Source organism: Suricata suricatta, chromosome 11 (assembly GCF_006229205.1).
Source record: "Suricata suricatta isolate VVHF042 chromosome 11, meerkat_22Aug2017_6uvM2_HiC, whole genome shotgun sequence".
NCBI classification, from domain to species: Eukaryota; Metazoa; Chordata; class Mammalia; order Carnivora; family Herpestidae; genus Suricata; species Suricata suricatta.
The window spans coordinates 17,231,136-17,292,807 of NC_043710.1; the positions used below are offsets into that span (position 1 = coordinate 17,231,136).

At 49.9% G+C, this 61,672-nt stretch overlaps 1 long non-coding RNA gene across 2 annotated transcripts; it reads right to left on the reverse strand.

The window, feature by feature from the left end:
* Positions 1 to 39,114: 39,114 nt before the first annotated feature.
* LOC115271618 lies at positions 39,115 to 59,697 on the reverse strand. 2 transcript variants are annotated; one of them, XR_003900031.1, is made up of 3 exons: positions 59,663 to 59,697; positions 53,978 to 54,111; positions 39,115 to 39,281 (listed from the first exon to the last, which is right to left on the reverse strand). It is a non-coding gene; the product is annotated as an uncharacterized LOC115271618 (long non-coding RNA). The 2 variants fall into 2 exon arrangements; XR_003900030.1 differs by lacking the exon at positions 59,663 to 59,697 and adding an exon at positions 54,277 to 54,317.
* Positions 59,698 to 61,672: the final 1,975 nt, after the last annotated feature.

Consider the following 61,672-nt stretch of genomic DNA (forward strand, 5'->3'; position numbering starts at 1 on the left):
CTTAGTACATAATAGCTTGTTTCTCCTTCCAGTCTGTGTCTCTGGGTCTTCCCCACACTCACCTTCAGATAAAGTATCTGTCACATCTCTTCTTGCCCCTTCTCTACAAAGTTAGTCATATAACATGACAAAAGAGGCCTGATATAGGCAGTATAGCTTGACAATTCCTTGATTTTCCAACCTAAAAATGAGTGGGTTGGATATGGTGGTGTCTGAATTCCTTCTCTTCTCTGACTTTCAGGAATGTTATACTCTGTGGGGCTGTGGGACCTTGACCTTGGAAATTCAGTTTGAGGCCAGTTGGGACCCAACTCATCCTGATGATGAGGCTGGCCTGGGTTCTTGGGGGACAGCTCCGGGTCACACAGATCTCTCCCAGACTTGCCATGAGGATGGGATGGACAGGGCTGGCACTGGTGACAGAGCTAGGGGATGTTGCTATAATTAAAACACCAAGTCATACATTGATTCTATGCTGATACTTTTCTACAGAGCCTGGCTGACAGCCATGACTTATAAGAATGTTTTATTAAAATAATTTTTTATTAAAAAAAGAAAAATCCATTAAAAAAAAGAAAAACTGACTGGGTGGCTCAGTCAGTTAAGCATCTGACTTTGGCTCAGGTCATGAGCTCATGGTTTGTGAGTTTGGGCCCCACATAGGGCTTTACCCTGACAGTGAGGAGACTGCTTGGGATTCTTTCTCTCTCTTCCTCTCTCTCTCTCTGCTTCCCCCCCACTTGCTCTCTCTCTTTCAAAATAAATAAGTAATTTTTTAAAAAATTAAAAAGAAAATAAGAAAAATTGATGCCAAACAGCAGAGCCACGTCGTCCAGGACTCTTTGAGAAAGAACTGGCCCAGAATGAGCCCTGAGCAGGGAAATCCACCTGTTGAGCCTAAGAGACCCGGAGCTGGCGTAGGCCTGAACTCTGAAAGGTTCCTAGCTCCAAGTCTAGTCCTCCAAGGTCAACGTTCCACAGAGGGGGGTGGAATAAAAATGCTTGGAGGTTGGAACTCTGGTCCGGCCCAGAAGGGGACCCAGAAGGGCCCAGCCCAGAGTCTTGCTGCCTTCTGGGAGGCCAGGGCTGGGGCCGTCTTACTCGTGACTGATGCACTGTAGAATGGAAAGGGCAATGGGCTCCATGGTGTCCCTTCCTTAGACTCAGTTTTCTTGTTTGAAAGGTAGGGGTAACAGCGCCTAAGCTCAGGGTTTGTAATGGGGGTTAGAGGAGATGGTATATGGAAAGGTGCCTGGCTCAGTGAACATATGGATATAAATCCTGAGAGTATTTTATGGAAGGACAGAGAGCCTGGGTTCAAGAGGCCTCAGTTTTGTACCTGGCTCTATCCCGTGGGCCTCAGTGTACTCACCCACATAATGAGGGCACCATTGCCTTCCATGTCACTCTCACAGAGCATTATACTGATGATCGAGGAGGCTCTCTTTTGAACAGTGTAATATTGTACTCTGCCAGACAGGAGTAACAATAAGAACTAGGGTTTTCAGAATGCTTGTTAGGAAGCAAACAATAGTCTTTTGATTTTATAGATGAGGAAAAACAAACACAAAGAGGTTGAGACTGGGTAGTCCAGGCAGCTTGGTTCCAGTCTCTCTGCTCCTGGTTATTGTACCACATTGCCTTTCTAGAAGGGCCAGGAGCATTTATAACATTAACCCAAAGTATCCCAAGTCTTCTGAACCAGCTCTATGAGAACATCCTACTCACTAAGGAAGCTCTGGGGCCCATGAGCAGCTGACAGCGTGGTCCTCTCTCCCCAGTCCTACCTCAGGGGCAAAGATGTGCAACTTTTGGGGAGCTCTCTGGGTAGAAGAGCCACACTCTGGGCTCTAGGCAGGTGGATTTATCCCTTCTGATGTATTGACCTTGTTGCCTAACTGCCTGCAAAACAGACTTGCTCTCTGGGGCCCTGAGGAAATCAGGCTGAAAATAAAAAACCGTGGCTCTCCCACCATCCCCATGAAGCCCGGGATAAGGTGGCATGTCCCTTCTCCTGGGAGATCTCAAGACCTCAGTCTTGGGGCCACAAAGCCCTAGAGGCTTCTGGATCAGCTTCCCAATGCCTTGTGAGAAGGCTTTGAGGGGCAGCCTGGGTGTCTGTGGGTGATAGCCCAGACAGAATTCAGGATGAGTCCAGGTAAGGTCTCAGCAGGCTGTAGGCTGGGCTGAGTGCCGAGAAGCTGATGGCATCTTGAGTCCCGACTGCAGCCACAGCACAGGCCTAAGGGAGAGACATGTGGGTTCTGGCCTCCATAGACAGGACCTACTCTAAGCTCCTCAGTTTTGAGAGATGGAGACTGAGGTCCAGAGATGGGAAGGGAGTCAGCCAAAGTTACACAGGAAATTGTTTGCCAAGTTGGGACTAAACTAGACCCTTGTAAATCCTGCATGTCTGCACCCCCTGCCCTCAGTCAACAATGAAAAGTAAGTAAGACAGAGGCCTGGAGCCAGAAAAGGGGTCCTTACCACTGAGCCCTAGCTGCCCTCCCACTGCTTCTGTTATTTAGCATTGCACTGTTTGACCAGCTAGGGCTCCAGGTTGGGGAGGTCAACCACAGACAGAGGGGCCTTAATCAGGACTCGGCTTTATATGGATATGAGCCATTTCCCTTTAAAAACAACATTTAACTAAATGGCACCTGGCCCCTCGCCCATGGTCTTTCTTGTGCCAAATGACCCAGCCAGAGATGTTCCAGATGGAGGTTTCCTAAGACAAGAGACACCACAATTCAAAAAGGCAGGGGGAGAGGGGGTTGCTGAGGAACTGACTTTAAGTGGGCACTTACTATGGGGCAGACATGTACTGAAGGCTGCACATAAGCCTTCATTTAAATCTCACATAAGTCATGTGAGGCAGGCATTATTTAATTCCCATATAACAGAGGAGACAACTGAGGCTCAGAGAGAGGAACTTGTTTGCTTTACATCAGAGTCAGGCTTCACAATCAAAGCCCTACTTAGGGTGTGGGCATGATACTCATCTCAGTGAGTCCATGGGGATAAATGTACAGATGGCAACACTGAGGCTCAGAGAGGCCTGTATACCAGTTCAAGGTAACCCTGTGTTTGGGCCAGAGCCAGAACTTGAACCCAGGTCTCTGGTAACTAGGAGTGTTGTTTCCGATGCTCTGGGGGAGCTGTCCCTGGTGCTGACCCTGGATCCACACTGTCTAGCTTAACTTGGTCTCCTATCTCGCTTGGATTCCTGCACTAAAGAACCCTTAAAAACTTCTTTTGGTAAAGAAGGACAAAGCCCTCAGAGGACAAGTGACTTGTCCAGTGTCACATAGCAGTTCCCTGTGAAGAAGGAGTTACCTTATTATATACTATTTGTTTTAATGTTTATTTACTTTTGAAAGAGAGAGCGAGAGAGAGCGAGAGAGAGCGAGAGAGAGAGCATGAGCAGGGGAGGGGCAGAGATAGAGGGAGACACAGAATCCGAAGCAGGTTCCAGGCCATGAGCAGTCAGTACAGAGCCCGATCTGGGGCTCGAACCCATGAACTATGAGGTCATGATCTGAGCTGAAGTTGGACACTTAATCGACTGAGCCACCCACGCGCCCCTGGAGTTACCTTATTATTAATCTGATTTCTTGAGGACTTTCCATTTCTAGATTGACATTTGAATTTTTCTTGTCTCCTGGGTTCACTTAAAATGCTGTTTGAGACCAGACTGGAAGCTTGTTTTGGTCACTAACTCTGCTAAAGTAATAGAAAGAAGTATCTTACAAGTTTGTGGTATATGCTAATTTGCAAGATGCTTTCACTTTGAATTTTTAAAATAACCCTTCTGAGCAAGACAAGAAGGAAAATAGACATAACATAGGAAAAGGTTCAGAGAAGTTAAGTGACTTTGTTAAGGTCACCCAGCTAGTGAGTGGTAGACTCAGGACTTGAATCTGGCTCTTTTTTTCTCTTGATCCTGATGTCCCTTGAATCTGGGGGACAAAACAGGGAAGGAATCTTATGGTTTCAGACCTCTTCTTGACTAGACGTGCCTTTAGTTTGAACCTGTGCCTCTACCCTATGCTTCAGCTAGCTTCTTAGTACCTCGTGGGGGTCCTGGCTCCCCTGGCCTTGGACAGTTGCCCTCTTTACAGTCAAGCCATGATGGAAAGGGAGATAAACCATTCACAGCCCATTCCCACCTTCTACTCTTCCTGGGTGGTGTCAGCCTCAGGGACTCAGGAATTATATGTGAACTAGATAGGGCCCACAATCTGGACAAATAACTCTTCAAAGACTGGAGAATGAGCATGAAGGAACCCTGCTGGGGGCTGGGAGATGAAGACTGTGGAGGCAAATAGGAAATGACTGAAATGTTGAGTACCCACCCACACTTTATTCAGCCTGGTGCTCAATGTCATCAGACAGCATCATGACCACAACACTCTCTTCACAGTGTACGTGGACCTCTTTTCAGCTGAGATAGCTACAAGGTGGTTGTAGCATAGAGATTCAATTTCAATTATGGGTCTCACCCAGGCTACACAGAGGTCTCCACTTCTAATATTTGGCTCTTCTCTGTTAATAAGTATCACTTCCCAAAGTGGGCTTGGTGACTGTAGCCACTGTGTTTGTAAGTATGTGTGTGCATGTGATTAGGAAACTATCAGTCTACCTGTATTTCTTTTATCTCTTTCTTTTCTTACCCTCACCCATCGCATCCCTTCATCCATGGAGAGGTGGGTGAGGACCAAGTGACCTAGGACTCCCAGAGGATGATGGTGGGGGCTGGAGGGGCACTGGGAGTGAGGAGCTGCTTCTTCCCTCATTACCCCTCACCCCACCCTTTATCTGTAATAAGCTCCCTTTTCTCATATTGCCATGGAGGAGGAGGAGAGGGTGGAAAATTATTCTTGTTCTGCTCCTAGAAAACTTTAAAATGCTATCACCATGGAAACTGCTCTTGAGCAGTCATGGAGCATGCTTGTGGGAGAGGGCGAGGCAAGTGGAGGGAGGTGGGAAGAGGATGAGGATGATGTTGGAGTGAGGTACAAAGGAGTCTCCATACTACCTCAGCCCTGTTAGTTATTTTGGTTTAGTTGATGCATTATGGAACCAGGCTATCTGGGCAGAGAAATCTCCCTTGGAGCTGAGCAGGCACAGAGACATCTCTGGACTGGAGGAGTCCGGGTCACTGGGGATCTATTCCCTGGTGTGTGTGTTTGTGTGTGTGTGTGTGTGTGTGTGTGTGTGTGTGTGTGAGAGAGAGAGAGAGAGAGAGAGAGAGACAGAGACAGAGACAGAGACAGAGAGAGTAGGGAGAAAGGTACAGAGATAAAACACAGATTCTGCCCTCAAAGGAATTTGATAATTAGAGGGAAAGAAAGAAATGTCTTCTCCAAAACTTATTACACGTCATGCATTTTATTATACATTTCTTTTTTTAACCCTTGAATTGACCATGCCAAAACAACCATTGTAACTCCCATTTTACAGAGAAAGAAACTAAGGCTCACAAAGCCCAGTGGCTTTTCCAAGGACACACTGCCAGTCAGTGGCAGAGCTGGATTTGAGAACTGGTCTTCTGGCTCCAAAGGATGATGATTGGTTATTGTTTATTCTGTGTCTACTATGTGTCAGGCACTGTGCTAGACGCTTTATATATTTATAATTCTTACAGCCATGTGAACAGGGTGCTTTAACCTCCAACTCATAGAGAAAGAAACTGAAGTTCAGTGAAGTTCAAAAAATTTCCCAAGGTCACACAGCTAAGAGATGACACAACCACGATTAAAAGACAAACGTAAAAACCAGGATGTGAACGCGGATGTGCCTAATGCCGAAAAAAAGCCATGGCCTTTTCACCATACTTTGTAGCCAGATAATCAAGATGAAGGGGGTGGTTGCACACTGGTAGTGGACTGGGACTAGCCTGCCTCACCTCGAGTCGATCATGAAGACAGGTGTCACAACATGGGCACCTTGCACACATTGTCTCTAAGGCCCAGTCGACCCCGGAAAGTTTGGTCCAAACATGGGAGATGAGGAGAAGGCTCCACCATGTGCCCAGTGAATAACTGATCCTAGGGGCATGTCAATGGCAGAAGGTCCTGTCTAAGAAGAGGCAGAGAGTAGGCTTAGTGGAAGGAACTGGTTGAAGAGGAGGGCAACAGTGAAGGGCAAAGCCCTTTGCAACTTATTTGGGAAGCTCTTCCTTTCCTAGAGGGAAAGGGGAAGGAAGTATATCAGTCAAAATGGGTTAAATTATGCTGTGGTTAGGAACATCCCCAGAGATCAGTGGCATAATACGCTGAGCTTTATTTTACATTCATGCTACATGGTATGTCAGCCTTTGTAGAGTAGCAAACCACTGCGAAAGCTAGGGTTGGCTGGGTGGCTCTTGTACAGTGTGGCAGTTGAGATGGAGCTAGATATAACCCACTCACATGTTTGGGCTTCAACTGGGACAGCTGGGGCCTTTCTCTGTGAGGTCTCTCTTCCTTCAGAAGGCTAGCCCTGACTCATTTACACGATGGCTGAGTTCCAAGCCACAAAAGGGGGGAAGCTTCTATAGGCAAGCACTTTGCAAGTCTCTGCATCACATTTTTTAATATTCCATTGGCCAAAGCAAATCACACAGCTGAGCAGGCAAAAGGTATAGAAATGGACTCCATCCCTGGAAGAGGGGGAGTAGCGAAATCATTTTGCAAAGGGGAGCACACACGCGGATGGGAGGAATATTGCAGCCATGTTTACAACCTGTCACATGCTCCTCCGTCACAGGTCAGCTGGAGGAGTCTGCCCATGTCTTCCTCATTCCAGGCCCAGGCTGTGTGGCTCTACGTTATTGCCTCCATGACTGTTGAGGCTGGAGAAAGAGAGCCTGCTGAGGGGCTCATGTGCTTTTAAAGCCTTTCTCAAGGGCAAAACACCACTTCTGGTCCCATTTCATTGGCCAAAGCAAATTATATGCCACATCCAATTTCAAGGAGGGGAGAAATAGGATCCTGCCATGTGCTTGGAAGGAGAATTGCAGACATTTGGAGAACTAATGACTTTAATAACTACTACAAGCATCATTTACTGAGTGCCTACTGTATGCCAGGCAATTTAAGAATGTCTCAGAGTGTTGTCCTGGCTTCTTTCTTTCTTTCTTTTTGCTTGCTTGTTTGTTTTTAGTTTTGAGAGAGAGAGAGAGGCAGGGACAGAGAGCAAGTGGGGGGGGAGGGAAAGAGAGAGAGAGAGAGAGAGAGAGAGAGAGAGAGAGAGAGAATACAAAGCAGGCTCCAGGCTCTGGGCTGTCAAAACAGAGCCTAACGCAGGGCTCGAACCCACAAACCATGGGATCATAACCTGAGGTGAAGTCAGACGCTTAACTGATTCAGCCGCCCAGGCGCCCCCTGGCATCCATTCTTTTTGAAGCAGGAATTATCCTCGTTTTGCAGCTAATGAAGCAGTGATTAAAGAAGCAGCACCAGGACCCAGGTAGTCCGACCCCAGAGGTGACGTGCCTTCCAGAATGTCATACTCTTCTCCAGCTCCTCAGAGGGAGGACAAAGGTGATATTCCACAGGTGACTCTGGCTTCCTACAAGAAAGGTCACTGAGGTGACCTTCATATCATTTGTTCACTTAGACATTTATTCATTTGATACATAATTATTAAGTGCCACCATGGACAAGAGGACCAGTGAACAACAGAAAGCGGGTCTCTGCCATCAGGGAGCTTATAATGCAAACCCCCCACTTCTGATCCCAAAGGTCAAATATTTCATAAACACTCAGCTTTAGAAAATGGGGGAGTTTCCAAGATTGAAAAGGTCCATAGGGTCCCTATCAGAGAACCCCCAGGGATCAGAGAGGTGCTCCTTCTTGGAAAGCCCAGGAAGCCGGCAGCCTCCATAGCACATCCTGTAGGAGTCATGTATGTGCTCAGTGAGGAGCAAAGTTACTGAGGGACACGTTCCACGAATGTGGGCAGAGCCTTTCCTGGCCGCTTCTTGCATCCAGAGAGGTTGGGCTGAGAAGCGGGAGAGTTCCTGCTTACCCATGCAGGTAAGCTTCCTGGCGAACAAGAGCTGGAGGCAGAGGTCATGGTCTTGTTGAGCCCACCACGGGCCTGAAACTTCCCAGTCTGTGTATGCCGGGCGGCAGGGAACTCTGGGATCACCTCCTGCAGCCTTCTCTCCGCCCCCACCGTGCTTCAGGGCGGAAAGCTTGGCTCCTCTATGCTCATCACATGGTCATTTAGCTCCCTCTGGAACCCCTCCAGGGATGCGGAGCTCACTACCTCCAGAAGCAGCCTGTTCTAAAGTCCTTCTGATTCTTTGGCTACTTTGCCCAAAAGCCCACACAACCCACATGCCGTCAGCTTTGCAGAGCCGGCACTTGCCAGGATGCCGTGTGGCCTGGTGCAATGGCATTCTCATTGTGGGTGGGCTGCTGGGGGGGTGCGGGATGTTATGTGAGCCCGCATGGCCCCAGGCAGATGGGCCTGGCTCTGCCAGGCTGTCAGTCAGAGATGCCGAAGCCTCGACGTGCTCTGGCTCCCCACAAGTACAACTATTTATAAAAGATGAAGCTTCCCGGGGAACAGGGAGAGGCGGAGACATCTGCTCCCTCTGTCCGGGGGGCCAGCCATGCACCTCCCAGAGTCGTCATTCTGACTGGAGGGGCCCCACAGGTCCCAGCCCACCAGCCCCTAGTGAGCCCCACCAGCACCACCTCTCTGCTTCAAAGGGACCATCTCAGGGACAGAGCTGGGCGTGGAGGATGACATTCTGCTCAGAGTGGTAGCTCCCTTGTCCACCCCCTTTCCAAGTTCAGCTTCTGGAGAGGAGAGGGCAGCCCCTTTTGGAGGGGTGAGGCTGTCGCAGCCCCCAACATGCCGTGGTGTCTGTTTCTCTTACAGAGCTGGCTTCTGACCACCAGGGCTTACTTTCCCCGTGAGACTGGAAGCCGATTGAAGGCAGGAACCACAACCGGTTCTTTTACACCCTGGTAGTATGGCCCTCAGGGTCCTGGAGAAGCAGATACTCCGGCAGGCCATGTAGTATGGGGAGTGTGGAGCTGGCTTTAGGGCAGTTTGGAGCCGGCCCAGATTGTGGGTTCAAATCCTGACTCTGCACCTCTGTTTTCTCAACTTGTCAGATGGATTTGAAGGATCACCTATCTTTCATGGTTGTAATAATGTTGCACTTCGCCTATCATTATATTTTTCACTATTTAATGAATGGCTGAGTTCTGGATTGTGTAGCGAAATGGACGGAGCACTGAATTATGAGTCAGGAGACCTGAGTTCTGACACTGACAGCACAGGGGAGTGTGATGTTGGGTACTAGGTTCCTCCTCCCTAAGCCTCCATTTCATCATTGGCATGATAGTGACAATGACATCTGTCCCTCTTCTCTCAAGGCTTGATGTGAGGTGGAGAATAGGGGAAAACCAAACCATAAAGCCCCTCAAGTGTTTGATCGGGTGACAGCCTTGTCAGGGTGTGCTCCAGGGAAGCGACACCCTTGTAAAGGGTGAGAGGGTGGAGGGAGTCGAGATACATAGACTTCAAACAAACCAACGGGGCCTGGGCGTGGGCCCTCATTCAGCCCCCTCACTCACAGCTGGCTGTCCTTGGGGCACACTGGGTCACCTCTTGTGTGTTTTCTTATTTGTAAAATGGGAATAACGGTATTTCCTTCATGAAACGCTATGAGGAGAACACGTTTCCTGACTTTCTGGGGACTGAAGGAAAAGTTGGAGGGTCCTCATGGTGGGTGGGTGGGGATTGCCTGGGCTACATTTCCCAGGGAAGAGTGGAAGGACACAGTGACAGCTGCTGGCTGTGGAGTCCGTGCTGCGCGCCCTTCCAGTGGTGACCCTCTGTTATCTCTAATACAATAATTCCCCCATGAGGACATTATCTTCTTCATTTGATAGATGGGGAAACTGAGGCACAGAGAGTCATCTAATGTCACAGGTTTGGCAAATGGCAAACCACATCTTTTTGGCACTGGGGCTTGTCTTCTGGGCTCACATCATGCTTTGCCCACAGGAAAGTCCCAGGGTCCCTCTAAAATGGCGCCTTGTGGAGGACTTGAGGGTGGCTGGGCCATATTCCAGAGGGCCAGAGGGCTGGGGCGAGGGGGCAGCTCCTCAGGCTCAGGCTGTTAAAGTCCATAAAAACCCTTTTAGGTTTTGGGAAAACCTAAACGATTCTGTCCCAGAGGCAGTTTGGCTTGAGGCTTGGTTGGCGGGCCCTGGTGGTCCAGTGGGTTAAATCGCATTCCTGAAAAGAAAAAATGTCCAAGTTCTAGCCCCCAGTACTTCCGAGTATGATTTTATTTGGAAGTAGAGTCTTTGCAGATGTAATTAAGTTCAGGATCTTGAGATGCGATCATCTTGGATTTCGGATAGGCCCTAAATCCAATTACTGGTGCTTAATAAGATAAAGGAGAGAGAAATTTGGGACACACAGACCCAAAGGAAATGGAAGGCAGAGGCAGAGATTGGAGTTAGGTATTCATGAGTCAAGGAGCAGCAGGAGCTCCTGGAGGCTGGAGGAGGCAGGGAAGGATCTCTTAGGTCCGTCAGAGGGAATGTGGTCCTTTTGGCGCCTGCATTTTGCACTGCTGGCCTCCGGAACCATGAGGGAGCACACCTCCGTGGGTTAAGCCTCTTGGTGGTAATTTGTTACTGCAGGCCTAGGAAAGTAATACAGGAGGCAAGAAGTTGGCTGCAACTTGGTGGGTGGCCCAGGGTCTGGGGAAGGGAGCTGGTGATCTCTGGAGTGAAAGGAAGGTGGGAGAGATGCAGGGCCAGGGTGATCATACCACGCTTCCCGCTCCAAGACGCTAGGGTGGTGGGGCCAGCCCTGCGCTGAGCGAAGAGAGGAGCAGGTGCCCATCCGGCTGGGCCCCTGTGAAATATGACTGCAGGTGCACCGTCGGCCGGGCTGGTTGTTCAGGGATCCTATGGGGAAGGTGAACTAGCAACATCTTCTATTTTATTTCCACATGCACCAGCTCTCTCTGGGACCTCGGTGAGCATTTTGTTCCATCAGGGACCCAGTTTCCCTGTCAGTAAGCGGAGGCGTCAGCTCCCTTGCTCAGGTACTGGAATCAAAAGGAGAGTGGGGACTGGTAGGTGGCCCTTCAGAGCATCTCTGGATCTTGGGAGTGGACTCAGGTGGAATGTTCTTGGCAGAAGGAACTGGCTCCTGAGATTTTAGGGAGATACAACATTTTTTGAGAAGAAAAGAAGGGTCTGGTGTGCCTCACACCTAAAGAGCCTCTTAGGTGACTGCTACACTGCGGGTGTTAATCTCACAGAAGATGGAAAGAGAAGGGCTCTTGGCAGACTTGGGGAGGAGGGGTACTGGTGGGTGTCCTCTCGCGTTGGATGGGTAGGAGGTTCTAAGCCTGAGCCCGGTGCTCATGCATCCCGGCTGGCGGGGAATTACTTATCCTCAGCCCGGGAGTGTAGAATTGGGCTCCACCTCTCGGGACAGTTTTATGCCAAATCCCACCACTTATAGATGGCAAAGGTCTCCAGGTTGCACCCGGCCTTCGAATTAATCATGAAGTGGTGGTGGTAGGGGGCAAGCTTGGGTTGGCCTTGAGGGATGTGCAGGCAGAGGGAACAGTGGGGACAAAGGTGTGGGGGTATGAATAAAAAAAAGCATTTCTGGAGAAGTGAAGACCCTTCATCCTGGCTAGTGTTGAGGATGTGTGTGTGGCAGCCCAGGCGGGGCAAGGCTGTAGGGGGAGGGGTTGTGGGTGAGGTGGGCACTCATGTTTCCTGTGGGCTGTTGCGATGCCAGGCTTCACATGTCTCTTTTCCTTGTATCCTGGTCACAGTCTTACAAGATAGGGCCTGTGGTGTCCATGTTACAGAACAGAAAACGGAGGCTCAAAAGAGTTAAGTAAATTTCCCACAGAGCCTGTTGATGGGAGCTGCCTGACCCATGGGCCGGCACGTTTTGGGAGGATTTTGAGAGCCAGAAAGAGATGTTTGGACTTAAGGCCATAGGTAATAGGGAGCCATTGTAGATGCTGGAACAGGAGTATGGCATAATGAAAGCAATGCTGACAGAGACCTGACAGCAGAGTGGAAGACTCGTAATAAAATAACAATATGAAATAATAACCATAAGAATGAAAGACTCAGGAGTATCTTGGCATCCTTGTTTCTTAATCTGAAGGCACCTGGGGGTAAAGCTGAGACTAAAGCATAGCTGCGGTGGGAAGGGGCTGGGCGGTGAGGCTGGGTAGAGTGAGGGAAAGGAGGTGTTGGGGGAGCAGAGAGAGAGGGGACTGATGAGGTCAGATGGGAGAGAGAAGACAGGAAGATGAGCTCTAAGGGAAACTTGGGAGTGTGGCTTTTTCTACCAATGCCCAGGCAGGGCCCGAAGGGCAAGCATATGGCTTGGGTGTGGCTTGGCTACTACTCTGCTGTGTGATCATGGGAAAAGTACTTCATGTCTCTGAGCCTCTGTTTCCTCATCTTTAATATCCAGAGAACACATCCTCTCCCCCCACCAAAAAACAAAAATAAGAAAAAGCTCTATTTCATTGCTCTCCTCTCCGGCCCAAGGTGACTCTTGACGGGCAGCTATGGGAGAACATCTCAGTCCCTCCAGCCCCTTTCTGTAGATGATGGGGTAGCTTTCCTTCAAAGGAGACGTTTGAACTGGCCTTAAAGGCAGGGATGCAACGTCTGGAAAATGGTAGGGAAAAGGCGCTCCTGGCAGAAGGCGCAGCAGGAGGAAAGTCACAGAGACATGGATGGCCCGGCTTCTGAGGTCTTGGCTACTGTCTCATTATTTGTGTTTCTACCTGGCCTGTTAATGTACACACTCCAAGCTCTGGTGGACTCCAGCCAGTACTGAGTGAGCACTTGCAGGTGGGTTTGTACCCATTTCTTGGTTGAGACAAGTTGAGGCCGAAAGCAGGTCACTGCTAAGAAGGGAGAACAGGATGCTGAGGCCCTATTGGCGCTGTGGGGGGTAACAACACTGTCAGGGAGCAGGCTGGGAGGAGAGGGTGTGACAGTAGTCACATTATTTTTTCTCCCAAATTGAAATTAAAGATCATTTTGACTCCAGATGCTGCGAAGGCCTGGGCTCATTACTTTCTAGGATTTTGTCCATGCTCTCATTCTCCATTCAATTAGAGCAATTTAAGGTAATTAATTAAATTTGTTATTTGATTAATAAAGATAGAAATTCAGCTAAGTTGCTGCGAAGGAGGAAGCCATGTTGGGATTTGCTAGCAGAGGTTTGGGGAGACTCTTTCCTGCCTTCTGCTCTGCCCACTGCTCCCCCCTGTTACCCACCATATCGTCCAGGGACCCCCTTCCCTTCTGGCTTGAGACAAGGAGTCAGAGTTTCGGGGTCAAGGTCCTATGTGTGGTTGCGTTCTCGAAGAAGTAAGGACTCCAGTGGCTGGACTAGTGTGGCCTGCGGCAGAGAGGCAGGAGACGAGAAAGGAGTGGTTAAGGCATTGCTTCACCTGGAGGGGACGGGGTGCTGAAAAGAGACCAGACACACAGCTTGGGAAGGAGCTGGAAAGACACAGAAGCTGGCTGCAGAATCCCAGGGGCAAACTGCGGGGGTACAAGGCGGGGAGGAGGGGAAGAGCCACAGCCAGCTGGAGCTGTCCAGCAGAGGCTGGATGCAGAAAACAGGTGCCAGCATTGGCAGTGGGTCAAAGCACGAAGGAAAGATCAGGCCATAGACCAACATGGGGAGTTATCTGTGAGTCAGGGTTTGAAATTCAGAGGATTTCTAAGTATGCAACAACCCCAGAAACTCTGGAAAATCCAGACAGTAAATTGATCACATTTTAAAAATCTACATGGAAATAAGCACTGTAAACAGAGTAAAATTTTTTTTTTTTAAATGAAGAAAAAAGAAACTGGGGAAAATGCTGATGCCTAGATCACAGATAGAGGCTAAATCTTAATATATAAAGAGTTCCTATAATCAATAAGAAAAAGAAAAACATAAGAAAATTTGGGAAAGGTTAGGAATGGACAGTTTGTAGGAAAAGAACTAAAAATAGCTCTTAGGCATATGCAAAGTTGCTCATTTTCTCCCATAATAAGAAAAATGCAAATTAAAAGTGGGAAGAGGGGTGCCTATGTGGCTTAGTCAGTTAAGCATCAGACTCTTGATTTTGTTCAGGTCATGATCTCATGGTTCGTGAGTTCGAGCCCCCGGGCTCCGAGCTGACAGTGCAGAGCCTGCTTGGGATTCTCTGTCTTTCTCTCTGTCTCTCTCTCCCTGCCCCTTCCCTGCTTGCACTCTCTCTCAAAATAAATCAATGTTTTTTTTAAAAAAAGTGAGCAGAGGTATAATTTTTATCTATCTGATTGGTCAAGTTCGTATAAACACTATACTAAGTGGAGACTGGTGTGGAGAAGCAGGTGCTCTCAAACGGTGCTGGCACTGCTTCTGTGGAGGGTAATCTGACGTTATGGATCCAAATGATAAATACCCATGTTGTCTGAGATTGAGATTCAGCTCCCTGGAATTTATCCTACAGGTAACACGAGGATTTATTGTGGCATCATTAGGGCCCGACGGGCACTAGCAGGGGAGCCCATGACTAGGAGGCCAGGGAATAACGTGGTCGTGAAGGCGTGGCCATGGTGGTAGGAGACTGTGGAGCCACGGAAAAGAAAGAGGTGGCTCTCTGTGGCTCAGTGAGGGAAGATTGTTCTTGGGCGAAGACAAAGCAAAGTCCAGAACAATGTGTATAGGATGCTTCTATTGATGTAGACTAGAAAAGATGGCACAAACTCACATGTGTTGTTGCTTCTGAAGCTGTAGGCCATCGCTGGATCCCCCGATCACTTGAGTCTGGGAGCAGTGGCTGCCCTTTCGAGAAGGGAACCAGGTGGCCGGGGGACAGGAAACAGAAGGACTCACTTTCCCCTGTATTTACCCTTGGATGCCTTTTGGATTGTGTCCAAGTATATGTTTCCTATTTAAGAGAATGGATAAAACCACAATCAAAAAGCTACCCCAGCAGACATTGGCATGGAAGGGTGTGACAGAGTCAGGGTCAGAGATGCACGGGAGGAGTCAGAGCCAAGGTGATCTTTAGGCCCAAGGAAGGTGGGGAGTGGCCTCATGAAGCCCACCTCTGGGTGGAGGTGAGGACCGTAAGCCTCTGGGAGTCTCCTTAAGCAAGATATCGATGCACACTACTTCGTTCCAGCCTGGAGCCGCTCTGAGAGGAGGAAATCTAGTCAGAGAGGGTGGAGTGCCTCATCATTACCCACCGGCCCTTACCTGCTGGCCCTGGAGATGAGGCTAGGAGGGAAGCCTGGGCCTGGCTGGGGGAGGTGGGTGCTGTGCTATGCATCTTGTGGGCTGGCCTGGGGTGTGGGCCCCCTGGGAAACATGAGGTGAGCGAGGAGCTTCGCTCTTCCTTTGGAGAGAGAGTGGCAGATCCCTCCGAGTAGGGCAATGTCCAAGGACAGCTCCAAAGAGAGACTCTGAGTTCGACTGACCCCTCAACTCTTCTCCACTGGTAGGTGGCATATGGCAGATATGGCATATGGCTCTGGGGGAGGGGAAAGGGGGGACTAAGATGGAAGGGGGGGCAAGATGCATGGGATGCCCCACAGGAGCAGGCTGAGAGTGACAAGGGCTCCCCTCAGCTCTGGTAACAAGAGGTGGACTTTGGATTCTGTCTAGAATATGAAAGAATTTCATAGTCCTCTGATGGTCAAGGTGGAGGGAGGGGAGTCCTTTCAGGACGCGGCAAAGCCACGAGTGAATTGCATCAGGAGAAGGTCAGTGGCTGATGTGCCCGGAGGGACCAAGGGCTTTTCAGTCTCACACGTCTCCCACAGGGGCTTCCTCGGGGACTGGAAGTTCCTTTCCGCACAGATATTATGGAGGTGCCTAGTTGGGGAGGTCCAGCCTCCTGGAGTAATCCCAGCATTGCCTCACCCAGAAGGGGGCGTGGCCTGGGCTCCTCCCTATTCACCTGCACCCACTCACAGGCCAGAGAGGAAGGGGGCGCCGGAGGGGAGGGGAGGGTTTTGACCACAGACACAATGGAGCAGAAAGAAGTCAAGTCAGACCCCACTGCAGGGCCAGCTGCACGCTCGCCAGTTGTGAGGATCCAGGCAAAGCCCTCCTCTTTGGCTCTTCCTTTCTCCATCTGTGGATTCAGGCCACTTGGGCTCGGATGGTTTCTAATGGGCCCTTTGCACTCTAAGGGGTAGCTGGTGGGCTTTCATCCAGGACCTGCGGGAGGATGGGCGCTGTAGGGGCGAGACGGACGGGCGGGCCACCGGTACCCTTGTCACCTCTGCATGCACATCTGTGGTTTATAAGAAGCTCTTGGCGCACCTGGGTGGCTCGGTAAGTTGAGCCTTTGACTTTGGCTCAGGTCATGATCTCACGATTCGTGAGTTCAATCCTCGCACCTGTCACCACAGAGCCTGGAACCTGTTTTGGATTCTGTCTCCCTCTCTCTCTGCCCCTCCCCTGCTTGCACTCTCTCTCTTTCAAAAATGAATAAATATTATAAAAAATTTTTTTTAAAAAGCTTTCACAGCATTTTTTCACTTAAACCTCACAACAACCCATGCAGTCACCCCCATTTTTCCATTGAAAACCTAGGGTTCAGAGGGATGAGTCTGCCCAAAGTCACACACCTAGTAGAAAGGGAGTGTGGGATTCAATTCTAGGCCTAAAGGACTTCAGGGCATTTTCTTTCCTCATGGCACAGATGCCTCTTTCTTTCTTTTTAATGTTTGTTTATTTTGAGAGAGAGAGAGAGCGCAGGAGCAAGCGAGTGAAGGAGGGGCAGAGAGACAAAGACACACAATATGAAGCAGACAGGTGCCTCTTTCCTGTTCATTTATTTATTGGTGGTGCAGAGAGGGGCCCCATCACAGCCCTCCTCTGGGAGGCAGACCTCATCTCCCCATCCTCCTCCTGGGGACGCTCAGTCAGGGCCGGCCAGCGGGCTCTCCAGTGGCTGGTTCCATACCCTGGCACTCCACGTGGGTGTGTGACATTCGCTCCCTGCTACCTTATTGTTAGCTCTGGGGGTGACTTGCCAGCCTCTACTCCAAGCCCTTCCTTTTCTCTCTGGAGGATCTTATGGTGACCTCAGGTCCTCTACGCTGGCCGGGGCTTGGCTGGACAGGCCAAGCCCTCTCTTCTCACTGCAGGCGGGGTGAAAGGGCACAGTCTGTCTGGGAAGCCATTTCTCCCTGTCTGCGGTCTGGCCCAGTTCCTGCTGTGACCTCACTTGCCATCCTTTCCCATCACCTGCTGTATCCAAGACAACTGACAGCTCCTAGTGGGTGGCAATGGGAGAGTAGGGGTCAGTGGGGTCAGCTCAGCAGTCAAAGCTCCCCAGCTGGGGAGCCACCTGTTCTGTCTGAGTCTGAGGGTCTTGGGGTAGGAGGGGGAAGATCAGGCCTTTCATGAAACACAAGGAGGCCGCGGGGGGCCTCCGAGGCACTGATGGAGAGGCTATTTTGTAAAGCAGCGCCCCAGGCTCTGGCTGTTGTCCAGCTTTCACAGAGTGATGGGAGCAACATGAATGTGGAGTCAGAAGAACTGGACTGGATGTCCCCGTCCAGCTCTGACTAGCCCTGTGACCTTGGTAGGTTCCTTGATACCTCTGAGCTTCTGTTCTGATCAGTTTATGGGCTCCCTAGGGGCCTGCAATAAAACTAAGTGTGCTTTGTCAACACTGAGACTTCAGTGGTTAAGACCATGTGCTCTATAGCCACAATGGTTGAACTTGAATCTTAGCTCTACCGTTTGTCCTTGACCAAATGACTTCACCTCTGTGTCAGGTACTTTTGCTGTGTAACAAATACCCTGCAACTCAGTGGCTCAGTGCAACGACCATTTATTTAGCTCATGGTTTGCCGGGTCGGCAGTTTTAACAGGATCAGCAGAGAGGGCTTTCTGTTCCAGGCAGGGCTCTGCTGATCCTGGCTGGGCACTCTCATGTGTCTGCTGTCAATTGGTGGACCCCCAGGGTCAATTTGGCCTCACGGAGGATGACTGGAACTACAGGGCTTCTCATTGGCCAAAGCAAGTCACATGGGCAAGCCCCATGTTATGCTGGAAGGGCACAACCCAAAATAGTGACTTACTTCCCTGGCTGGAGGGAAAAGGGTGCTCTTTGTAGCTCTGGATAGAGATTTGGGCTTTGCACCCTCAAGAGCTGACCCTGGGGTCCTCCCCAAGACTTAAAAGAATGCATTTGCTCCTGCCACTTCCCTTTTCTCCTCCCCCCTGGGCTCAGCACACTTCTGGATTGAGGAGAAAAGTGGTCTGGGCATATACTCATCTGTGGTGGTGGGTTCTGGGAGGGACTTCTGGCAGCTGTTAAACTGGGATCCTAAACCTTCTTCCCATCAAAGCCCACGTGGATCACCAGGGGACCCTATGCATCACGCACTCCGCAATGTTTTCTCTGCCACAAGCCACATTTGCAGGATAGCAAATGACCTTCACATGCCTGCCGAGTGCTATGTAGAGACCAGAAATACTGGGCATGTAATCTGGAATTGGGGTTGGGGATCTGTGATGCCACCAACAGCCAACCAAAGTCCGTTGGACAGTTGTTACAAGTCTGGGCAAAATCAAAGGGGCTGCCATCCTTGGCAAGCTTGTGCAAGCCGTCCTCAGGCACGGGGAGGGGGACTGACTTGATCAGACTTTTTAAAATCTTGAAAACGGGATTTACACAGCTGCCTTCACAGATCCTACCTTGGCAACCACAAACCTGGTTCACTCCATGATTCTAGGGATCTATGTTTCTTTTCCCTTCCCTTCCCTCCCTCCCCTCCCCTCCCCTCCCTTCCCCTCCTTCTCTCTTCTCTTCTCTTTTTCTTTCCTTTTTCTTTTTCTTTCCTTTCCTTTCCTTTTTCTTTTTCTTTTCTTTTCTTTTCTTTTCTTTTCTTTTCTTTTCTTTTCTTTTCTCTTTTCCCTTTTCTTCTCTTTTTTCTTATAGGCTCTACACCCGTGTGGAGCCCACTACAGGGCTTAAACTCACAACCCTGAGATCAAGCTGAAATCTAGAATCAGATGCTTAACCCACTGAACCTCCCAGGTGGCCCTTAAGGGGGTCCTTTCTGAGCTTGCCCAGGGAGCCCCAGGAAGGTGAAAGGCCATTCCTCACTCATCTAGTCTTTGTTCTCCCCTATGGGTCAAGCCCTGTCCCTGACACTGGAGATAGGACAGTGAGCCAACCCAGATGCGGGTCCTTCCCTCATGGAATTTATGGTCTAAGGGAAACAGAGATTCATTGATCACAAGGATGAATGTAAAATTGTATGGCCAGGTGGTTTTCTTTCTGAAATATTAATCTTGCTTCACAGGGCAGCGGACTCTCACTGCCATAGGGGAGGGATGACCCGGAGGAAGTCAGGAGTCAGTGTCAGCTGGGGTGTGTGTGGGTGTAGGGGGTGCAGGGAAGGCGGAGAGGACCAAAGATCTGGAAAGTGCCGGATGCCACAAGCCTTCTGCGCCGGCTGTGGGCTGCGGAATGTCGGGCCTACTCGGTGGGCGCTGGAGGTGGGCCGAATGCTTGCCCTGACTCCTTCCTGCTCTCCACCCAAACAGGGTGGAGGCTTGGGAACAGAGAGCACCTGTGTCGCCCTCCCCAGGGTAAGGCTTGGGGAGGTGGAAAGACCTCAGACTATTCCCTGAGCTGGGGCAGCCCAGACTGTGCGGTGATTCAGAGCACAGAGTCTTCAGGCAAACTCGAGTCTCCTGGGGCAGGGCCAGCTTTCCCACAGCCCAGCTGAGCGTCACCCTAAGGGCCGGGGCAGCCTGCCCTCCTACCTCCCCCTGCTGCTAGGCTCATACCTGCCCTCTACATGAGTTGTACTTCTTTTGTTTTGGGGTAGGAAATATTCCTCTGGGGGTAACTTTTTTCTTTTTTTGACACAAGTATATTTGTCATTCTGGCTCTTTGAGCTGGGCAGCACCTGGTATTGTTTTCTGACCTCCTGACTTACCCATGCTCCTTCTCTCAAAGAGGAGCCTCCGTGTGGGACCTGGGAGAGGTGGGGGGGGTCAGGTCACATATGAGGAGGGAGCAGAGGAACCATTGGCTTGATTCCCAGCCACATAATCTCCCCAGTCCTGGAGCCACTGCAGGCTGGGCCACCCCCTGGGGTCTGCTGTGTGGACACAGAGAGGGCCCAGGAGCAGGGCCAGGGAGGGAGGCGGGGATAAATCTGGCCACGCCCCCGAGCTGGCCACGTGACCGCACATGTCTGAGTTCTCTTGTGTGCCTGTTCCCTCCTTGGAAAGACAAGACGGGAATGCGGGCAGGGTGGCAGGGTGAGGGAATGGCCGGAAGAGCAAGGCTTGTCATGACAGTAAGGCAAAGAGCGATTCTTGTGCCAAGAGCCAGGCACTGTGTTAACAGCTAGCCTGGATTATTTTATTCATTCCTCTCACATCCCCTTGAGGTGGGCGCTACCATTATCTCCACCATTTAGATAAGGAAATGGAGGCCAGAGAGCTCAAGGAAGCTGCTGAAGGTCACACAGTATTTGGCAAAGCTGGGATTCCAGTGTTGGCGGTCAGATTTCAGAGCACAGGCTCTACCTGCTACCTACCGTAGGACATTTGCAGAGCTCTGCTGGCAGGTGGGGGCCCAGAGGGCCTGGGAGATGATCTCCTCCACGAATTGAATCGTACACAAAAGGAGATTGAAGCTCAGAGAGAGGAACGGACTTGCCTAAGACCTCATGGCATCCTAGACACCCCACCGATTCGTGTAAAATGTCAAACACTACATGTAGCTTTTGGACAAATGTATTTGAGTCTCCAAAAAGGGCTTACTGAGGATGTCAGATCTCAAAATGGGATATCCTAGCTCTGAAGAGCGCAGATCCTGGGGAAGGCCTGTGTGAGGAGAGGGAACATTCTGGGGCCTGTGAAGACCCCTCCAGGCTGTCTGGAGCAAAAGGCACAACATGGAGCCAACGTCCTTCACCAGCCTGGACTTGACTGGAGAGGGAACAGTCAGAGGGGGGCTGGGATGCTGGGCCTGGTATGCTCACTGGGGCACAGTCTCCAAGAATGAAACATCTGAAGCCCCCTAAATGTCTGACTAAAGGGGGGTGGCTAATGGGGTGTCACAGAGAGATATTTGATCTTTGTCGCTGCTTCCTGTCACAGCTCTGAAGTCCCTTGTAATTTTTTGAGTACTAGATTATAGGGGTATGTATCTTTTGTTCTAATGAGACAACTCTCAGCAGGTCTTTAGACAGCTTCAGGAGGAGGGCTGGTCACCAGAAAGACCAAGCCCTGCTTAGGAGCCTGGAACTTTCAGCCCCAACCCCAACCTCTGGGGAGGGAAGATAGGCTGGAGATTGAGTCAATCACCAGCGGCCAATGATTTAACCAATCATGTGTGTGTGTGTGTGTGTGTGTGTGTGTGTGTGTAATGAGCCTTCCATGAAGACCTCTAAACAGTGGAGCCTGGAGAGCTCCCTGGTCAGTGAGCACATCCGGGTACTGGGAGATGACCCTCCTAGAGGGAACATGGAGACTCTGCGCCCCCCACCACCCCACCCTGTTCCCCTCAATACCTTGCCCCTGTGCATCTCTTCCATTTGCTCTTTCTGAGTATATTTATTATACCCTTTCTAATAAAGCAGTACACGTAAGTGTTTTCCTGAACCCGCTGAGCCCCTCTAGCAAATTCCCAGGCCTGAGAAGGGGGTCACGGGACACCCCGATCTATAGCTCGCTGGTCAGAAGCACAGACTTGCAGTTGGTGTCCGAGGAGGAGGCAGTCTTGTGGAACTGAGCCCTTTCACTTACGGGATCTGAGGCGAACCCCACATAGACCGTGTCCAAATTGGATTCAGCCGTTAGACACCCGGTGTGTCAGAGCTGGAGAAGCGGTGTTGGTGTATTTTATCGGCGTCAGGGAGGCAAAAGGCGAACAGTTAAGTAGCCCGCGGTGGTTTTGTTTGGTTCTGGAACACAAGGCAATGAGAACTGTTTAAAATGGCATTATAGGAAAAATGGCTAAGGGCATGGGGATATTTTCCAGTATAAAGTTAAGAATATAGTAGGTTACAGCATAGGCTGTACCATCTGGTCTCAATTTTGTAAAAGAAAAAAAGACAAGTAATATGGATAGGTGGTGATGGCTTATGTCCATGTCTTTATGTTTTCTTGCAGTTCCCCAAATTTTTAAGAACATATAAGGTTCTTAGAATCAGATCATCATCACATTCTACCCATTAATACTATTTCTGTAAAAGAAGGAGGGAGCACCTCAGTGGGGAAGGGCTGGTCCCCGCTGGCTCAGAGCCTGGCCGGCCACCTGCCAGGGCGGCGGGGAGGCCCCACAAGCAGCAGATGGAGGCAGGATGGTGTACACAGCCCTTCCGGGGCCTCTGAACCCTTAACCAGAATCAGAAATGCTCTACCAGATTGAGGCCTGAGAACCCAGACCCCAGGCATCTGCTATGTGCCAGGGCGGGGCAGGAAGCAGAAGCACCGAACTTGCTCCCTGGGGAACTTGTCAGTGACCCCTGGCACCCAACCAGCCACTGGCTGGTCCATTCATTCATTCAACAAAAATTTACTGAGCACCTACTATGTACCTGGCTAGACACACTCCTGGGACTTTGTGATTCTTTCAGAAGGCACGCGGTGCCTGCTGTCTCCAAGTTTGGGCATGTTAGCAGCTGTGGATGTTCAATCTCTGATCCGTTCATCCATTCGGGATCACAGAGTGGTGAGATGCTAACCTTAGCATCCCCCTTCCTCGTCGATTAGCTGAAATACTTCCAAAAAGCGGGATGTCCCTCCTCCACAATTTTTGTACCCAGTGGTACAGTTTGTATGAAAAAGACGGGCTAGATGCTTGATTCTTTCTTTTTATTTACCAACTAATTACCTTTTAATGGGGTGATGCTGCCGTTAACACTTGCAGAGCACTTACAGATCACCAAATGTTTTTATCAACACTATCTCATTTAATGGTCACAAAAACCCTTTGAAGGAGGCAGGACAGATGGTGTTGTTTTTTATCTTTTATTTATTTATTTATTTGTTTATTTATTTATGCCAATGAGAGAACTGAGGCCTGGAGTAAAGTGACTTGCTCCAGCTCAGAGAGCTACTAGAAAAATCATCACCTGGGGTGGGGCGGGGGGAGGACTCAGTCTGTTAAGCGTCTGAGTTTGGCTCAGGTCATCTCTGGTCAAGATCTCACGGTTTGGGAGTTCAAGCCCTGCCTCAGGCTGCTGTCAGCATGATGCTGCTCTGATCCTCTGACTCCCTCTCCCTGCCCCTCCCCCTCCTGCACTCTCTCAAATAAATAAACATTAAAAAAATTAAAGGAAATAGAAAAGTCACCGACAGGTCGTGTCAGATGTTTTTCTCTCAATGCGAATTTCTGCATTTGCTCCTCACAACTCTATGAGATAGGAAGGGGCAATGACTGTGCCCATTTTACAGATGGGGAAATCCGAGGCCCCGAGAGACGTTAGCTGACTTGCTGGCGTCCAGTGATAACAACAGTGCTTATCGTTTATTGGGTGCTTACCGTGTGCCAGGTGCTGAGCTAAGTGCTTACCACAACAGAACACAGCATTCTGCCACCTGCTGTCTAATGACTTCTTGCCACATGTCAGGCACATTGACTCTTTGTAGTAACCTTATGCTAACCCTGTGTTATGACAGGGAAACCGAGGCTCAGAGTGACTGGCTCTGGATGATGCTGTCTCAAGCCAGTGCACGTGTTGGCCTGGAGCCTCGATCTTTGCACCCATGTCTGCGCCTCCTCTTCCCCTTTCCAGCCTGCATAGGATGCCTGACAAGGAAGAGACACTTTTTCCTGTGGGTGGGTAGCTGCCTCCTGCCTTCTCCACCCTCTGATCACCCACCAGAGAGAAGCCAGAGACGGGCTGCCGCATTCGGCGTTAATTGGCAAGCAGAGAGCGCGCCCCTAAGAAAGGGAGAAAACCTCATTACCTAGGAAAAGAATGAATGATGTTAGTGCCTACACACCATCTTCGGATGTAGCTGGCTTGGGCCTCTCATTGCTGTTCTTCACGTTTCTTCCAGAACCAGGATATTAAACCCCGTCAGCCACCTGAGACTGAAAGGCCATGGGGCCTGGCAGGGGCGGGGCGAGAGGGGGGGCCTGCCCGGGGAGGAGTCCCCCTTTGTCTCTAGCCATCCTGGGTTCCCATCAAACATCATCCCAGGGCCCTACCTCATGATGGCCTCAATGATGGTTCTGATCCCGGGGCATGTTGCTGCGGCCCCAGGCTGGGGTGAACGGTCGTGAACGTGACTCCTTAACGGGATGCTCCATCCCTTAATGAGATGCTGTGGCCCGCTTCCCGCGCAGAAAGGGCCCTTTGGAAGGCAAAGGGGATGGGAGAGAAGACGGGAGGAGGAAAAACAAGAATCCAATTAAACCCTCAATTCGAGCAGAGTAAATGAATTTGACTTTAGGTGATCAAGAGGGAGAAAACTTCTAATTAGACCCACGGCCATCCTGGGGCTGAGCACGCTCGCGACCCGCCCTCGTGCCCGCCCCAGTCACTTTTTAGATAAATGTTAAGGATTAGAACGAGATGTAATTAAAATCCGTCAATGCCACCCACTTGCTGCTGATGCGGTTTGATGACCGCTCCCCCATGGTCTTGTCAGGAGCGCCCGCCCCTCTCCGAGCTTCTGCGTTCTGATTGGCTCCTGTGGCCTGCCCATCCGTCAGGAGCAGGAGGAAGGCTGGGGCAGGAGTGGGGCTCAGGCAGGAGGGGCAGCCCACTGGGGGGGTCCTTCTTCAAAGGCCAAGAGAGGGCAGGGCTTATCTGGCCACCCCGCAAATTGGCCAGAGGTTGCAAAGTAGAGCCCTCCCCTGCACGGCATCTGGCCCACACACAAGCTTCAAGAATATGAAATGCATTTGTGACACGGCCAAATGTGGATATTTCACATCAATATTTAGGTTTTCTGGTTTCTTTGAAAACATCAAAGATCTGGCAGTACTGGGCCTGTGTTCTCCCGCAGGGACAACTGGCCCAAGCTGAATCGTAGCCATCATTTGGATAGGGTGTTTGTGCCCAGCTCATGACATCTCCAATGTGGCCTGACTCAGCCACAGGTGTGGCCGTGGAGCCCCCGAGGAATTGGAATGCGAGGGCTCTGACCTAGGTCTTATCTTAGGGTCAACTCTTATCTAAAGGTCAACTCTGAATTCCATACCCACCCGCCCCCCAACACCCTTTTGCACGGCTGAGCCCTCTGCCTGGGAAGCCCTTCCTTACGCAGAATCCCGATGCATCGTTCAAGGCTCCGTTCAAATGCCACCTCACCCAGGGAGAATTTCCTGTCTCCCCAGTAGGCTGCTGCTGCGCTGGCTTTCGGAGCTCTTGGTGTCTACCCCCGGAGGGCCCCTCTCTGGTATGTCATGGTGAAAGCACTTACCCTGGTGGGCCGTGAGCTCCTTCTGAGCAGACCGGGGCCTGATTCACCCTGTCTCCCTCTCAGTGCCCAGCACAAGGCCTGGCCCACGGCAGACACCCACCGAGTGTGAATGGCCTGAGCCCATCCGGGGGTTAGCACCTGCCATGGCTGGACAAAGGCCATCTCCGGCTTCTCTTCCAGGCCCTTTCCACCTTTCTTGTCTCCCTTTCCTCTTCTTTTTCAGAGCTCAGACCCGCGGGCTGGAGATCACTTACAAAAGCTGGCAGGAATTAACACTTCACCGTGGCCAGAGAGTTCACCTCGCAAATGAGAATGCAGAGAAGCAGCTCCTACCACGACAGAAAGACGTGCTCCTGGCGGAATTATAGGCGCGTGACTGTAAAGAGGCCGTGGGAAAGTTCCTTTCTGAAAGCGAGGTCTCCCAAGTGACACGTAGAGCCCATGATTTGTGTTACAGTCGATCTACTTCCCTTACTCCGCTGTGACCCAGGGTCTCAGGGCATTCACTTGACCTCTCTGATCTCCAGTGCTCTCGCAGAAAAGATGAGGGTGATGGCGCTGTGGTTAGAGTGCCCGGCCATTAATTCTTCCTGATTGCGCTGTAAGTGCCTGACATTAAGCTTTTGATTGGAGAGGCAATCATTTTGAAGATATCCATTTAGAATAAACACAACTACATAAAGAACCAGCCCCCCGCTCCCCCTACACCATGAAGTCCCCCTTCTGGAAAGCCCTGGATGACCTTGGGGATAGACTGCTGGAGGGGACTTGTGTTTTTCTCCTTCTGATGCTTTCATTTCTACTCTTAGGTTTTATTTATTTAACAAAATTCTTTTTAACATCTATTCATTTTTTTTTCTTTTTTTGAGAGACAGACAGCAAGCAGGGGGAGGGCAGAGAGAGAGGGAGACTCAGAATCTGAAGCAGGCTCTGGGCTCGGAGCTGACTCACAGAGCCCAATGTGGGGCTCGAACCCACAAGTCGTGAGATCATGACCTGAGCTGATGTGGGAGGCTGAGCAGACTGAGCCACTCAGTCGCCCCTCCACTCTTAGGTTTTAAATTCACTCATAAAGAATGAACCCACAAAGCCCTAGGCACCCCACTCTCAACCCCAATCAAGGCCAGGTCGCCATGCTCACACTGTCCCTCTTCCTGTAACTGGGCTGTGTGGCTCCGGGCATCCCTGGCATGACTGCCATGGATAGGCTGGCTGCCACACAAAGCAAATGCCTGGTGCACATTTCCTGAAGATTTGAACTCTCCCTGCCACCCAGCCGTTCCACCCCCGCCCATCTGCCCACGAGGAATTGAAACCTGTGTAAGGACCGACACGGGCATGCTCACAGCAGTATTATTCATAACAGCCCCAAATTAAAGACATAAATGTCCCCCAGCTGGTGAACAGATAGACAAAATACGCTATATCCATGCAGTGGAATGCTATTTAGCCTTAAAAAGAAACAAATGACTGTATCCGCCACCATGGATGAGCCTAAACACCTCATGCTGTGTGGAAGAGGTCAGAAACAAGAGACCACATAGTGTGTGATTCCCTTTATATCAAACGTCTAGAGAAAGCAAATCAGCAGAGGCAGAAGGTAGGTTTGCCGTGTTCCAGGGCAGGTTACATCGGGGATTAACATAAAATGGGCCCGAGGGATCCCCTTGGGGGGATGAAAATTTCTGAAACCAGTGGTGGTGGTTGAGCGCTTTGGTGGGTTTACTAAAGCTCACTGCATTGTGGGTAGAGTTTGTGATATGTAGAACGTTCCTCCGTAAAGTTGTAAACAGTCGTTTTTGCACAGGATGGTGGCGGAGCCACATGCGATGGCACACTGGAGGTGCCGGGCGCCGCCCCAGCACACCGAAGCTATTGCCATTTGCCTTCTTTAGCGCTGTCCTCGACTCAGGCCAGTTTCAATGACTGGGGCCACACAGCCTGAGGGTTCTGGTTTCCATCTGGGGCACTGCGTTAAGAACACTAAGTATCTAGACCTCACTGGTCCAGGCTACTCACTGACATCTGTGTATGGCCTTTGATGGCCTTACACCTGCTTCCTAGGCCACTGGCGTAGCCTCTGGCCAGGCCTCCTTCTCGCCAGGCGTTCTGCCTGCTTCTCTTTTCCTGCACTAGCTGCCAGGCTGCTCTACAAGAGCCCTGCGCTCACAAACCTTCTCTGACTCCCAAGTGCCTGAAGGAGAAAATGGAAACCACCAGCCTGCAGGCTCAGCTGGGGCTTTCCTGCCACTCTGGGATGCCCCTTTCTGCTGCTCTGCCACAGATGACTTTCTCCCTGGCCCTGGAACCGACCCCTGGGCTCCAGCTCTGCGTCTCTGCTTCCTCCTGCCTTCCTGCTGTCCTGCTGTCCCAGGCCTGAGGACACACCCTCTTCGGAGCACAGGATGCAAGCCACACTCATTTGGGAGGAGGAAGTAAGTTTGGAATCAGGCACACCCAGCCCGTTCTAGCCCAGGCTCTGCCACCTAGTGGCCCAAACACCTAAATACCCTAAGCCTCAGTTTCCTAATAAGTGAAATGGGTATTGCTATGGAACATACGGAGCTGGTTGATGTCTTCACTGTTCACAAAATTGTGATGTCTGAGAGGTCAGGGACCACCCTGCCTCCTCCGGTGTGTAAGCTCCTGGAGGCCTAGGGCAGTGCCTGGCACTGGGCTGTCTTCAACTTCTCATTGGTGAATGAATGAGTGAGTGAATGAATGAATGTTTTGGTTGATTTTTTTTCTAGCGCCTGGTACATGTTTGGTAAGTGCCCGGCCCTCCCCCTTGCCTGCCATTCCTCCCACAGGCATTTCTTGTGTCCACCGTGTGCTGGGTGATCAGCACAGGCTCAGGCTGCAGGGTAAGAGCTGTGACGGCTGTCACTCTGCTCTTCTCCGTCTTTCTCTCGCCCTGACCAAGTCGCCAAGCCTCCCCTCCACACTGCTTCTGGCCTTTGGGACCTGGTCTCCTTGGTGTTTGACTCCTTGGTTTTCAAGTGCGGGGGCAGACGGATACAGTCACTCATTCATTCATTCAACTCACAGTCCTTGGAATCCTGCTTTGTGCCAGCCAGAGCAGGACAAGCACCCTGCTTCTAAAAGCTAGTTTCCAACGTGGGCAGAAAGAGACACAGTAGTGATAACAACTAAATAGGCTATTCTTTGGAGTATCTGCTGGCAATGAATGCTACAGAGAAAATCAAGCAGAGAGGTGGGTGGTGGTGACAATTTTGAAAAGAGTGTCAGGGCGGACTCACAGAGAAAATGACATTAGAGCAGGTGCTTGAAGGAGGAGCCAGGTTAGTGTTCCAGGCAGATGGAAGAGTAAGTGCAAAGGCCCTGAGGTAGGAGACTGCCATGTCAGGAGCAGGGGGAATTGGGGGAGGTGAGGATAGGGAGGTGACGGGGGCCAGACAGAGGCCATGGTTAGGACTTGAGCCTTTGTTGTGAGTGGGGAGGAAGCCACTGGATTGTTTTAAATAGTGGCGTGAAGTGATCAGACTTGATATTTGCAAAGGATATCCCTGGCTGTTGTGTTGACAAGAGACCAGTAATAACAGCAGCTCATGTGACCAAGTCCCTTACCCATTTCAACTCGTTTAATCTTCAGAACATGATGAGGTAGGTGTTATTATCCCTATTCTAAAGAGGGGGACAAGTGAAGCTCAAAAAGACAACCGGTGCAGTTCACACAGCTCATAAGCAATAGAGCTGGGTGTGTGAATCCAGACAGCAGTGCCGCCCTGGCACCCAGGTGCCACCCACTGCTCTGCTCTGCCTCTTGTGTGGGTAAGAGAACAGCTGTGAGTTCAGTGATGGACTTGGATGCAAAGCCTTGTTCTACCTGTTGGCTGTGTGGCCTTGGGCCGGTTATGTGGGCTCTCTGTGTCTTAGGGTCCTCGTCCGTCTACCGGAGATCACAATGCTGACCTGAGAGGTTGCCAGGTTAGACCAGCTCCTGGGGGTCAAGTTCTTTGTGTGGCCGCGTAGGATTTCCTCACCAGCTGAGAGCTGGCGGGCTGCTCCGCCCAACCCTCCCATTCCCGCCTTCACTGACCCTTCTGTCTCCAGCAAGGAGGTGATGGTCCGAAGGTAGTTTCTCACTGTGTGGCCTCGGCCCACTCTCTTCCTTTCCCTGGGCCTGTTAGCCCTTCCGGAGATGTGGTGCTGGCCTATGCCTCTTTCTTTTCTGCAGCTTGGCCTCTTCCCCCTCACCCTCCACGCCTGCCCACATCCCTGCAGCTCTGCCCAGGGCTCCGAGAAAGCACGCAGACATGGAAATAGAGGCCTGACCAAGTTCCTAGCCCCTCACCCTTGGCCCTGCTGCTGGGTAGATGGACTGTCCCCAGGCTGGAGAATGTTTAAACCCTTTGCACGTAGGACCTGCATGGCGAGAGCTGAGAGTGGGGTCGGGTCGGGAGCAGCTGCACTGCCCCGGCCTGCCCAGGACCCCCCCGGGGGACCGAAGCAGATGGCTTCTCTCAGAGTCTAATTATCATCATGCCCAGAGCCCCAGACAGGCCTTGGTGTGACAGTCGTCTGTCTTCCTTGCCCTGGAGAGAGAGCTGAGGAAAGAAGGAGGGAGGTGCGTAAGCTGGCCCGCGGAGGTGGCTCTGAGAGGGAGAGAGAGAGGCCTGGGGTGCTGCTGCTGGGAAGGATCACCCACTGCTCACGCTCGCCTTTCTAGCACGGCACCAGTCTCGCCGGCTTAAGTCCATGACCTCCACGTCTGTCTGGATGCCCGAGAGGGCCGGAGTTGTGTCCAATTAATCTCATGTTCCCAGGGTCCTGCACACAGCACAGTACAGCGTTGGCACTCCATAGCTGGTTGCTGAAATGAATATGTGGTGGCAAAATCTTGCCACTGAGTATTTATTTTCTTTCCTCCCAGGTTGCCATCAGGGCTACTCCTTGGCGAACTTGAGATGAATAAAGTTTACCTTAGAGCCCTGCCCACGTTACTCTCTGTGTCCTTCTCGCTTTTTATTTGGTAACTTCTGTCTTTTATCATCAGTCAGTTGTCATGGAAGAAAGGATCAGATATCTAGTTTATACTAAAGTGAAAATGACTGATAGGACTGTCTGTCATTCTTTGTATGTCTATAACAGACAGTCTGTAATGCAAAAGGATGAAGCAACGGCCAACTGCAGGCAGTTCAGTGCCCACCTCTTGCTCGATATCTTAGTACATGCTCAGTTTTTAGCTTTTCCCCATCTCCCCGTCTTGTGCATTTCTGATTCTACCATACGTGATAGCTCAGTGGCTCATTGTAACTTCAGAGATCATGCAGTCCATGCACAGACAGTCCTCTAGCCTCTGCTTGAAATCCCCCAAAACAGGAAGCACAAGCGAGAGGGAGCTCACTACCTTTAAGGCAGCCCGTTTCATTGTTCTGCCAAAGGCTAAAACTTCTCTCCATTAGTCTGTTTTGCCCTTATCTGGCTTCTAGAGCAAGGGTCACATGGAGTAACTCTGTCCCCTTCTACATCATAGCCCTTCCCCCAAATAAAGGCTTCTAGACTTGTTGCTTCCTGAATATACCCTGAATGTACTTTCCTCCCGCTCAGCCTTAGCTCTCTCTCTTTCTGTGCCCTCTGTCTGCCAAGGTCACTTCCTCGTCTGAGGTCACACCTGATGCCTGGGTTATTTGCAGAGCAGCTATGATGGACAGCACCCGGAGCCCAATGACCTTGTGATTCTTTCCCAGCTCAAGTTCTCAGAAATCCTCTGAGGAATGGTTTTGGGCAGCCTGACTGTTGGCGTTAGCGAAATAACGACAGCTTCTGTTGACTGTCAGCTCACTATAGGCCAAACGCCACTGGAAGGGGCCTCTCGTGTGCTGTCTGAGAAAATCCTTGCCACAATGCCTCGCAACAGGCACTGTCATGATCCCAACTTACAGACGGGAAAACTGAGGCGTGGGGACGTTATATGATGTTCCCAAGATCAAATAGCTTACGCGATGGAGACAGAATTAGGGCCTCGGTTGTCTGATTTCATAGACTACACTTTGCCCGCCGGGATCTGCCAGACATTCGATGTTGCCAGCATGCGGTCTGCACATGTGTGTATGCATGCCACACACACACACACACCACATGCCACACACACGTACACACACACCATTCTTCGTACCAGCATGCCACATACACCTCACATATACCACGTCACATACCACATACACCACTCACAGCACACACGCACACACACACATACCACACCACACACACGTACACACACGTGTGTACTAGGAGGTCCTCCAGCCTGCTCCAGTGGACCAGGCAATGGCAGAGTCAGGACACCAGGCTTCAAAGTGCCTATTCTACCCACGGTGTCTGTACAACTTGGACCCATGCCCTGTGCTGGCCTCAGGCTTACCTTCTGGTTCCAAATGTCCTTCCCATTTTAATTTAAAATTTTTTTCATTTATTTCATTTATTTTTTTAATGTTTATTTATTTTTGAGAGAGAGAGAGAAAGTACACATATGGGGGAGGGGCGGAGAGAGAAAGAGGGAGACACAGAATCCGAAGCAGGCTCCAGGCTCAGAGCTGTCAGCACAGAGCCCGATACAGGGCTCAAACCCACGAACTGCGAGATCGTGACGTGAGCAGAAGTCAGACACTCAACCAACTGAGCCACATAGGTGCCCCTTAAGTTTTTAAAATGTTTTCAAAATGTTTATTTGTTTCTGAGAGAGAGACAGAGAGACAGAGAGAGAGAGAGAGAGAGAGAGAGAGAGAGAGAGAGAGAGAGAGAGAGAATATGTGGGGGAGGGGCAGAGAGAGAGAGAGAGAATATGTGGGGGAGGGGCAGAGAGAGAGAGAGAGAGAGAGAGAATCCCAAGCAGCTTCTGCATTGTCTGTGAAGAGCCTGACGCAGGGCTCAAACTCACAGACCCTGAGATCATGACCTGAGCCCAAATTAAGAGTCGGATGCCCAACCAACTGAGCCACCCAGGCGCCCCTTTTCCCATTTTTACTTCTCTGGCCAATTTCTCCTCAACCTTCAGGATTCAGCTCAGATGCCACTTCTCCCAGGAAGCCTTCCCAGAATCCCCTCTCCCATGTGCTGCCCTAGAGTCCTCTGAACCCCATCCTCATGACACCTACCACATTGTCCCCAAATTAGCTTCCCAAGGGTAGGGAGTCTTGTCTGGCTTTCTTTTGTTCCCAAAGACCTAGCACAGGGACTGACCCATCAGAGATGCCTAATAAATGCTTGGTGAATTTAACTGAACCTACTAATCACAGACTGTGGGAAATACCTCTAATCCTCTGAGCCTTTGTTTTCCTGTCTATACACGGGGAATAATACTAGCTGCTCTATTTTACCTTGTTAAGGGTTTTGTGAGGCTCCTACGTAAGGCTGTACGTGAAGGTCCTTTGTAAATTTCAAAGCCTGAGCATGGAGTTGATGGCGGATTTTTACCCCAGGTCCTCTGGCCCAGCACAAGTGCCTCTAGCTCTCTGGCCTCAGTTTCCTCATCTGTAGCATAGGTGCACAGTGGTGTTGAGGGTCCGCTGGTGCATATTTTCCTGTAGCGAGCTCCCCAGCTCGAAGGCTGAGTTGTGTCTTTCTCTAACAGAAGATTGGAAGGTAGCTTGCGTCAGCATGGACCGGACAGCTACCTGACCAGAGGCATTCTGCTCCAGACTTTTGGGATGGAAGAGAACGGAGAAGAAAACAGAGAATGGGACAGAGAGAGAATCTCTCCTCTTGTGGTCCCAGCATTCCCGAGCAGAGGCGCGCATGCACGTGACACGAGGGCTGGGAGGTTCTGGGGGGATGGAGAAGGTTGTTGCGGCCAGAGAAATCTCAGTGGGGAACTCAGGCCACTTAGGAGGAGCCCCGAGGCTTCTGATGCCCAACCTGCCGGAAGTCAAGTGTCTGGGTGTGTCTGGGTGGAGGGGCGTCCCCAGTGCCGCCTGACCCATCACCTCCTCCCCGACACACCACCGCCCTCCTCAGAGCCCTTCCTGGCATTTACTGGATGTAACAGAATTTTATTTTATATATAACGAAAGACATATGTTTGTAAATGTCAGCTCCTTGACTCATAATAATCCAGAGAACTGCTATTATTATCATCTCCATTTTACAGACCAGGAGACTGAGGCCTGGGGAGTTTCCACACCTGGGGAGTGACTGAACTGGGATTTGAACGCAGGCTCCAGAAGGAGGAGTGGCACGCTGCTCCGAACACCAAAAAAGTGGCTGCGCAGGCTTGGGGGAGGTTCAGGGCTCAGGGTGGAGACTGCATAGACTTGCTTCCAGAATGGGGGAGTCCCCTGAGAAGGCAGTGGGAGGTCTGTCATGTTATGAGCTCTGGCCCAGCTAGAGCGGTGAAGAGGTTGGAGGTCCCCCTGGGAAGTCATTGTTGCCAGGACAACGGGACACCTGGCCCAGATCCAACAAAGGCCCCGGGTGCTGAGAACAGCACCGGTCTCTGACTTCCCCAGCTCCCCTCGCTGTGCTGTCCTCGTGCCCCCCCCCCCTACTGTCCCTGACACACCTGGCTTCCTCGCCAGGATTGTTCGTCCTCCCCCAGAGCCCGCCCCCCTGTGCCCGTTCCTTCCCGTGTTTCCCATCCCAGCCTAAACCCCTTCCTCCCCTGGGGTAGCTCTCAACCCCCAGACTGAGTCAGCTCCTTCTGCCGCACAGGCTCAGCGCGCCCTGTGAGCTCTCTACTTCACCTGCAATTAAACTATGCATCGTGCACTTGCAATTTTTAAATCGCTTTATTGGCCTGCGCGTGTTTAAAGTGTAAAATGCGATACGTTTTGATGTACATTTTCAACTTGCAAAACCCTAGCAGCAATCGAGAGAATAAACACAACTGTCTTCTCTGAAAGGTTACCTCCTGACCCCCTGTATTCCTTCCCTACCTCCCAACCGCCCCCCCATTTAGCCAGCTACCGACCTGCTTTCTGGTTTGTATTTTCTAGAATCGCTGGACTATCCTATAGTAGAAACACTTTGTGTTTGACTCCTTTCACTCAACACCGTGTCGAGATTCATCCACACCCTGAGTGTAGCCCTGGTACCTTGTGTTCCTGCAGAAGAGTGTTTCCTGGTCTGGGTGGCTAACGATTGTCCATTCTGGCACCTGCTGACGGGTACCTGGCTTGCTTCCAGGGTTTGCTTATTATAAAAAACTCTGCCATTCAGATTCGTGTCCAGGGCTTTGTGTGGACACACGTCTTGGTTCTCTTGAGTAGATACGTAGGTGTGGAACAGGTGGATCGTACAAGAGGTGTATGTTTAACTTCTGGAGACATTGCCGAGCCGTGTGTCAAAGCGGATGTACCATTTCACACTTCCGCCAACCATGTGGTGAGTTCCGGTCTAGCCGCTTCCTGGCGGCGCTGGGGACGGGCACACTTTTTCCCTGGAGCCATTTGGATAGGTGTGTGGTGGGAAGAGGCAGTGGTGTTAACTTCTATTTCCCAAATGACGGCTGATGCAGAGCATCTTTGTATTTGCTTGTGTGCCGTCCATGTACCTCCTTTGGTGAAGTGTCTGTTCAAATGGTCATTACTATTTTTCTTTTTTAAGTGTTTTAAAATTTCATTTCTTTTAGTTCTTATTATTTTTAAATTGGGCTGTTGTAGTTGTAATCTCAAACTCCTTCCCCATCAGGAGACTGAGAGGTCTCGGAGGGTAGGGACACTGTGCTCTGTTCACAGTGACAGACAAGGCTCCAGACCCAGTGTCCTGACGGATATACAGTCGACGCTCAATAAATTTTGAATACATTTGAATAAACGAGTGAATGTATACATGCATGCACGAATGAAGCGTGTTTCTGTCTGTGGCCAGAGTTACCCAGATGTGCATGGAGCTAAGTTAGGAGAGCCAGCGGAAGCCTTGGAGAGGGATCAGGTAGGGTCAACAATGAAGGGGAGAAATGGAAGATGAGAGAACAAGATGGAGCCTACAGAGACTCAGCCTGGGTCCCTACAAGGGGCCCTCCATACCTGACTCCAGACCCCCAGGGCAGCCAGAAGCTTTTATGGTAAGTTAATTTTACCTAAAGTGTCAATGACTTCTGAGGCCCAATGCAGGTCCCAGCCTACTCCTCTCTGTTATCAGCCCTCTTCTCTGAAACCGGGGGTCTGGTCCCAAATGAGTGACTGACTTGCTAATGGGGAGTGACAGGTATAGTGAGAGAGCTGTGGGGACATGACATCTTCAGTCACAGCCATGCGCCTGGCCCAGATTGAGCAGTCCTGGACTTTGAACATAAAATGATGTGGCCTTGAGGGCTGCATTGACCCTGGAACATGAGACCGAGGCCACCGCAGGCTCACTGTAAGACGAGGCTGGAGCCCGCAGGGGAAGCCTTCCCCAGAGTCCGAAACTGAGCCCCTCCTCCTCCACCAACGCAAGTCCCAGGCTCATGAAGGCCATCATGCTTAGCCTTGAGAGTTAGCTTCCCACAAGGCTTTGCATCAGTCGCAGGACCATGGGTAGGTGGCAAAGGCATTAATTAGTTAGAAGCTGACATTAATTTCTGGTATATGTTGGGCTTCAACACAAGGATGCCTGGGAATTTCAGGCACAACCTCCCTGGGGATGAATGCCGGAGAATGAGGGCTTCACCACCTCCTGACCCCTACTGGAGACCCCAGGGCCCCACTGGCCACTGCGCCAGCGCCAACAGCCCAGCCCCGCACAGGCCCCAGGAGGTTTAGAAGAACAGTTCAAGCCCTGGGACCCTGTGTGAGCTCAGCCCCCAGCAGCCTGCATGGGCTGCGGTCACCCCACCTTCCAGTCAAGGTCGGGACAGAAACAGTGAATGCCATCTCGCTGTCCCTCTCGCTCCCTCGAGATGCAGATGAATAATTGAGGTCGTCATTAGTGCCATCAGCAAATATTTCTGGCTGTCTGCTTTCTGAGCACGTGGTAGGATTATACTTCTTGGACCCCTTGCTGTTGGGCGGGGGCATGTGGCTATTCTGACCAGTGCATTGGGGGCTGAGGTGATGAGCGTCACTTCTAGGCTATAGCTTTTAGTTACGGATTCGGGTCTTCCAGAACATTCTCTCTCTCAGCCATTTCAGCCAGAATGTGTGAGTTGACGGCTGCTCCACTAGCCTGGGTTCCCTGGTGAGAGCGACCAGGACAGAGCTCCTGGCTGACCTGTGAGCGGGTGAGAAGTTAGCCCCTGTGGTTGTAAATTATCTGCAGCGTCCTGACAGATAATGGAAAAAAGGCAGCCCATTTGGGGGGCTTCCTCTCTGCTTTGAGCTGATTCCATCAACTATCTCATTTAATGCACACAACACTTCCATAAAGAAGAGGGTGCTGCCGTCATTCCCATTGTCACAACTGTCGTATTCCAGATAAGACACTGACACTGGGGACAAATAAGTTCATCTGAAGTCCCCCAACTAAGACAGGAGTTGAGCACATATTCCTGATTGAAAGGCTCATGCTTTTTCCAACAAACGACACTAAATTGCCCCCAAATGAGGTCAGTGGCATCCCCTCACTGCGAATACCTAGGCTCTGGCCGTCTGGGGTTAGGGTCTTTGGGCTGGAGCCAAGGAGTGGGGAGACGCCAAAACACCAGACACAAGTCAGTTGTCCCTGGGTGCTGTTCGTGGATGCTCCCTTTCATCCATCCACCAATGCATCCAGGCTGCAAATATATACTGAGCGTTTGTGACAATGCTTCTTGGTCATGGCAGAAGGGGACCAAACCGGGGCAGGGGTGGGGAAAAGAGCCACAGACCAGGGAAAAACAGGTCAGAGGAATGGGGGGCTGGGGTGTTATGGATAATGGATAATGAGGGCACTGCCATGGGAGGGGGCTGGTGTGGAGGGGGCGGTGGGCATGATAAGGCTCAGGGTGAATGACAGCAATAATAATACTAATAGTCACCATCTACTGAGCACCCACCGTGTGCTGGGCAGTGTGCTAAGGGTGCTTTCTGGTACAACAAGACTTCCCTCTCACAGCTGTGCTCTGAGCTGGCCACCATCGCCCACATGTTACAAACAGAGTTGAAGTCACTTGCCGGAGGGTACATGACCAGCAGGTAGCAGGGTTGGGATTTGAACCCACCTCTGTCTGTTCCAAGACCCATGACTTCCCCCCCCCCCCACACCTCGCCGGTATGCTCTGTGTCTCCTTTGGAACTGATGGGTGTCCACGCAATGACTGTGCATGTTAGGGAAGCATTGCCCCTCCTCCAGGAGGGGACAAGTGAAAGGGTCCTGGGGTGGACTGGGAAAAGGGACTGCTTGGCAAATGTACAGGAGGCTGAAATTAAAAAACAAACACCTCACCTGGGCTGTCCCCCATGCACAGGGAATCGCCTTCACTCCTATCCTGGGGTCGGGGTGTTATTGGGAACCGGGGATAGAATCTGGCTGGAGGTCAGTGGGAAATCGCGGCTGAGGGAGGTTGTGTTTATAACCAACTCTGGAGGCTTGCAGACAGACAGGCTGGGGGGAAGGAATCTGAGCCAGGGCAGAAGAAGTAGGGGTAGAGGGAGCAGCCAGAGAGCGACTGACGATTTAGGAGGTGGAGCGGACAGGATGTGGCGGCTATGATGGGAATCACGGCTATGCTCAGGTTCCTGACTTGCGCACCTGGGTAGGGTTTGGGCATAGCTTGAGCGTGGAGAAGGGGCTGCCCGGAGGGAGGAAGCCACACCTCCGTGTAGCATGGGAGACACGATCAGTTTTGTACGTGTTGATTGTAGAGACCCCTTCAAGTCTTCGAAAAGATAACCCTCAGATTTGTGTTTGCCCGTCTCTCAGCAAACAGCTTTGCCTCCCTCGATGGTCTCTCGTTGTGGGTCAGTTCATGAACACCCTCTGCATCATCTGCGTCCTACCCAGCATCCTGCGCTCAGGCCCGAGTACCCACTGGGAATGATCGCCCGGTTGGCAGGACCACGCCGGGAGGCGGTCACCCCCTTGGCGATTCTGTGGGCTGCGCTGAGTCCACACTGGTTTGGTGGATGATTATGTGACCCTGTGGACTCATCCTGAGACTACAGCCACCAGAACTGGCAGGTTTTTTCACTTGTGTGAAAGATACACCTTCCTTCTGCCCCTGCCCTGTATCGGTCACCTCTTGGACATGACTTGAGTCCTCTTGCCCTCACCTCTTACTCCAGCCACTGCTGCAGTGACCAGGTCCACCTGGTTTTGTGCACGTAGAGTCAGACAGCACCGCCCTCAGGCCCCGGCACGCGCCGCTCACTTCCTATCCTGAGACCTCTCTGTCGCTCCTTTGGGAGGCGCCTATGGGAGCTTTCTGATGCCCGATCAACTCCACGTATGGCAGTTCCTGCCTATGGGGCGCCCCGGATCAGTGAAGGTTGGGGGCTGATGGATATTGTTTCCCAGGGCAATTCTGACATGCATTTTTTCAGGCCTCTTGGAGGGTCAGTTTCATGACACCCCCGTATCCTGAATTTCCCTCCTTTTCCTTTCACTCTTCCTGCCTTGTTGTTTTTTCATCCCTGAGACCATTTCTCAAACCTCTTGTACATGCTTTTGTCTTGGGCTCCGCTTTGGAGAAACCTGGGATAAGACACACCAGTCTTTTCTAAACTTGGACAGTTGGCTCTTTGAATGGGAGGATGAGAATTTACATTTATCTAGAATACCTCAACTGTACTTCCAGAATAGTCTGGTATCCGAACAAAGGCGGCAACCCGATCAGGAGGCTCTGAAGGCTGGCCTTGCCATGGGGTTTTATTTCTCAAGTGGGGGGAAGGAGATCTGTTTCCTTTGGTTACTCAGAGAGTCTCCTAGAGGGCCTGGCCATTTTCACTTGCTTCTGGAAGCCTTTGGAACTTTTCTGATGCTTCCTTTTCAGGCTTGATCTGAAAAAAAAAAAATATTATCTATATCATTGAGCAACTTGTATCATTGTTCCTTCCTAGGGCTCTGAGCTTAAAGAAATGACAGCCTAGAGATTTTGTTTTCTGGCAGAATTATAAAAAGGACAGTGGGAAGGCAGCCCAGCAGGAGGCCAGGAGGGATTAAGGGAGAAGACATTACCCACTGGGAAGGAAATAAAGAGAGACAGCACATCAGAGTCCGGGGAGGAATGCAGGTCACCAGTGGTGGGGGGAGGCCCCCAGTTTCTGTTTGCACCGAGGGGGGCTGAAGCTCAGAGGCTGAGACAGTGGCTGTGAGGAGAGGCTAGCTGGTGTGAAAACAAGAGGGCCCGGTTAGGGGGCCTGCAGGGGTAGCGGTCCTGGGCAGTGTACCCCTCCTCCCCTAAGACCTGCTCCCTGACAGGGGAAAGGGGAGGGGCACAGAAAGGTCAGCCCTGGTGATGCAAACCCCAGGAGAGAGGTCTGGCAAAACACAGTCATTGGCAAACATTGCACATCCTTCTGGTTTCATTAACAGGTCAGAACTGGGGAGAGGAGGCCATAAGGATGTAGAAACAGCACTAGTTTGAGTCTCAGTTCTGTCTCTTATGAGTACAGGACCCCTCATGTAACCTCTCTGGGCTTCAGTTTTCTCATCTACAAAATAGGAATGATAATGCACACCTCACGGGTGGTGGAGTGGCATGGGGATTAAATGTATGTACCAAGTTGGCCAGGCCATGCTGCTGATATTTGGTCCAACACCATGTTGGATGTGATGTTGCTGTGAGGATATGTCGTAGATGAGATTCATGTTTAAATCAGTGAACTTTGAATAAAGCAGATTAGACTCCATAATGTGGGTGGGCCTCACCTAATCAGTCGAAGGCCTTAATAGACAAGGATTGACCTCCCCCAGTGAGGAGAGAATACTACCAGCAGACTGCCTTTGGACTTGAGCTGCAACATTGACTCTTTCCTGGGTCTCTGGCCTAGGCTGCTAGCCCATCCTTCAGATTTTGATTTTGGGCTTGACAGTCCCCACAATCATGTGATTTTCTGATGCGATTGCCCCGGGACTGGGGGCTGAGGTGAGTAACAGAAACAGACAGAGGTTGATAAAAAGATACAAACTTTTAGTTAGAAGATGAATAAGGTCTGAGGATGGAATGTAAAACATTGTGATTATTATTGATTACCCTGTGGTGTATAATTGAAATTTGCTAAGACAGTAGAAATTAATGTTCTCTCACACATGCACACATCCAACCACACACAAACGTGGGAGGTGATGTGATAATTAAGTAGGTGGGGAGACTCCTTTCACAATGTATACCCAGATCCAATTAACACGACGTGTACTTTTAATTATCTTAGAATTTTGTCACGCATACTTCAATAAAGCTCAATAAAAGGGGAAAAATGAGTTTTGTTGTATACAAATTTTACTTCACTAAAGTTGAATGAAGATTCTAGAGCGTGTGTGTGTGTGTGTGTGTGTGTGTGTGCACGCACACGCGCATGAAGTAATGTCATTTTCACTTTCAGATGAAGGAACTGAGAAGCGGGCACAGAGAGGTTGACTTGTCTGGGCTGCTATCTGGATGCTGTTAGGCTCTCCGAGTCACGTGGAGTTTCTGCGGGAATCCTGCCGCCTCCAGGGTCACAGCGATTCTCCGGGCAGGGTGTGCACCTGTGTCCTGAACCTGCACCACGCGCTGGGACCTAGCAGTCTGCCTTCCATGAATTCCTTCTCTGGGCACTGTCCTCACATCCACCCCAGGACGTAGGCACCCCTGCTCCCCCAGATCCCAGAGGGTTAGGGGCCTTGCCCAAGGTCAATAGCTATACTGCTAGCCCTTCATGCCCACGGCAGAACTGGGAGCCTCGAGAATCTGGGTGCTCAGAGGTTCTCCTCCCCTTGGCCTTTGATCTGCCCTGGGCCCTGTTTCTTAGATCCCAAGGGCCCTCTCCCAAGCCCTGGGGCAGCATTTCCTTCCTCCCCACTACCCCAACCCCTCCCCCCATCCCCCGGCTGTCACACCTGCTGCAGTGAGGCTGTGGTCCCAGGTCTCCGGGGCACCCAGGAGCTGGGACTCTCTTCTCAGGCCCGTGTCTGGGCCTGGGGCGCTGACTGCCCCACAGGCCACAGGCCCCCGGGCTGTTAGTCAGCCCTGGCTTTGAGTCCTCACCCCATTTCTGAGTGGCTGTGTGACTACTTCTCTCTCAGCCTTGGATTCCAGTTTATAAAACAAAGGATGGGCCAGTGTGATCCAAGGGCCGTGTGGGTCCGAGCAGGTCAGGGCAAAGATGTGGGGAGGCCAGCACCTGCGGTCCGCCTGGAGGGGAGCTGAGGCAGCGCGCCGATCAATTCAGCCACAGCTGGCTTTATTAGTCCCCCAACCTTGGCGATGACACAGCGTTTAGCTTTATGAGCTCAAGTTCGCCCTGGCTAAGCCTCGTCAGGACCAGCTACTGAGGCCGGGCAGACCCTCCCGCGGCCTAGCTGTTTCCAAATATCTCCTCTCTCTTCTTCCAGTTCTCTGATGGCAAATGTCCCCCCTTCCCCATCTCCCGATCCCTCACTGCCTTGGCGAACGGGGTGGGATTTCTGAAAATTAAACAGGGATGTGACCGGGTGACCCTTCAGGAATGCCTTCACCACACCGCCCTGGGCCCAGAGGCCACACTGGGATTTGTTCCTAGGTTTAACTCATGTTCATAGGACATTTATCTCCAGGATGCGAGACGAGACAGAATGAGACAGAGATGTCTACGGAGCCAGAGCCGGGCAGGACACGAGGGGCCGATGGAAGAAAGAGGCAGAGAGACTGATCCGTGTGAAGGTGCGTGTGGAAGAAGAGCCTGAGGTGCCTACGTACCTGGGTGTGAATCTCGGCTTCACGTTTTACTAGTTGTCTGAACTTGGGCATAACAAAATCACTGGGTTTGGGGGACGATGAACAGTTAACGTATGTGATTCTTGTAACAGTGCCTGACATCTAGTTGGCACTTAATAAACGTCCCTTCCGGACACCCTTTACCACTGACCATCTGGCTCTCTTGACAGACTCCTTGCCCTTTGGGCATAGGGGCTGTGTCCTATTCGTCTCTGGGTCCTGGCACCTGGCCCGGGGACTGTCCTACAAATATGGACGATTGAAGGAGCTCCATAGTGGGTAAAGTCCCCGGAGTAGTGCCCGCCCGCGGACGCAGTGGGCAGACCCAGGGGTAGCTGTGGCTTGTGGAAAGACCCTTGTGTAGTTACCTCACATCCCTTTTCTCCTGGGACCCGGGTCTCTGCTGGCCCCCAGATGCACACTACAGACCCTCCGTCCCTCTATCTGGTTCCCTGTGCTGGCAGCCCGGTTGCCGTGGAAACCAGTGGTTTCACATAGGACAAAGCACAGGGAGACTGGGCAATGAACGGAAACTTGCAAGCACATTATGTAGCATAAAGAAAGAGGGTCTGGGAGACCGAGTGTAATAAAGGTTTGATGGCCACTTGTTTAGGAGGAAAAAACCCAAACCTCCACAAGTCCCAGCTGGAAAAGGGTTTTGTTACTGTGTTTATATATTTTTTTCTTTTCTTCTTTTTTGTTGTTGTTGATGGCTTCCCCTCCGCTTGGAGACAGATCCTAGCAACCCACAGCCCAGGAGTGCTGCTGAATACATTGCCTGCAGTCTTGTTAATCTTCCTCAACTGTCTCTTTATTCAAGCATCTTCTTCTTGCTCAGAGTCCCTAAAATTTATGGGGTGCTGCCATTGCACGTGTCTAAGCAACATTTGCTTTTGCTTGCTGGGGTTAGGGCAAAGGTAGGGCCAGAGAAAAATGGGAGCAGTGCTCTCTCCACCTCCCCAAGAACAAGAACAAGTCCTTGTGCTGGTGGCAGCCCCTGCCAGGTTTATTTGGTTTCTTATTTTAAAATCCTAGGATGGTGGGAGACTTCCATTTCTAGCCAAGAGACAGCAAGAGAGTCCAGACTTGCCTTCAGGCTGAAAACATAAAAGTTGGACAAAATATAGGAAACAACTGTTTTTCAAACTTTGGACAATGAGCAATGTAGGACTGTGAACCCTGAGAGGAGGTGAGCCCGTGATTGCCCCCGCGAAATGCCCGAAGGCAGCTTCCAGGCGGCAGAGCAGGGGGAGGAAATCTGGACAGAACTCAGCAGTCCTGCTGACTCGGAGAGACCAAGATCGAAGTTTGTGGAGGGTGAGGCAACTAGAGATTGTTGAGCATGATGGAGAGAGAGAGAGAGAGAGAGAGAGAGAGAGAGAGAGAGAGAGAGACAGCTGTCTGCAGTTACGCTCTTGGCTGAACACTGGCTTCAGAATGCATGAGGCAAAACTCTACGGGCTGGAGTAAGTACCCCTGGGAAACCGGCAGGCAGAGAAATTCCCAGAGCACACAGAAGACTGGGAATAGTTTATGTTTCCACTCTCAGGGTGGCTAGACCTCAAAATACATGGGGCATCAGATAGAGTCCTCTGAAATCCTTAATAATAGAGCTAAGTTAGCCTTAGACTAAATGCTACTTTGGATCGCCCTAACAAAGCTTGAAAAGACAGACTCAGAAGGATCAAACTGATCTCAAATGACTTAACTACGTGCCTCAATATCTTTAAAGAAATATAACAAAACCCAGGACCCCAAAACCTGAAATTTGTGTTCTGGAGCACCTGGGAGGCTTAAGTTGGTTAAGCGCCTGACTTTGGCTCAGGTCACAATCTCACGGTTCATGGGCTCAAGCCCCGTATCGGGCTCTGCGCTGACAGCTTGGAGCCTGGAGCCTGCTTTGGATTCTGTGTCTCCGTCTCTCTTTGCCTCTCTCCTGCTCATGCTCTGTCTATCTCTCTCTCAAAGATAAATAAACATTAAAAAAAATTAACTTGTGTTCAACATTTGATATGATCCATAGCACAAAAGACAAATTAGTCAATTGAAACTGATCTGAAAATGGAACTAGCAGGTGACAGTGTTAGAACAGGTATTACAAATATGCCCTGTATGTCCAAGAATGTAGATGAAAAATTGAATTTGAAAGAGAGAGACATGAAAAATACAAAAAGACCCAAATGAAACTCCAAAGATAAAAAAATACAGTATATGAATTGAAAAATACAATGAATGGGGTTGGAACAGATTGGAAAGTGAAGAAGAAAAGATTGGTGAACTTGAAGACAAAGCAATACAAACTATTCAGAATATAGCAAAGATTTTAAAAGAGAGAGAGAGAGAGAGAGAGAGAGAGGCATCAGTGACCTGTGGTACAGTATCAAGCGATCTAACTTTTTTGTGTGGTTAGTCCCAGAAGAAGAGGGAAGATGGGTAGAAATAGAAAACAGATGGCAGGGTGGTAGATTTAAATCCAAACATTAGTAATTACATTAGCTGTAAGTGGCCTAATGTCCCAATTAAATGGAGAGATGATCATGTTGGCTAGAAAATCAAGACTCAAGTTATATGCTACCTATAGGAAGTTCATTTTAAATATAAAGGCTTGGCTAGATTAAAAGAATGGAAAAAGATCTACTATACGAACACTTACCATGAGAAAGCTGGAACAGATCTATCAATGTTAGACAACGTAGACTTCAGAACAAGGACCAATTCATCAAGAAGACACAATAGTCCTGTGTATGCATGAAATAAGAAAGCCTCAAAATACCTGAAGCCCAACCTGATGGAATTGAAAGGAGAAACAATAAAATCTACACATACAGCTAAAGATTTCTATACTGCTCTCTAAGGAATTGATAGAGCTAGTAAATACAAAGTCAGTAAGGATCTAGAAGACCTGAACAACACTATTAAAAATGGACTGAGTTGACACTCAACAGCAACACGATACAGATTCCTTACAGCTGAACATAGAATATTCACCAAGCTCACCCATCTACCAGGCCATAAAACAAGTCCCAATATAATTAAGAGGATTTAGATCATATAAAGTATTCCCCCTGACTCCAACTACCACAGATTTAAACTAGGAATTGGTGCGCCTGGGTGACTCAGTTGGTTAAGTGTCCGACTTTGCTTTGGGTCATGATCTCACAGTTCATGGGTTCGAGCCCCCCGTCAAGCTCTGTGCTGACAGTTCAGAGCTTGGAGCCTGCTTCTGGTTCTGTGTGTCCCTTTCTTTCTGCCCCTAGCCCACTCACACTCTGTCTCTCAAAAATAAGGAAACATTGAGAAAATTTTTGAAATATTATAAATCAGTAACAAATATTTAAGAAAAATCTTTAACTGTTAAGGAATTTTAAAAAATTCTAAATAATCCATGAATCAAAAAAGAAATTACAAGCAAAATGTAAAAATATTGAAAACTGAATGGAAACAAAAACACATAATATGAAATGTAGCTAAAGCAGTGCTTTGAGTGAAATTTAAGCAATAAATGTTTGTTACAAATTGAGAAAGGTCTCAAATCAAGTATCTAAGCTTCCAAGTTAAAGTAGAAAAAAAAAACTGAACATAAAAGACAAGTGGTAGAGAATAATAAGAATAAGAGCAGAAATCAAAGAAATTGAAGAAAACAGCAGAGCAAATCACTGAAATGAAAAAATTAATAAAATGGCAAACTTTTAGCCAGACGGATAAAGTCCTCTGTAGACAGAGGATTCAATTTGCCAATATTAGAAATGAGAAAGGGGGCATCATTACAGATCTTATATACATTAAAGGGACCATAAGGGGATATTATGAACAATATTCAGCAACTTAAATGAAATGGACAAATTCTTTGAAAGACTTAAATTACTAAAGTTCGCTCAAAAATAAATAGCCAAGTAGCCCAAATATCCCTGTAGGGATTAAAAAATTGAATTTAGAGTTAAAGACTGACTTTCTTACAAAGAAATTTCCAGGCCTAGAGTTCACTGATGAATTCCACCAAACATTTAAGGAGGGAATAATACTAATTCTGCACAAACCCTTCCAGAAAATTGAATAGAAGGGAAGACTTTCCATCCTTTTTATGAAGCCAGCATGACCCTGGTACCCAAATCAGAGGAAGACAGTACAAAAAAATGAAAATTGCCCACTGGCATGTCTCATTAAATTAGATGCAAAATTAACTCTATAATATGGAATCCAGCAATACATTGAAAAGATGGTACATCCTGAAAAGTAGGATTTATATCCCAGGAAACGACCTGAGTGTCTTTCAACAGGTGACATCTCCCACATCATGGGATACCTCTCAACAACAAAAAGGAACAAACTATCGGTAGGTGCAACAATCTGAGATGAATCTCTAGAGAATTATGCTGAGTGTGTGTGGGGGGGGTGGGGGGGGGGAACCTAACAAATAATACATATTCTAGGATTCCATTTGTATACCATTCTCGAAATAAGAAAATTATGGAATTGGGAAACAAGAGTTAAGGAAGGGGTGAGTATGGGAGGGACGTAGATGTGGCTGTAAAAGGAGGGGTCCTGGTGTTCTGTATCTTGACTGTATCCATGTTGTTGTCCAGGTTGTGAGATTGTAGTTGTACGAGTTGTTACCAGTGGGAGAAACCGTGCAGAGCGTCCATGGCATCTCTGTATCATTTCTTCAAACTGCATGTGAATCTACAGTTGTCACAAAATTAAAAGTTTAACTTAAAAAAAGTGAAGGGGCATCTGGATGGTTCAATTGGTTAAGCATTCAAGTATTGATCTCAGCTCAGGTCTTGATCTCAAGGTCATGAGTTCAAGCTCCGCTTTGGGCTCCACGCTGGGTATGAAGCCTACTTAAAAAAAAAAAAGGTGAAAAAAATAATGAGCACATCTAGCGAAGATGTGGAACAATTGGAAAGCTCATTCATTGCTGGTAAGAATGAAAAATGGTTCATCCACTTTGGAATAGTTTTCACTTTTAAAATAAATGAATAGTTTGTATGTTTACACCCAAGAGAAATGAAAACATACTTTCATAAAACACTTCTATGCAAATGTTAATAGCAGCCTTATTTATATTAGCTCTAGTCATCCATTGATTGGTGCATGGATAAATAAATTGTAGTATCCATAAAATGGGATACTAGTCAGCAATGAAAAGGAATGAATCGGGGCCCCTGGATGGTTCAGTTGGTTGAGAGTCTGACTCTTGATTTCGGCTCAAGTAGTGATCCCAGGGTTGTAGGATCCAGCCCTGCATCAGGCTTGCGCTGAGCATGGAGCCTGCTTAAGATTCTCTTAGGGGCACCTGAGAGGCTCAGTCAGTTAAGTGTCTGACTCTTGGTTTCGGCTCAGGTCATGATCTCATGGTTTGTGAGTTCAAGCCCCCCCATTGGGCTCTGTGCTGGGCTCTGTGCAAGCCCCACATCGGGCTCAAGCCTACTTGGGTGTTGCGACTGGGGTGTGTGGGCTGGTCTCCCGCACTTGGGCTTCTTCTCTCTGTCTCTCTCTCTCTCTCTCTCTCTGCCCCTCTTCACGGCTACCACACACACACACACACACACACACACATTCTCTCTCTCTCTCTCAAAAAAATTAAAAATAAAAAAGTATTTTATTAAAAAATTTTTTTGTTAACATTTATTTATTATTGAGAAACAGAGAGCATGGGAGGGGCAGATAGAGAGGGAGACACAGAATCCAAAGCAGGCTCCAGGCTCTGAGCTGTCAGCACAGAGACTGATGCAGGGCTCAAACCCACAAGTGGTGAGATTATGACCTGAGCCAAAGTCAGATGCTCAACCGACTGAGCCACCCAGGTGCCCCAAAAAAGTATTTTAAAAAGAGAAGCAACAAATCACTGATATATACAACAGCATAGATGAATCTTAAAAGTATTCTAAGAGAAAAGAGTCAGTCATAAAAGCGTATTGACTATATACTTTCATTCATATGATATTCAGAAAAAGTCAAAACTGTAGGGCTAGATCAGTGATTGCCATGGATTGGAGTTGGGGAGGATATGACTAAAGGAACAGCAGGGGACATCTGGAGGTAATGGAAATGACCTTGACTTCGGTGATAGTGGTTACATGGCTAAATTTGTTAAACTCATCCAATTGGACACTTGAAATTGGTGAATTTTATTATTTGCTCACCATACCTCAACCGCACTGTGTTGGTGAATCTGGAAGACGTCTTGTCTTGGAGATTAGCTAGTCTAAACACGCTCATTTGAGAGTAAGTGAAAGTGACAAGGAATGTGGATGGGGTGGGGAGCGTCAGAATGTCTTGGGGGGGGCCAGTAAGGAGGGGGCAAGGCACCTATCTGGCCGGAGCACAAGGGAACAGGACATGATGGAGGGGGGCTGGGAGACAAGGCTGGTCACATGGGAGGGGAGACACTGTCCAGAAGACTGGAGTGTTCTTAGCTAGAAGGCACCTTTGTGCAAATTAGGAAAAAAAAAAAGTCATCCTTCTGAGTGGACCAGTTAGGAAAAAGCACTTCCTCTGGACTCAGGAAAAGAGAGAGCCTGTGGGTGGATGGATCAGTGGAAAGTACGCACTGGGGAGCAGATTTCACCCCCACTCATAACCCGTCAGCCCAATGCCATGCAGCACACGGCTGAGAGGCAGGCCCGCCTGGATGCCCAGTGGTGTTATCTGGGCAGGAGTCCTTCAGGGGTGACAGCAGTTTTCTTAGAGGTGTGCAAGCATCCCATATGCATGTACCCAACCATTGTCCCTCCGCTGGGGTATGGATTACAGCTGAACCCTTCTTCTTGCCCTCTAGCTGTTGGGATTTTGTGTGTTCCTGCCCAGTGCAGGAACTAGCCTACAATGTTTTGGGCAAATGCAAACATCCTCCCTGGCCTGTGTCCCTTTTAGAGTCCTCCAGCAATGGCATTGGTCCCTCGGGAAGCCTAACAGCATTCCTAGCCCTGTACCCTCCTCCCCTGGGCTCTCCCTGAGCACACCAGAGCATTCCTCCATCTGTACCCCCCACAGCTCTCTCCGCCCACTTCCCCATGCCATTCATAGGCTGTGGTTTTCCCCACAAACTCCCTTCATGGCAGACATTGTCTTGGTGAAAAGCCCGTATGTAGAATCCATTAGTTTCCCATTTCAATCAGAAGCTATTTATTCTTTTGAAAAAGCAGCCGGTGCCTTGGTTTACTTATCACTGCCAACAAATGTCTGGGGAGTCTCTTTCACTCCCTTTCAATTTGTGTCTGCCCACAGATGTCAGTCTCTGCTCCCGGAGCTGAGTCTTGGGACCAAGGGAGCCCATGGAAGCCATCGCTCTCACCCAGGTCCCTGTTCCAGGGTCCCAGAGTTTGAGAGGGAGGCAAGCCCGGTCTCTGGCCTGCCCACTCTGCTTAGCTGCAGCAGGGAGAGAAAGTGCAGGACCACAAGCCTGTGGGCGGATACACATTGGAACCATGTAAACCAATTTTCCAGAATTTCCCCAGGTGGGCTTTCTAATGACTCACAACAGGCAGAAAGGCTTTACCACAGTCCCGGGCATCTAACAGCGTCTTGCCCATTTGTGTCAGTTTCCTGGGGAATGGGAGGCCTTCCCAGTGAGAGCCGGGCTGGCCTCTGTGGCCTGAAGACCAGATCAAGGGTGAGTGGTCTCCAGGAGTGGCCATATCCCAAGGGCAGTCTATGGGAATTCATGTATTAATTCAACAAGACTTACTGAGTACCCACTATGTGCCAAAGACTTACTGGGTACACCCTGTGGCAGGTTTTACATGTCAACCTGGGTGGGCCATAGAATGCGCAGAAAGCTGGTCACACATTGTGTCTAGGTGTATCTAGATGTGCCACGCAGTATTCAAGATGCAAGTATACAGCAGTGAACAGAACATACAAAAAGTTCCTGCATGCAGGCTGCTTCTCTTGTAGAGAGGGAGAGGGGGAGGCATTGATAAACAAATCAACATGTGTTAGTTGTCATAAGGTCCATGGGAAAAAGAAGATCAGGGTGGTGGGGGACAGTACTATTGTTCTTAACACAGTGGCCAGAGACGAGCTCATTCAGGAGCTGACAGTAGAGCAGGACCTGAATTAATTGAAGAAATGGTCTAAGCCAGCATCTAAGGGAACAGTGTTTTAGGAAGAGGGAATAGCAGTTGCAAGGATCCTGGCATCACAGCATGTCTGGTATGTTTGCGGAAGCAGCAAGAAGGCCAGCGTGGATGGAATGAAGTGAGTGAGGAAAGTGTTCCCTGTCTAATCCATCATCAGCTCAGTGGGCTATGGTTATAAAACACATTCTATAACACCCAGTGCTTCTCCCCACTGGGCGTTATATGGAAACCAATTTGATAATAAACTATTAAAAAATAAAATAAAATAAAAAAAACACAGCTAGGTCTTTCCATTTTGCTCTACTTCTAGTGCTATCACCTGAATTAAAGCCACCATCCCCTCATCTGGACCAGTCTCTCCTCTGCTCTCTCTCCCTTTCCATTCACCCCTCATACAACAGCCAGAGTGATCTTACTGGTAAGTTATTTGTAACTTGAATGATTGTCCCCAGCCTTGCATTTCTTCCCTGTAAGAATTGTACACCCTTCACAATTGTATACCCTAGTGACTCCCATTAGAGTAGATACAGTATATTTCCTCGTCCTGCTGTTGATGGGCTCAACCATGTACCTTAATTTGCCCAAGGGGATGTTAATGGACAGGATGCAAGCAGTGACTTTAAATGAGCTTGCGTAGTTTGCTTGGACTTTTATGTAGTTACCATCTTCCATGAGAAGAGCATCCTTTGGTCACTGGAATGAGAGGCATAAAAAAGACCTAAAACCAACCATTAGTGGGAACCACAGACACCCCAGCTGACTGGCACACTGATGAGAGAGAAAATAACTTGTCAAGATCCACTGTGATTTTGAGCGTTGCTTGCAATGGACCGTGAGTGCAACAATAGCATACATTTGCCATTGTATTTGTAATACAGTCGAAACTCTACGTGGACTCGCAGAGCCTGCATAGTCTGGGTCTCCTCTGCCCACTTGCCATTCCTTCTCCTGTCCACATGGTGTTTTGCCAGTGGAGGGTTCTCCTTAGCTCATGAGAACATACTCAATGCGACTCCCACCTTAAGACTTTGTATGGTCCGTTCTCTCTACCTAGAAATTTGTTTTCCCAGATTCTGCGCAGTTGACTCTTCCTAGTCTGCTCCAGTGTCTCTGCTCTGATATCTCTACCTTAGAGGAAGCAATCACACTATTTTCTTCTTACTGCTTACCGCAACTTACTGAAACCTTCTGCTTGCTGAAATTATGTTTTGAAAAATTATGTTGGCGTGTATATTGATTCTTTTCCTCCTCTGATATGTAAAACCCACAGGAGCAGGGACACTGTTATGTCCAACTTTTATTCCAAGTGCCTACAACAATGACCAACCAAAGTTAGTTCTTTGAAAAGGAGATGAAAAATGATGACCCTCTAGCAACACTGAATAAGAGAGAAAGCACGTTATTACTACAATCAGGAATGAAGAAAGTATATTACTGAACACCTTAGAGACTAAAAATGAGGGGATATCATGACCAACTTAATGCCAGTGAATGCAAACATGTTAAACAAATAGAGAATTCCACGAAAAGCACAACTTACCACAAAGAAAGAAAATCTAAAGAGTAGCATATCGATTAAAGGCTGAATCAGTAATTTAAAATGTTTTCACCGGGAAAACTACAGGTTGCAATGGCTCCACTAGAAAATTTTTCCAAAGATTTAAGGAAGAAATGATGAATTCTTCCAGGGAACAGAAGAATAAGAGCATTTTTTCAGCTTGCTTTATAATGCCAACATAGCTTTGATGCCCAAACCCGATGAGGACATTGCACATGAATCCAGTGATTCATAAAATGAATACTCTATCCCAAACAAGTTAGGTTTATTCCAAGAATGCATCTACTGAAGCGATCAAGGAGTTTTCTCCTCTGTTCTATTAATGCTGTCAATGATAAAGATTGAATGTTAAACCAACCTTGCATTCCTGGAATAAACCCAAACTCAGGGAAAAATCCATTCCACATTGTCGCAGGGGTTTTCTCTTACCTCTTGGAACCCACCTCCCATTGTTCTCCCCCCAGCCACATGGCCTCCTCCTGTTCCACAAACACCCAGGCATGTTCCTGCCTCAGAGCCATCGTATGCGCTGTTCCTTTGCCTGAATGGCTTTTTTCTAGGCAATCACATGTCTAGCTCCCTCACTTTCTTTTCTCAAAAGTTACCTTCTCCATGAGTCTTTCTTGACTTCCCTCTCTGAAACCTCTCTCGATCATATCGAACCCCTTTTCCTACTTCATCGTTTCTCTTTAGCATTTACTACTATTCAACACATTGTACATTTTATTTATTTTGTGCGATGGTAGATTTTACGTGTCAGCTTGACTGGGCCATGGAATCCACAGAGAGCCAGTTAAGCTTTATTTCTGGGAGTGTTTGTGAGGGTGTTTCCAGAAGACATTAGCATTTGAATTGGTAGGTTGGATGTAGCAGAAGTTCCCAATGTGGGTGGGGGAATCATCCAAACCTTTGAGGGCTTGGACAGAGCAAAAAGGCAGAGGAAAGTTGAATTCTCTCTCTTTCTGACTGATGAGCTGGGATGTGGATCTTCTCCTGCCTTGGAGCTCCTGGCTCTCAGGTCTTCAGACCCAGACTGGCTTCTACACCATCAGCTCTCTGGCTCTCTGGCCCTTGAACTACACCACCTGCTTTCCCAGGCGTCGCGTTTGCAGACCGTAAATCGTGAGGACTTTCAATTCCATAATTGCATGAGCCAATACTTATGTGTACATCCTTTTGGTTCTGTTTCTCTGGGGGGACACTAACATGTACTTCATTTGCTATGTGTCTTTCATAATTAGAGCAAAAGCTCCATGAAGGTAGGGATTTTTGTTCATTTTCACACTGTTGTATCTCCAACATCTAAGAACAGTGCTTGGAACACAGTAGGCTCTCTTAATAAATATTAGAGGTATCAGTGAATGTCCTCAATGTCCTTCATAGCAGGACATACATGCAGAAAAGGCCCACGAAGGACCTACTATACCCCTAGGGGTGCTGAGAATATAGAGCTGAGTCAGGTCCCATCTCTGCCATCCAGCATGTGATATATTGGGGGGGGGCGGAGCATGGAGAGACTCGGATACAGAAACAATTCACCTCAGTGGGTCAGATATAGCTTATTTTCATTATTTAAAGTAGCTATTCTCTACAAAGTCACTATGACACCAAATTAGATAATATTGAGCTATGACTCTTGGTGCAGATACAGACTTCCGGCCACAAAACTGTTGTCAACCAATCAAGACATAACCTTGTTTTATGCATGTTTCTGTTTAAAGACACCTTAATACGTATGGTTGGTTCACTAAAATTGAGCTCACAGCCAACAGAACTAGCATTTATAACTGATGAAACTTATCTAATGCATGTTTTCATAAGGTTCACCACTCTGCACGTCTGCGAATGACGATATTGATTTTGGGGGTGGAGTTCTAGCAGGTAGGTGAATTCACAAATACGGAGCCCGCTAATAATGGATCCATAGCGTTTCGGCGTTTCCTGTTGCAATCGAAAGTTACCACAGGCCTAGACCAGCTCGGGGCTGAAAGAGAAGCAGCTGACAAGGTGGGGGCGGGGCGGCTGCTGGAAACCGCATCTCCAAAGGAGAGGAGCGCATTCCCAGAGCTACCCCCCTCCCCCCCTCCCCGCTCCAGACAGTTTCCTCCGCGCCCGCCCCGCCACCCCTCTTGACAAACACCTCTTCAATCTGCTCACCATGGCCGGTTTGAATGACTTGAGTTGTCAGGTCTGATTTTGTTCTCTGAAAGTCCATTTTTATTCTTAATTCTTCCAGTCTCTCCGCGGAACTGACAGCTCCCCGCGGCGTGTGGGCCACAGCCAGGGGAGATCTGGAAGAATAAAGAAGACCCTCTTCAGGAACGAAGCCGCTTATGTGGATTTCCTGACAGCTTGGATGGCTTGTCTTTTCTTCTGCTCTCTGCACTGAGAGTATTTAGGGGGGACAGGCCAGCGGTTTTCAGTCTGTGAGTCCATTCCCAGGGCTGAGCGCTCACCTGAAATCCTTATCCCCCATCAGGATGCCACAGGGGTTTCCAGAGCAACCGTGGGGGGTGGGGAGCATGGGGGAGGGGTTCCGAGGGGAGGCAGCAGGACCCCTCCCCAGTGTGAGCCCTCTCTCCAGCTATGCCCAGGTCAGGAAGCAGGTGTGAGGGAGGCGGGTTGTATCCGCTCTTGCTCTTTCTTTTTCAGTAGTTGGATTGGATGCTTTGGCTATTGTGGTCTGGGGGCCGGCCAAGCTCAGAGAAGATGGGTGTGGTTTCAGCATTATTTATCCTTTGCTTCTTTATTCCCGAGATCTCATACGATTAAAGCGTTTAAGCAACCCGTCCCTCAGTCAGCGAACATTTACTGACCATCTACTAGGTGCCTAGCCCTGTGCTAGGTACGGGGGACACAGAGTCGAATGTGGCTCCAGCTCCCATTAAGGTGACAGTCTGTAAATGGAAATTAAGCAAGCACTGACATGTATTGTTTTCACTGCAAACAAGATAAGAGTTACAAGGAGAACTTCAGGGAAGAGGGTATTATTATAAGAGAAACTAATTTAGTTTGGGGGTTCTGAGAAGGCTTTCTGGTGGAGATGGTGTTTACATTGGGACTGGAAGTAGGCAGTAGGAACTAGCCAGATATGAAGCTTCCTGGCTGAAGGGGAATAGCATGTGCAAAGGCCCTGTGGTAAGAAGGCAAACCTGTAGAAATCTTAAAGATCATCTTGATCTACTCCTTTCTCTTTCTTATGGATGAAACATCTGAAGGGCAGTGACTTGCTCAAGGTGACACAGTGAATTGGAAACAGGACTGGGTCTGGATCCTGAGAGCCTGTAGCTCTTTCACTAGTTCCCATCAGGCCTGAAGGCCTCAAGCTTCTGCCAGTTTCTTTCTTGACTCACAGGCGATCTACCTGACTTCTCTTCCTCAATACTCAGCCCTAGATGCATTGCCTTGAGGTGGGTCACCGAAGAATTGTAAAATAAGAAATACATATATTGGTCTGTGGCCCTCATTCCTGACAAAAGGGCTCCTAAGTCCCTTGAAATTTCCTGGGTGATAGGAGTGTCTTTTCTTCTAAAGAGGTGACTCTGGCTGGCTTCTGGGTGGGGGCTGGTCATCAGAAAGACCAAGCCATCATTAGAAATTTTGGGTTTTCAGCGTGGCCCCCCATTCTCCAGAGAGGGGAGAAGGACTGGAAAGGAAGTTAGTAACTAATTACCCCTGTGTAGTGAAGCCTCTATCAAAATCCCAGTGGGATGGGTTCAGAGAGCTTCCACATTGGTGAGCGCATTGAGGTACCAGGGGGGTGACGTGCCCCAACTCCCAGGGGACAGAAGCTTCTGCACTTGGGTCCCTTCCAGACCTTGCCCTGCGTAAGTCTTCATCTTGCAATTCATTCATATCCTTTATTATGTCCTTTATCACATAACCAACCAGTAAACACAAGTGCTCAAAGTTCTCTGAGCAGTTCTAGCAAAATAATCAAATCCAAGGGGGAGGGCATCTGAGTTGGGGGCGGACAGTGTTGTGGGGACGGAGCCCTTGACGTGTGGGATCTGACCTTGTCTCCAGGTAGAGAGTGTCCGAACGGAGTTAACTTGTAGGATACCCAGCTGGTGTCACGGAATTGCCTGGTGTGGGGTCACCCCCCTGCCCAAGTGATGCTAGAAGTGTGTTATGATAGTAGTGTGAGGGTGAAGGAGAAGCACCCAGCACCCAGCACCGGGAAGAGCGGGGTTTTCCTTACGCAGGAATATTCATCAAGGGGTAGGCAAGAGAGGAGAACCCTTGTCCCTGGATGTGAGCTGCTGTGACGGTGCACATTCCCCAGGCCGATGATGGCGCAGGACATGGGACCAGGTGTGAGACCACCTCCTTACCAGCGTCTGAGCCAATGTCTCCCTGCCCATCCTGCCTGTGGCCCCGCGGTGGGCTCCCAACATCCTCCTTCAGTGGGGAGTGGGGAGCCCTGTGGTGGAAAGCCTCACCAGGCCAGCCCCAGCAGGGCTTGGGAATCCCAGGCGTTGAAGGGACTCCAGCAAAGGACAGACTTGGATTGGAGCCATGAAACCCCTCAAGAGTTTCTACTAGATTCTAGACAACCCTCCCACCCCCAGCCTTCCTTATTGTGCTACTGATGAGGCCCTCAGAGGGGAAGGGATGTATCCAAGTCCACGCAGCGACTCAGAGGCAGGGTTCCAGGGGTCTCAGCCCCTTTGAAGCAGAGGATTATGGGAACCTTGAAGACTCCATTGGCCATGGAGCTAACAGTGATACCGCCTTCCCTCAATGTTTGCAGTGGCTAAAGATAGGTGAGTCACCAACTCGGTCCGATCTGACTGCATTGGAAGAGAAGCAACAAGAGACTGAGAGTTAAAACCTGGGAGACAGGCCTGCAGCCAACATCCTCACCTTTTTTCCATGGATGCAAATATTGCCCAGGGACAAGGAGGCTTGGAGTCACGGGTGTCCCTGGGTGAATCAGTTCTTGTAGCCTCAATTTCCTCATCTCTAAAATGGGAATAGCGATCCTGATCTCACAGCATGGCTGTGAAGATGAAATGAGACAGGAGTTTCCTCTTTATTCTCCTGTCACTATTTGGTCTATAGCGAGCAATAGACGCCCCCCCCCCCATGATGGTTAATTTTATGTCAGTTTGACTGGGTCATGGGCTACCCAGACATTTAGCCAAACATTTTGGATCTGTGAAGATGTTTCTTGATGAGACTAACATTTGAATGGGTAGACCCAGTAAAGCAGATTACCCTCCCTGATGTGAGTGGGCCTTATCTAATCAGTTGAAGGACTCGACTAGAACAAAATGGTTGAGGAATAGTGAACTCCCCTTGCCTGGCTCCCTTGAGCCAGGACATTGGTCTTTTCTCACCTTTCGACTTGAACTGAAGCATTGTCTCTTCCTGGGTCTCAAGCCTGCCGGCTTTCAGAGAGAATTTATATCACCAGTTATCCTGGGTCTCTAGCTTGCTACCTCCAGATTTAGGATTTTGCAGCCTCTGAAACCTCATAGGCCAGTTCCTTATATTGAATCACTTTCTACAGTCAGCCCCCTGCACAGCTGAAAATCCACATATAATTTTGGATTCTCCCAAAACTTAACTTCTAACAGGCTACTATTGACCAGAAGCCTTCCTGATAACATAAAGTCAATCAACTCATATTTTGTATATTGTATGTATTATTTACTGTGTTCTTATACCACAGTAAACTTGAGAAAAGAAAGAAAATCATGAGAAAAAGAAAATAGAGTATTGTATTGTAAAAAGTCTGTATATAAATGGACCCACATGGTTCCAACCCGTATTATTCAAGGGTCAGCTGGATGTGTAGATATCCATCCCCCTGGTTCTCTTTCTCTGGAGAATCCTGACTAACCCTCCCTCCGTCCCCTCAGGCTCAGAGACTCAGAGGCTCCTGGGCCCCCAGGTCTGATATCGGCAGAGTCTGTGCCCAGGTGTCCTTCCAGAGTCCCTGGCCTGACCCGATCCCTCCCCTGTCTCCATCTCTGCCGTGGCAAATACCTTTGCGCCTCGCCCACGAGGGAACCAAGATACTGATGAGGCAGAACCAGTTCAGCATCCTGAGTCTGAGCCCTGACTCTGCCACTCAGTTCTCTGAGAGTGAGGACCGAGACTTGCCATCTGACAGGGCGCATCTGCTGACTGCGCTGACGGGTCCTCACTGCCAGCCCCACCGGATTACCCACGAGGATGAAAACCGGACCGTGAATTTTCTCCCTCCCCAGCCCTTTCTAGGCTACAAGGTGCGTGTCTACGGGGTCTGCACCTTGTTATTCGTGTGCTGAGCCGCAGGCTTAGGATCTCACTCCTGTAGTGTTCCCCATGAATGTTTGATGACCGGCTGAAGGAGCATATGAGGAGCCTCTGTGTAATTACAGGAGACACCTGTCAGAGGCTCCAAGACCCGGAGATGTCCAAAGACATTCTATTAAATGAGATGGAAATTAAATGGCAAGCTGGGCCGGTACGCTGGAGGCAGAGGAGGACGGCTCTCCGGGATCCAAGGGTGTCAGCAAGCTCTATTCCAAATATGTTTTTGAGCAAACGGCAGAGCTCAGTGAACCTTGGACATGAAGCTCTTTCCAAATGAGTCTTTAATAAAATTTAGCCTAATACAAATTGAGCCTAATTAAATTGTACCCGTCGAAAATGCACTGCTGTACATCTGAATGATGAAATCGGGATCAAAAAGCAATAGAGGAAAGACGCAAAGGTAATTTTCCACTTGTACTGAGCACGCTGGGATCTTCAAATTGCAGTTGCATTGAGCGCCCACTCGGGATTATTAAAGGGCCAGTTCTCCAGGTTTATGGGTTCTCAAGGTCAGCACCGCCTCGGCCCTCCCTCCCTTCGGCTGCCTGCCTCTAGTCTCGTCCTCCAGGGGAGAAGGCCTAGGAGGGCAGGGAGGGCTGGCAGACTTTTCTCTGTCCCTGAAAACACAGAGCGCACCCCCCCCCACGGGAGGCCTCTGCTTCTGCTGTTCCCCCACCGGGAACAGCTGCCCCATGGGTCTTTACGCGTCTGACTCCTTCTCACCAGCCACTTCGGGGCTATGGACAAGCTCCCCCGGAGCTCCCCACCCCCAGCCTCTCGCTGCTTTGTTTGCTTCAAAACACATCAGTCTCTGGGGAACATCCCTTGTCTTGGGTCCCTATCTTTCCACTTCTCCCTTCAGCCCCATCCTGGAATCCAGATGTAAACTCTCAGAGCTCAAGGCTTTGTCCTGTTCCCTGCTCTCTCACTAACGCCTTGACCCTGAATGGGTGCTGGGTACCCATCGAACAAGTAGGCATCAGAGCCGGGGGGTCCCAGAGCTCAAGCAGCCAACCCTGTTTTGAAACCTAGAGAGGGAAAGGGGCTTTCCAAGACCACACAGTGGCTGTTGATCAAAACATCCTTCTGCTTTCAGTCCCATCCACCAGAACAGTGTAGGAGATCGCCCAGGTCATCCAAGGGGTGTGGGCTCTGGAGCAGGGTCACTCGGATTCAAGTCCCACCTCTGACTTCATGGGGTATGTTACCCCCCCACCCCCAGTTTCAGAACTCCAGTTTGCTCTTGTATGAAATTGGAAATGCCAGTAATGCCCAGCCCCATGGAGCGGTGCGTCCAGCCCTGAAAGGTGACGGTAATCCCCACCATCAGTGGGAGAGGCAAGACTTCTTGCTCAGTGACTTGCTCAAAGTGACACAGCCGGCAGCGGCCAGAACACCGCTTGTGGACTCAGGTCCCTGCCCTTGCCAATGCCCCAGGACTGCCAACCCCGGGCCCCCCCCCCCCCCCGAGTCCTCCCCGGCCCCTCCTCCCCCCAGCGCCTGATGGATAGGAGTATGACCCGGGCTTCTGCTCACCAGCCTCTCTCCTGACACGGCTGCCTCCCGTCAGGTCTGAAAGGCAAGTTTACAAGATAGATTTAACAGCCTCCCGGACAGGGGAGCTGGTTTACATGCCTCAGGGGCCAGATCAGCTCTCGGCTCCTAATGAAAACAGACTCCGGGCTCCCGGGCTCCCGAGTGAGCCCTGAAGAGGCGCTCGGCTGCTGGTGGTGGGGATGGTTCGCTGCAAGGAGATGCCAGGCTGTCCTCAATCTTGGGGGCCCCCAAGACCCCTTCTGTCAGTCCCCCTCTTTCTCTCCTGTCTCCCCTTTCCAGAAACACTGCAACAAGGGTCTCAAATGGGGGAGGGGGATGTGAGTGGGTTCAGGCTGTGGATGAGATGGAATGACCCAAATAGTGCTGTTTTTTTTTAAAGAATTGAGCCAACATTTAAAAGTCAGATGATTTCTTATTTTAAAAAAGTGGATCGGTACCTTCCCTTTAAAAATATCTAAAGACTCGCCAGTAACCACACCACTCGTGCCCAGAGCCCCCATGGCAACGGGGTGGGGGGGAGGGGCAGAAGCAGCCTCTCTGAACAGAGCAGGTGGTTTCCGCTCTCCTGCCCTTCCCACCTCTCCTCTGCTCCTCTGCTCCTTCTCTTATTTGCATTTCCTGCTCCTTTCTTGTGGACCCCTCACCCTGCTGTACAGCCTGGTTGGGACTAAAGCCAGTGTAGCCGGCACAGGACACACTGAGGTCCAGAGAGGGGAAGTGATTTGCCCAAGGTCACAAGGAAAGTTGATGACACCGCCAGGACAAGGGCCTAGGGTATTGTCTCCTGGGGAAGCGTTTGGGGTGTTGAGCCTGGGTTTCTGGGGGTGTCCTCTTCTGGGGTCTGGGGGCAGCTGCAGCCTCCTCCCTGTGGCTCCCGCCACCTCCCCCCCCGCCCCGCCAACGTGGCTGCCAGGGGAGCTTTGAAAACTCAGATCTGATCTCATTATGTCACTCACTTCCCAGCTTTGAGAAGAAAGAACACTTTTCCTAGTCTAAGAAGACAGGCAGCCTCCTTGGAATGACATTCAAGGTCCGGCCTACCTTTCTGCCTCCCCCGTCACTCTGCCCAGCCCTCCCCTGCAGCCACCGCCCTCTTGGACCCTTCGCTCTTCCCCCAAAACATCCCACTCTGCCCCTGCAAGCCACTCCCCTTCTGCAGATGAAATTCTGCTCAGCCTTCAAGGACCCCACATCATCACTTCCTCCAGGAAGCCTTTCTTGGCCCCTGTTCCCAATCCAGTGTTCCCAAGTCAGAGTTAATGACGCCCCCCCCCCCCCCCGCCACTCAGTTCATTCCCTCATTACATAGCACAGATGGCTCTGTGGTCTTGCCCTCAGGTGCCATATTTGCCTTATTCACCTGCTGGCCTACTGATAATAACATTTACTGAGTGCTCAGTGTGTGCCAGGCTGAGACTTTTACATAGATTAGCTCGTAAATTCAATAGTCCTTTGAAGGAGATGGATCTCCCTATTTGCTCAGATGGAGAAAGTGAAGAAGAACAGGGCTAAGCAGCATGTCCAAGGTTGCTCAGCCGGGAAGTGGCCATGGCAGGACTCAGGCTGGATCTGGAGTCCCAGGTCCCATCCTCCATGCTGTGGGTGAGGGGCTCCAAGCAGGACTGTGTGTGCCTTTCGGGTCCAGGGTCCTGCGCCCTTGTCAGATGAGGCCAGAGGGTATCCTCAGGGTCAGGGAGAGGGGGGCAGCTTCTGGAACAATCTTCCCAGTTCTCAGTAGCTCAGGCCTATTGCTCACCACCCACCTCCCGTCCTGCCCCAGCATTTCCCCCTTCCCCCTCCATCTGTACCTTTCCCCCTTCCCCCCTCCCCTCTACCTGTACATTTCCCCCTTCCCCTCTCCACCTCCATCTGTACCTTTCCCCTTCCCCCCTCCCCCTCCATCTATACATTTCCCCTTCCCTCCTCCCCCTCCATCTGTACCTTTCCCCTTCCCCCCTCCCCTTCCATCTATACATTCCCTTCCCCCCT